At 51.2% G+C, this 69,825-nt stretch overlaps 3 protein-coding genes across 3 annotated transcripts; 1 reads left to right on the forward strand and 2 right to left on the reverse strand.

Annotated features, from left to right (window-relative positions):
• Positions 1 to 18,030: 18,030 nt before the first annotated feature.
• MATN4 (matrilin 4) lies at positions 18,031 to 31,575 on the reverse strand. Its single transcript, XM_071211735.1, has 10 exons — positions 30,062 to 31,575; positions 27,733 to 27,842; positions 26,459 to 27,028; positions 25,128 to 25,250; positions 22,916 to 23,038; positions 22,477 to 22,599; positions 20,989 to 21,402; positions 20,737 to 20,889; positions 18,494 to 18,601; positions 18,031 to 18,410 (listed from the first exon to the last, which is right to left on the reverse strand). Exons 2-10 carry the CDS (start codon positions 27,809 to 27,811, stop codon positions 18,352 to 18,354), a joined length of 1,752 nt encoding a protein of 583 aa, XP_071067836.1. The 5' UTR covers positions 27,812 to 27,842; positions 30,062 to 31,575; the 3' UTR covers positions 18,031 to 18,351.
• On the forward strand, positions 28,824 to 40,690 carry RBPJL (recombination signal binding protein for immunoglobulin kappa J region like). The gene is made up of 12 exons (XM_071211825.1): positions 28,824 to 28,892; positions 29,945 to 30,138; positions 31,380 to 31,505; positions 32,552 to 32,622; positions 33,050 to 33,165; positions 33,447 to 33,621; positions 35,804 to 35,941; positions 36,342 to 36,451; positions 36,734 to 36,886; positions 37,507 to 37,662; positions 37,768 to 37,871; positions 37,976 to 40,690. Exons 1-12 carry the CDS (start codon positions 28,824 to 28,826, stop codon positions 38,247 to 38,249), a joined length of 1,686 nt encoding a protein of 561 aa, XP_071067926.1. The 3' UTR covers positions 38,250 to 40,690.
• A 4,930-nt stretch (positions 40,691 to 45,620) lies between these two features.
• SDC4 (syndecan 4) lies at positions 45,621 to 64,824 on the reverse strand. The gene is made up of 5 exons (XM_004469840.4): positions 64,696 to 64,824; positions 53,024 to 53,162; positions 51,860 to 51,897; positions 50,829 to 51,036; positions 45,621 to 47,619 (listed from the first exon to the last, which is right to left on the reverse strand). Exons 1-5 carry the CDS (start codon positions 64,765 to 64,767, stop codon positions 47,468 to 47,470), a joined length of 609 nt encoding a protein of 202 aa, XP_004469897.1. The 5' UTR covers positions 64,768 to 64,824; the 3' UTR covers positions 45,621 to 47,467.
• Positions 64,825 to 69,825: the final 5,001 nt, after the last annotated feature.

The raw sequence follows: 69,825 nt of genomic DNA on the forward strand, positions 1-69,825 counted from the left end.
CTCCCTGGCCCCAGATTCAAGATTGCCCCCATGGGGTAAGCCCCATGCCCGTGGGTCTGGCTCAGCCAGGTTCAGGGAGGTTTCTTAGGGGCGAGTGGAAGGAGGAATTCTTCCACAGGGCCATTCTAGCTCACCTCTGATTCCACTTGGCCCTAAGATTCTATCCTTCCGCCAGGTTTCTTTATCTGGAGTTCATGGATCCCTGAGTGGGTCCATAAACACCAGAAATTATATGCAAATATCATGCAGATTTCAGGGGAGTAAGCGCATACCCCTACATCTTTCATTGGAGTCTCTGAGTGGTTTGGACTTCAAAATGGTTAAGACCGCTGTGGGAGTCTAGCTTCTGCTTCTGCCTGATTGGCCTTTCTTAGCCTCTGATCCCTTTGCTGCTGCCTAAACTCCTCCTCTTGAATGCTTTAGGCTATAGTTACCTGTTAGCCGGTATCTCTCAGCACTGGACGGAGGAACCCTTGAGAATAGGGACTGGCTCAGTCTTGTTTGGCTTTGTATCCCCAGCAACCAAACCCAACACCCAGCACACAGTAAGCATTCAGTAACTATGGATGTCAGTTCCTGAGTGTGGGGACCTTTTTTTTTAAAGATTGATTTATTTACTTATTTCTCTCCCCTCCCCCCCGACCCTGGTTGTCTGTTCTCTATTTGCTGCATCTTGTTTCTTTGTCTGCTTCTGTTGTTGTCAGTGGCAGGGGAATCTGTGTTTCTTTTTGTTGCGTCATCATCTGTGTTTCTTTTTGTTGCGTCATCTTGTGTCAGCTCTCCGTGTGGGCGGCGCCATTCCTCGGCAGGCTGCTCCCTCCTTTGCGCTGGGCGGCTCTCCTTATGGGTGCACTCCTTGTGCATGGGGCTTCCCTACGCGGGGGACACCCCTGCGTGGCACGGCACTCCTTGCACGCATCAGCACTGCGCATGGGCCAGCTCCACACGGGTCAAGGAGGTCCGGGGTTTGAACCGCGGACCTCCCATGTGGTAGACGGACGCCCTAACCATTGGGCCAAGTCCATTTCCCTGTGGGAACCTTTTGATGTTTGGTTCATGCTTCATCTTAGGTGCAAGGCATTGAACCTAGCATATACTAGCTACTCAATAAATATTAGCTGCAGAAAACAATTTGTGGAATAAATGATTGAGCAAATGAGTCCTCAGGAAGGGGTCAATCTGCCCTCTATCTGTACCCATCCCTGGGGGTCACTACACCATTGTCTAGGGCTTTATGGCTTTTTTGTTCTTAATTAGCAAAAGTGCTTTGAAAACGCTAACTTATGCTAGGCTGGGCTAGAGGAAGTGGAGGAGCCCCCACGCTGAGGATAGTGGCCAGATACCCACATGGTGGCAGTCACAGAAAAGCAACCTCTGCTGAGCTGGACGAGAAAGACTGGGATGGGAGTGAAAACTAGGATCAGATCATTCAAATCGTCCCCAATGATCAGTGGATGACAGATGTGACTGCAAGATCTCCTCCTACTCAGGAAATGACTGGGTGGCCCAGCCACACCCCACCTGGGCTTTCCCAGGCTTTGCCATCCTGACTAGCACTCTCGATCTTTTTAACAAGGGTTAGGTTTCCCAGGGTACCACTCCATGCCTGAGGAATGCCTCTCCTGGTAAGGAAATCTCAACAGAGGAGCTAGGGGTCTCAGAGAAGCTGAGATCTGCAGTCCCGGGGACATGACTGGTGAAGGTGTCAGGGAGATACCAGGGTGTTGAAGGCAATCCTCAAGGGTTTAGAGGGAGGCATCCCATGTATAAAATCACTAATGGAGGAATGCAACCTGTCATTAGGAAACGATCTGGGGCCCTGACAAGACCACTACAAAAGACCACTGGAGATTAAGTATCTGTCAATCAGAGCTGAACACTGTCCACAAGAGGAGCTTGGGGCCAGAGGGTGATTCTCTCAGTTATTAAACAGAACAGGAATCATTTCAAATCTTTTTTAGGAATAATATACATTCAATAAAATATAGAAATTTCTAATGTCCTGTTTGATTGGTTTTGATAAATGTATACACACATGTACCACTTCCCCAACAAGATTCAGAATATTTCCAACACCCCAAAAATTTCCCTCGTGTTCCTATATAAGCAATTTCCCCACCCCAACATCCCCTGCCTTATGGAGCCAGTGATCTGCTTTCTTTCACTATTCATTAGTTGTGCCTGTTCTAGAATTTCATATAAATGGACTCTTATAGTATGATACTTTTATGTCTGACTTATTTGGGCCAACATGATATTTTTAGGATTCATCCATGTTGTTACCTGTATCAGTAGTTCATTCCTTTTTTCCTTCCTAAATAGTATCCTTTTTTTTTTTTTTTAAGATTTATTTATTTATTTCTCTCCCCTTCTCCCCACCACCCCAGCTGTCTGTTCTCTGTGTCTATTTGCGTCTTCTTCTTTGTCCACTTCTGTTGTTGTCAGGGGCACGGGAATCTGTGTTTCTTTTTGCTGCATCATCTTGTTGTGTCAGCTCTGCGTGTGTGCAGCTCCATTCCTGGGCAGGCTGCACTTTCTTTCGCGGTGGGCGGTTCTCCTTATGGGACACACTCCTTGCGCATGGGGCTCCCTTAACGCGGGGACACCCCTGCGTGGCACCGCATTCCTTGCATGCATCAGCACTGCACATGGGCCAGGTCCACACGGGTCAAGGAGGCCCGGAATTTGAACCGCGGACCTCCCATGTGGTAGACAGATGCCCTAACCACTGGGCCAAGTCTGCTGCCCCCTAAATAGTATCCTATTATGTGGATATACCTCCATTTGTTTATCCATTCTCCTATTGATAGGCATTTGGGTTGTTTCCACTTTGGAGCTATTGTGAAAAGAGTTGCTGTGAATACTCTTATTCAAGTCTTTTTGAGAAGATATGTTTTCATTTCTCTTGAATAAATGACCAGGAATCACTGGTCATATGATAGGTGTGCTTTATGTGAAACTATGAGTTTTCCAGAGTGGTTGTGCCATTTTTCATTCCCACCAGCAATATATAAGAAGTCCAGTTGCTCTGCATCTTCACCATTCACTGATAGTCATTTTTATCTCAGCTATTTAATGAGTGTGAAGAGTTATCTCGCTGTGGTTTTAATTTACATTTCTCTGTGATTAATGATGTTGAGCATCTTTTCATGTGCTTATTTGCCATTCCTATATCTTCTTTTGTTAAATGTCTGTTCAAGTCTTTTGTTCATTTTATTTTTTGTCTTTGTGTTACTGTGTTATAGATGCAGTTTATATATTCTGATTATATATCCTTTGTTAGATAGATGTATTATGAATATTTTTTCCCAGTGTCAGGCACCAATTTTTCATTTTTGTAACAGTTTCTTCTGAAGAACAAAAGTTTTAATTTTGAAATTATTTTCAAGGCTCCACCACAACCTGAAAAATAATAGCTCCTGAGAACCTCTAAGTGGTTTTCTTTGCCCCAGTTACAAAAAGAGGACAGGCTCTGGAGTCAGATCAAGCTGGACCCAACTCCACAGGCTGCTTCTCAGTTAATCCTCACAACAAGCTTATGAAGTAGGTGCTTTCATGGCCCCATTATACAGATGAGGAAGCTGAAGCTCAGTGATGTGTCCTGATGCTGCAAGGGAGCAGTGTAGACCGTGGCTACAACTACGTCAAAGAAGAGTTCCACTGAGGCAGGGATTGGGAGGTGGGGACGTGGATATCACTGTAGTCTTCCTGAAGCAGAAAATGAAGAGCTACACTTGACAGCTGCCCTGGGGGGGAGGGATAAGAACCAGATTTGTTTTAAGAAAAGTATCAAATGAAACATTTCTTACATCCAGATATTCTAGAACAAATTCATATTTGTTACTTTTAAGCACATGCCAATATTTTATGAACTCGTCATAAACATCACTTTTATGTCCACAAGAATATTCCATCTAGGGAAAATATACACCGTGGATTCTTTAGCTGGTCTCCTATAGTTTAGTGTTCATGTTGTTTCCAGTTTCCCCCACTGATATGGAGAATAACCCTGACATGAGTATCATCTGCAAAAATTTTTTCTCTATTTAATATATTTCCATCAGTCCACACTTCCTGGGACAGAGGTACAGAAATGAAATTATTGGGTCAATGAATCCCAACATTTGTAAAATTTTTGGTGCTTATTACAAAATTATTTTCCAGGAAAATTGTAATAATTTGCATTCCCATCTGCATGCATGACAGGGACTGAGCAACATTCTCAGTGACTAACTGGGTTTCCATGTACCTTAATAGAAGGAAGGGCAGTGGTCAGGCTCCACACATCATACCTAAGGACTGAAGACACTCCCATCTGTACTAAACTATTACACCATCTTTCACACTTGTAAATCTCCCCCGTAGTGGTGAGAACCCTGGGCTTGACTTTGGACTGATCTTGATTCCAAGACCCTACTCTGCTAGTTATGGGATCTCTTTCAGCCTCCTTTACTTATCTACAAAGTGGAGACAATAATGCCTACTTTGAGGGGAGGACTGTGAAGTTTAGATGACATAATGTATGTTCTCCGTGTGTTATAAAATATATGCTCTGGGGTAGACTAGACTTTGTCTTCTCTGTATGTGGTTGATGGACTCAGTTCCCAGAAAATAAACATTTCTGAGGAAGCTGATAAAATCACTTTTGGGAACCAAAAAGGTTGATACCACAAAGGCCCGACAAAACCACAAAAGCCTGAACTCTACTTTTCCACCCTCTTTTCTTGGTTCAGAAAGCTCTGACTGCTACTCACCCATTACCCCAACCAGGATCCGCTCATAGGGTTTATATTTCAGTGTTAATAATTTCTCATAGGGTTAATATTTCCTCCATTTCAAACGTGCCTCCTCAAACCTGCTAGAAATGAGAAAAGGCCCACTGCTGAGCCTTATGCTTTTCCCATAGCCCTAATCTAATCATGAGAAATCATCAGTCAACCCCCAGTCGAGGCACATTCTACAGAACACCTGACCAACACTGCTCAAATTGTCAAGGTCATCAAAAACAAGGAAAGTCCAAGGAACGATCTAGAGGAGCCTAAGGAGGCATGATCACCACATAAGGTATTCTGGATGGGATCATGGAACAGAAAAAGGACATTAGGTAAAAGGAAATATGAAATAAAGCATGGAATTTTGTTGTAATAAAGCATCAATGTTGGTTCATTAGTCAATGCCCCATACTGATATAAGACATTAACAATAGGGGAAAGTGGATGTGGGGTATAAGGGAACTCCCTGTACTGTCTTCACAACTTCTCTATAAATAAAAAAACTATTTTAAAAGCAAAAGATTTTTAAAATCACCTCTTTATAGACTCAGTTAAATTTCTTAGAAAAGAAAATAAAACTTATTTGTAAAAAAAGAAAAAAACAAACCTCAAAAGATATGCTCATGCCTGCTGTCTGATTCCTTTCCTCCCATTCTCTGCTAGGCCACTCCAATTGGCCTGCTCCACCCACCTCCACCACATCACTCCACTGAGAGCGTATTCTTGTTGAGGTCACCGGTGACCTCCAGGTTGCTAAATCCAATGGTCAGTTCTCAGCTCTCAGTTTAGTTGACCCATTGGTAGCATTTGACATATTTGCTCACTCCCTCTTCTTTGATGTACTTCCATCAGTTGGCTTCCAGGACACCATGACCTCTTGGTTTTGTTTCTTCCTCGCTGGTCATTACTAAATTTCCTTTGTGGGTTTCTCCTCTTCTCCCCAACCTGAAAATTGGAGGTCCTCAGAGCTCAGTTCTTGGTCGTCATCTTTCTCTTTATCCACACATCTGTTTCCTTTGTGATCTCATCTAGTATATCTCACCCTTAGAACTCTAAGCTCTAGCTAAATGCTGGAGACTCCCTTCTATCTCCAGCTGAGACTTCTCTCCTAAACTCCAGACTCATATATTCAATTGCCTACCTCATATCTCAACTTAGATGCCTCATATACTTCTCACACTTAATAAGTCTAAAAGTGAATTCCTGCTCTTCCCTGCCAAAAGAGCTTCACCCACAGTCTTCCCCATTACGGCTGATGACTACTTTATCTTTCCAGTCATTTAGACCAAAAACCCTAGAGTCATCTTTTACACCCCATTTCCAACCATTAAGAAATTTGTTTTACATTCAAAATATGATTATGAAATTAAGTATGAGAAGTACCTGTCACTTCCTAAATTGAAATATTATTGACCCATAGAGTGAGTGCAGAGATCAAACTTTTGCTCTATCTCTTAATATGAGGATCCAACACAAACTGACTCTGGATCCATCCCAGCTAAGATGTGGCCCCTTCCAGGCACCTGGTCACAGAGTATTTGCCCCCAGCCCTCTAATGCTCTACCTCTACCCTCCTAATTTCGCATTTCTATCCTCACACTTATGTGCTGTCCACCCCTGCTGTGGACCAGCAACCCTTCCTCCCCTCCTGCCATCCTATCCCTGCTCCTTCATTCTGGTCTCCCCTGGCTCCCCCCATCTTCACAATGTGCCCCTCTTCTGAAACACTTCACCAGTGCTGTAGGAAATTTCCCCACCTGGCCTCTGGTCCCAGATTATGTATCAATCTGAACCAGTCTCTTGGCATCCTTCCCACTTTTCAGGTCCCAGAAAAATCCCTCTTTCAGCTCCTACAAGCCATAGAGGGAGTCCCTGGCCTCTTTTCTATCTCACTACCACTGATGGAGGCAGCACAATGAAGTGGGTTCAGGTCCTAGCTTCATCCCTTCCTGGCTGTCTGATGAGGCTAAAAAACACTTAATGAGCCAATTTTGAGGAGTAAGTAAAATAATGAATGTCAAGGGTATGGCACATAGCAATTATACAATAAGAATTGGCTCTGATTACCCCTGCAATTACTACCACCCTATGAACAGGGCTCCACATGCATGCTCTCATTTAATCCCTGATTTTCGGGGTTGGCATGTACAAAGAGGGATATTCCATTATTTTCTCTATTTTATAGTTAAAGGATTTGAGGCTCAGAGAGTTTACAAGTCAATTTTAGGGAAGCGGACTTGGCCCAGTGGCTAGGGCGTCTGTCTACCACATGTGAGGTCCGCGACTCAAACCCCGGGCCTCCTTGACCCATGAGGAGCTGGCCCACGCGCGGTGCTGATGTGCGCAAGGAGTGCCGTGCCCTGCAGGGGAGCCCCACGCGCAAGGAGTGCACCCTATAAGGAGAGCCACCCAGTGCAAAAGAGAGTTCAGCCTGCCCAGGAGTGGCACCTCACACGCGGAGAGTTGACGCAGCAAGATGACGAAACAAAATCGAGACACAGATTCCTGGTGCCGCTAACACAAGTGGACACAGAAGAACACACAGCAAATGGACAAAGAGAGCAGACAACTTGGGTGGGAAGGGGAGAGAAATAAGCAAAAAATAAATCTTTAAAAAAAAAAACCAAGTCAATTTTACACCATACAGCTAGAAAGTAGCAGAGCCAGGATTCAGACTCAGGCCTGCCTGCCCCTAAAACCTATGATCTGTGTATGGGATACATCGTATCCTTGAAATGACTTTCTCTAGTGGAAGTGCAAATCAGTAAAACACACACACATATTCCTTCTAGAAAGCAATATGGCAATATGTTTGAAATGTCTTACAAATGTTTATAGCTTTTATAAAATGTCTAGTAAAATGACTGGAGCTATATATAACAAAATCTTATAAGTTATCTTTGGGTTGTGGAAATGCAGCTGATTTTTTATGTCAATTATTGATTTCATTTTGCTGTCTCAAGATCATCCCTTTTCTCAGTGTTGCACAAGATAAGAAATCTCAATGGATAAATAAGACATTAAGAAACAAAGAGGGGAAGCGGACATAGCTCGACTGATAGAGCATCCGTCTACTATATGGAGGGTCCAGGGTTCCATCCCCAGGGGCTCCTGACCCATGTGGTGAGCTGGCCCACGCACAGTGCTGCCACATGCAAGGAGTGCCGTGCCACACAGGGGTGTTCCACATACAAGGAGTGCGCCACATGAAAAAAGCACAGCCCAGGAGTTGCACCACACACATGCAGAGCTGACACAGCAAGATGACGCAACAACAAAGAGACACAGTTTCCCAGTGCCGCAGGATAACGTAAGCGGACACAGAACAACACACAGCGAATGGACACAGCAGACAAAGGGGGGAAGGGGAGAGAAATAAATAAAATCAATCTTTAAAAAAAAAAAAAAGGAATGAAGAGACCCACAACTCCTCTGCTCTCTTCCAAGAGGCAATGTGGCTCTTTGGAATGTATGTGGCACCTTCCACCTTCTTGGCAAGAGGGGATATGAATGGTTCCTGCTGGTGAATAAAACGTGATCTTGGTTCAGTTTCTGCTGCACTGTGCTGTCATCCAGATTCTGTCCAATAATACGTTGGCCCCTTTGGGCTCACTGTCCCCTCTCACATGCACGCACACATACATATAAGGCCATTTGCTTGCTTGCTGTCTGATTTTCCTTTCCATGTGGTTTCTATGTTTGAGACAAACATTTAAGTCAACCGTGGTAGAGGAAGGAAGGCTAACACCAGGGGTCCAGTGGCATGGGGCCCCCATGCCCAGAGCTCAGGGGCAGTCACTTCAACAGCAACAAAAGCACGTTTTGTTAATGATTTTTAATAGAAAAGCAAGATGAGAATTCTGATTAAAGATGGCAAAATTAAGGTGACATAGCCCCCACTTTCCTCTCTGGAGTCCACAAAAAGCAAAAAAGAACAAAAAGAAAACATAAAATTGCACCTTGGATGAAATTAGAAATAGTGTCAAACCTGAGCCACAACTGATTTTAAAAATGGGGAGGGGAGGGTCATGGGGAAAACAAAACACACCTCAAAGGGTGGGAATGCAGCTTAGGTGAAAATAGTAGAAGTGAATACTCTCAACACAGATCTGGCACATAGTAGGTGCTCAGTGGACATCATTTGTGAGGTACACTTATTTTCTCCCAACAAATGGGCTGCTAAGCTGAGCTAGGCTGAGAGCAGGGGAGGGGGAGGGTGTGGAGAAGAGCAGCACAAGGAGGGCCCTGCCCGGAGAGGTGCTCACACTCATGCTCACACACACTCTCACACACTCATACATTCACACACACACATTTACACACACATATAGACACACCTTCCCCCCACATTTACACACACCCTCCCAAACACATTTATACACACCCTCACACACTCACATCCACACACACTCATCCATACTCATACACATATGCACTTACACTCGCACTCACACACACATACACGCTGGAGGGAAGAAATTCATTCCAGGTCAAAGCCATGGCAGGGATCAGCCACAGATCAGCCAGCGGTGAGGGGTCAGGGGTGAGGGGTCAGGCCCTGAGTCCTGCATCCAACCAGACCTGTGAGTCCTCTGCCATCCCCAGCCCTCCGTCTGGACCCTCTGTCTGACACTCTTCCTGAAGCCAGAGAGGGCTTGGGGCCGAGTTGCAGCCCCAACAGGCCCCACACTCTCTGGCCAGGGGGCCGGCCATCAGAGAGTGGATCTCAGCTGTGGCCACGTGAGGCAGCAAGAGGCTGGGCTGGGGGCCAGGGGGTCTGGTCCCCGCCCGGCACAATGGGCACCTCAACGTGGAACTTTGCAAGTCACTCCTCCTGGAAGTCAAGGGCAGCCTGCTGCTGCTTCTTATGACGCATAAATAAACCCAAGAGGTGTTGGCCTGGCAGCTGGGAGGGATGGTGAACGTGGGCTGACTCGTGTCTTGGGGACAAACCACAGCAGACAGTGGTCTGTCCGGGTGTTCCTGCCCTTTGCCCTGAGCATGGAGAATGTTCCCAGCCTGACCCACCCCTGCCACTACAGCTCTTCCTGGGGGGCGGGACACAGGCGTAGCACCTGACCTCTCCCTGCAGGAGCCGGGAGGAGTCCCACAGCCTTGGGGGACCAAGACCGACTTTGTCTTTTGTCTGTGCGAGGAAATGTTCTGCTCGTCGCCTGGGTGAGTGAGTCAGGCTTTTGCTGGCCACCCAGGTACTTGATGTTCCGGGCGGCAGGTGTCTCCGCTCCCCGCGGTGCAGCGCCGCCCCTGGAGGTGGAAACAGGGATCTCTTTTGACGGAGCGAGCAGGTGCAGACACTCTCCCCCTGCAGCCCCCGGGTTTCCCTCTGTGAAATGGGAACAGCCAACCCCCTTGCCCGCCTCCAGGGTGGTCCTGTGGCTCTGCTGAGCGACCAGCCACGCGAAACTGTTTTGTCAGGCACCCACAACGTTAGTCACAGTGCTCATGTCGCTGTCATCGTTCTTGTTCCTCAAATCACACCCCTTGTGTCTTCAACTCCCTCTCCCCATAACCTCTGGAATGCAGCTGAACTGATGCCGAGGGGCTCCCAGTGGCCACCCCCCTCCACCCCCAGCCCCCCTCTGGCTAGCCACACCCTCAGCCTTTGGCAGTCAAGGGAAGGCGCCGTACCTTCACCCCAAACATTTTCCCCATTACTGATGGCCTGTGGGAGTGGAGAGAGCCCTGGACAGAGCTGTGCTCCCTGCGTGACTTCACGCCCGTCCCTTTCCCTCTCTGACCTCAGTTTACCACCTATAAACTGGGCACGATGATGCCAACCACAAGGAATTGTAGATAGCGTGGGGTACAGAGCCCATCGCAGGACCTGGGGCGCAGGACGGGCTCGGCTCCTGAAATCCCACCATGTACACGGCTCCCTTTGGGATAACCTTTGCTCTCTTCCTTCGAGGATTCTTTTAAAGTGCAAGTATCAGAGACACAAGGTAGCAGAGACCTTGCTGATGTTTCCTCCCGTCCTGCAGCGAGGGGGTGGAGAGCAGTACGTGGGAGCAGGCCTGGCAGGAGGGGCAGGGGGCTGAACACGAGGCCACCCTCACCGCCCTGCCCCCCGGGTCACCTGCCGCTTCCTCCTGGCTGACGGAGCTCTCCGTGATTCTAAAACCTTTGTCCTGTGTTGGTCAAGGAGGCAGAGACTCACACCTGGCCAGGTGTGGCTGTGGACTTGGCTGCTCTCCACCCAACTGGGTGGTCTGTGGGGAGGGGTGGGGTCTGAGAAGCATGTCCTTGTGTCTGCCTGTGGAGTGTAGAGTGGCTGGAAACTATTCAGATCTCAGATAGCCACCAGTAACGGGTGATTAAGTGAAACTACGTGGATAATGAGCTTGTGGAATCACATGCAGCCCTTACATAGAGGGAAGCAGTGTGTAGTCAGAACTCTTAGATGAAACCAACCGACACAGCAAGCCTGGCTAAGTGAGCAGAAAAGGCTCTACTGGGATATCAGGGACCATTTCACAACTCCAGGGGCACCATTCACACTATGTTCCATGTAAATGACTGTTCCCCCCACTCCTGTGCCTCCTAAAATTGTGCAACATGAAAACCTTGCAGGGATTATCATAGAAATAATGGTCAGAAACCTAGAGAGCCAGACAAGGTCACTGGCAAGAGTCATCTGGTTAGGATCTCATCGCTGGACTCTCAACACCACCACGGTCACAGGAGCTTCCCTATGTCCCTTTGCCTTAGTACCTCAGAGAATTTCTTAAACCCCAGCCACACGTTTCATTTACAAACACATTTCGTACATGCCATGTGCCAGATGCTGTTCTAAGAATGCTATTTGGATTATTTTACTTAATCCTCACAATAATCCAGTGGCCTAGGGGATAGTCTCATCTCCATTTTACAGATGAGAAAATGGGATCCTCTTTGACAGAGGCACAAGGAAGTTTGGACACTTGCCTAAGGTCACACAGCTTTTGGCAGAGGTGGAATTTGAATAGGCAGTCTAGGGAAGCGGATGTGGCTCAAGCAATTGGGCTCCCATCTACCATATGGGAGGTGCAGGGTCTGATGCTCAGGGCTTCCTGGTGAAGGCAAGCTGGTCCATGTGGTGAGCTGGCCCACGCAGAGTGATGGTCTGCACAGAGTACTGCCCCACGCAGGAGTGCTGGCCCACGCAGAGAGCTGGCACAGCAAGATGTCACAACAAAAAGAGACACAGAGGAGAGAGAATAAGAGATGCAGCAGTCAAGGAGCTTAGGTGGCACAAGAGAACGATTGCCTCACTCTCACTCCGGAAGGTCCCAGGATCAGTTCCTAGAGCTGCCTAATGGGAATACAAGCAGACACAGAAGAATACACAGCGAATGGACATAGAGAGCAGACAATGGGGGGAGGGGTGGAAATAAATAAATAATTTTAAAAAGGAAAAAAAAGAACAGGCAGCCTAGCTCCTAGTATATGCTCTAAACAGCCCACTGTACTGTCATGCCCAAATTCTAACTTCCAAGGAGTGAGAGAAAGGAGAACTGGCTCATGAGGAATTTCTCTATTAGGAAGGATGGACAGACACAGGGTAGACAGAAAACAGGAATCCTCTTCTGCATGTAGATTTACAGGTCCTGCTGTGGGAAAAATGCCTCCCAGATCCAGCAGAAAGTGAAAAGAGCAAGTTGCAGGTAAATGTAGAGGACAGTCCCACTTTCAAAAAAGAAAACTATAGAAACACATACTGTCATAGCTAGCACAACCTGTCTTAGGCTGGCCCCTGCTGTTTGCAGATGAGGAAACGCAGGCAACCTGCCCCAGGCCATCCAGCTAACAAGGGGCCAACCTGGCACTCGGAACCAAGAAACCGAAGAGCTCAACACCAGCTGCCTCTGTGAGCACAGGGAATGTCCACTCTTCTGGGGTTGTCCCTGGGGAGGGGATTGTGAGTGGCAAAGCTTCTATTTTCCACTCGTCTCCCTCTGTGCTGTTCAAGTTTTATTTTAACGATGAGTCTGCATTGCTTTTAAAATAAAACAAATTTATTTACCAGATTGAAGAAAAAAGTCCGAGCCAGGACTGAGGAGGAGGAGGGCTAGATGAACACTGACATCTCCCTGGCTCTGCCGTCAAGGAGCTCGGTGTGGGCGGGGGAGGGCAAGCGAGGCGGGGGGGGGGGGAGGGCCCCTGTGAATGACGACGAGGGGGAAGTGATTGTCATCACTCTTTCCCAGTTGTTCTCACTCGGGAGCGCAAACCAGAATCCCTGGAGGGCTGATGACGACTCAGACTGCGGGCCCCACGCCCAGAGCTCTGAAGCATCCGATCTAGGGTGGAGCCTGGGAATGCGCATTTCAACCGGTTCCCAGGTGACGCTGATGCTACTGGTCCCTGACCTCACTCAGATCCCCTGCTCTCCCCTTCTCTTATGGATAGCATTTTATGACTTAGCAAGCATTGGCACATCACCTCCTCTCATCTGCTCCTCCCCACAGCCCTGAGGGAGAAGGAAGCAGAGAAGGGAGGGGCGGCCATGCCCAGTTATTGCTTAGGAAACTGTGAGGCCCGAGAGGTGCAAACCTGGCAGGGCAGTGACGGACACATCTGCATCCTCACCGGAGCCTGCCAGGCCTGCCTCACCTGGTCACTGCTGCACCTCCACCGTCGGCTCCCACCAAGCTTGGCCCCACCACTAAATTCCAGCTACACAGGCCTTCTTTCCGCCCTTGGAACACTGTGCTTCTTCCACCTGAAAGCACTCTCTCGCCCTAGAACACTGGAAGGCTGCCTTCTTCCTTCTCGTCACTTGGACCTCACTTCAAATATCACCTCCTTAGAGCCCCCACACCCCCATACCCCACCTAAGACAATCACCTTCCCCTCTCCAGGTGCTCTCTATACCCATGCTATCCAATATGTAGCCTCTAACCATATGTGGCTATTGATTACATTAATTAAATTAAAAATTCAGTTCTTCAGTCACATTTCAAGCACTCAATATCCACGTGGCTGCCATATTGGACAGGGCAGATACAGAACATTCCATCATCAAAGAAATTCTATCGGACAGCGCCGTTCTTTGTCCTTACACTATTTTATTCATCTTTACAGTACTTATCACTATTTGAAAAAATCTCATTAATTTACTTATTTGCTGTCTTCCCCTCCTAGTGATATAGGCTTTTCACCATTGTATTTCCAGCTCCTAGCACAGTACCTGACATGTCCCAGAAACAGGCATTCAAGAAATTCCCACTGGAAAGGTATTTTTTGAGCATCTGCCAAGATCAGGAATAGACACTCTCCCACAGGGGACAAAAAACATCCTGAAATTTCCTGTTCATATGGGAGAAAATGGGCCTTGAGGATTATCTGCACAATGTAGTTATGGCATTGCTGTTTTTCTCTACCTACTTCCTCCATTAATCCCACCCCCAGCTCACCTGCTAGGAAGAATTTAGCCTGCCCTGTGCTCCCTGGCCAGTGAGAGACAAAGATGATCAGCAGAAGTTATAGTCACCACTTCAGGAAAAAGAATAGCCTTGGACTTGGCCAGGAAGAGGAAGATGAAGGGATGGGCAGGCTGGAGGTGGGACTGCCCAGGGTAGGGTGAAGAGCAGAAAGAAAATGACTTGTGGGCCAGGGAGTTTTAAATGAGCTGGAGTTACCCTGAAATGAAGAATCAGCACTCTGCCACTTTGTCTGTTTCCACATCTTATGTTTTGTTCTTGTCTGTCCCTTAAGTGTCCTCTAGTAATAATCAGTCAAGAAAGTCCAAATGTGTCCCTGATGAACTGAAGGGTAGGACTTTAAAATGGACAGACTCAGCGATCAGGGATCCGGCATTCAGATCCTAGTTTACTGGTTATAAGCTCTGTGGCCTTGGGCAACTGACCGCTTTGAATCTTGCTTTTCCCTTCTATAAACTGAGGGGTTTCAACAAGACTGCCGGCAAAGCCCAGCGCGTCCTTGGTCCACTGTAGGTGGTTTGGAATTGATAGTTTTCTCCTCTCCCTTTCTTGCTATCCTCGGTCTGAAAAGCCAGGAGAGTAAATAACCCTTGGGGACAGCAGCTACACCGGAGAACAGAAGGATGGAAAGGGAAAAACGGAGAAACAGAACCAGAGAACATAGAAAAAGATGAAAATTCAGAAAGGGAGTCGGGGTGACTGGCTGAGTTGCAGGCCCTCCCTGCCCTTCCTTCCTTGTCTGAGTCCATGCCTAACGCAGGTTACAGAGTATCAGTTCCCTCCAGGGAACCTAGGCTCAAGATCTCTCAAAATGTAGGTCTTCGTGCACCCAGTCTTGGGTGTAGAGAGCCATGCAAACTCCCTGCTTGACTGGGCACCAGGAGGCTCGGGCCCAGCACCCGGGCTCCCACTGTGCCTTCTCTTGACAAGGTTTCCCGGTGATGTCACTCTCCTCCACTGCTTCCTGGGCTCTTTCTGTTCCTAGGTAGCTAGATGCTTTTTACTGAATTGATGAGTCCTTCTCCTGTCCTTTGAAGTAGGAGGGAATGTAAACAAAGATTCAAGGGCTAGCTACCCTCATGCAGGACAGAACTAGTGATCAGGAATTCTGATTTATCCAGAAGGGTAAAGGGGGTAAGAGGAAAGGGAAATGTGAGAGAGCGGAGCAGAAGACCGGTCAAGGAACCAGTACCCAGTCAACACCAGCACACAGCTGCTAAGTAGTAGAGCTGGTCTTCAAATCCAGGGGCAGCAGCAGCTTCTAGGCTGGGGTGGGGGTGGGGGATCTTAGGGAGGACAGGCCTGAAAGGGCGCTCTAGGACCCACCTCCAAATCAGAGCTCCAGACGCCATCCAGCGGCCACTAGGGACACTGCAAGGAGAAAAGAGCAGGGGAGAAAGAAGCCCAAGAAAGGCCGTGCAGTGAGGAGTGAAGCCGGGAGTCTCGCCTTGGCCCTCAGCGCCCCCATCAGGTGAGGACCCTACTACAGTCAGACGCCCCAGGCTGCTGCCTGGTCCACCAGGGATTCTCTGGCTGTGTGATCTTGGGCAGGCAATTCTGCTCTCGAAGCCTCAGTTTCCCTAACCGTAAGATAAACATGAAGATGAAGGTCCTAGACCACACATGGGGACTGTATGTAGTACTTTAATTCAACCATCTTACCCCCGTGCTCCAGGCACTCTTGACCATGCACATTCATGCATCACTCACCTGTAAAACCCTCAATTACCACCTGCAGAAATTCCAGCCATCTTTTAAGGCTTGGCTCAAGGGTCACCTCCTCCAGGATATCTCCCTCCTTACCTGCCCTCTGCTCCCCCCTCTCTCCTTATGTTCCCCCTTTTTGCTACCTGTAGTTAGGTGCACCCACCATCCCATCAGCCCTGTTCTCAGTCATATTTCTCCTGCCCCAACTGACTGAGCAGTCAGACTGCCTGGCTTGAACCCTCTGTGATGGGCAGAACAACAGACCCCCAAAGATGACCACATCCTAACCCACCCCCCACCCCCGCCCCCCGCTGAACCTGTTACCTTCTATCGCAAGAGGGACTTTGCCGTGTGATTGAGTTCAGATTCTTGAGATGGAAGATAACTCTTAAATAGCTGGGTCAACCCCCCCAAAAATTATAGGTGGGTCAGAGGGAGACATGACAATGGAAGCAGAGGCTGGAGCAATAGGGGGCCAGGAGCCAAGGAATTCTAACAGCCTCTAGAACAGGGGTTCTTAACAAGAGGTCCATAGGAAGCAGATGTAGCTCAAGCAGTTGGGAAACTGCTTACCACATGGGAGGTCTCAGGATTGGTTCCCGGTACCTCCTAAAGAAGATGAGCAAAGACGGTGAGCTGACATGATGGGCTAGCACAGCAAGCTGATGCAACAAGATCACACAACAAGGAAACACAATGAAAGTACACATCAAGCAGGTAGCAGAGGTGGCTCCAAAGATTGGGCCCCTTCCTCCCACATGGGAGATCCTGGGTTTCGGGTACCAGTCTCCTAAAAAAAAAAAAAGACACATACACAATGAACAGACAGAGAGCAGACAGTAAGCACAAATGAGGAGGGGGGGGGGGAAACAAATAAATTAATCTTTAAAAACAAGGGGTCCATGAGCTTGAACTGAAATTCAAAACGGCATTCTTGTGGGGATGTGTTGGTATGGGTGTGATATATTTATTAAATAATACACAGTATAGTGTGGACTTAGTTAAGGGTCCACGGTTTTCACCTGACTGGCAAAGGGGTCTGTGGAACAAAAAAGCTTAAGAACCCCTGCCCTAGAAGCTGGGGAAGGCAAGGAACCAGATTCTCCCCTAGAACCTCTAGAAGGAATGCCACCTGCTGGCCCATTTGAAAGTCCTGACCTCCAGAACTGTCAAGTAATAAGTGTGTGTGGTTTTAAGCCTCTCTGTTTGTTACATTTTTTACAACAGCCACAGGAAACTAATACACCATGGCTCAACCCCATACTATTGATGTGACTGGGAAACAACCTGACTCAGTTTCCTCCTCTGTAAAATGGGATGCTAAAGGCAATACTTCCTACCTCATAAAGTTGTGAGGATAAAATGAAAATACCTGTAAATTACTTAGAATAATCCCCAACCTTAACTATATGTTAGCTATTATAAGAGTAATTAATAGCTACCTTTCATTCAGGGCCTCATATGTACCAGGTACAGGTCCGATGTCTTAAAATAATTTCCTCGATTTTCAGTTACATTGGGAAGTAAAAGTATCATCATTTTACAAGTGAGGAAACTCTTAATTTGCCTAAAGTGATCATGGGGCCCAGAGGGGGAGGAGCACAGGTGGGCAGACGGAGGCCTGCTCTGGGACAGAGGTCCTAGCTGAAACCTCCTCCTTTCCTACCTAGTGCAGGAAGGAGATAAAATCCAGGCGAAATTCTCCCCGTCCCCTGCCGCGCCCCATCCAGGTATGAGTACACTAACTACCTTCCACCTCCTCACCAGCTTCCCCGCCAAGCCTTGGCAACCTGTGGATCTCGAGATAAGAGAAGCCAGAGAGCGGCTGCTAAATCAGCTGGAGGATGAGGGGACGCAGACTTGCCCAGACCCCCAGAGATCCCGCTGAGCCCCCTCCCTTCGCGCAGCCTGCATAAGGAGCCATCTGTTCTCGGCTGAATAAACAAGGAGGGGGAAGCAGCGCCCGGTCCCCTGCCCCCCAGCCCGACCCGCACAAAGCGCCTTTCTCCGCGGAGACGCCGCTCGGGCGCCGCAGCAGCGCGCTGTCTGGCCTCCCCTCCCCGTGGCGGCGCAATCAGACCCACAAACCGACCCCGTAGAAACCAGAATTTTTTTTTTTTTTTTATAAGAAAAGTAAAATAAAAAAGAAATCCGACCAAGAACTGAGGGCAGCACGCGGCAGGGGAGTGCGGACCTCGTGCGTCCCGCAACTCGTTGCCCACGACTCATCCCCCAGCCCGCAGTCCCGCTTCTTGCCCAGGCGAGGCCAGCTCGAGCGCGGCGCTGGGACCCCGCCAGCGCCTCCTTCCCGACGACCCCAAGCCCGAGCGGTTTGAGCTCTGCCCGGCCTGAGCGCGCCCCGACGACGGCGCAAGAGGGGACACAGTCCTTGGCCCCGCGCCAGCCCAGGTGCGGACTCGCGACCGCCCTCACTCCTGGCCGGCCAGCTGGCTCTCCAGGTCCTCCAGGCGCGCCGTCAGCTGGGCCAGTGCGCGGTTAAGGAAAGCCGTCGGGGTTGGCAGGCCCCTCGCCTTTCCCCCAGCCCCCTCGCCCCCCAGCCACAAAGGATATGGTTCTGAGTCAGGCTCTCAAGCGTCCCCAGAGTGCGGCCCTGGAACTCCACGAGGCTTTCACACTCACATGGGCTCCGAAGCTCTGTCCCCGCACCGATGCCCTCCTCTGCAAGCCAGACACAGAGGCAGATGACTGAGAGCTGGAAGGAGGCCCAGCCCTCTGAACCACCCCCACCAGCCTGTGGGTGCAGGCACACCTGGTCCGAGCCCAAGCTCCAGAGCTGGGAGACCCTGGGAAACTCAGCCCTCCTGCACCTCGGTTTCCTCATTTGTCAAAGGGACATCATGAGAGTACCTGTTCACAGGGTGGTTGTGAGAATTCCGTGATTTTATTGTGTTTACATCTTAGAATAGTGTTTCTGGAAGTTAGTGCTCACTGGAATCACTGGGAAATTCCCTAAAATGTAGATTCTGATTCAGAATGGGGAAAGAGCTGAGTCTGCATCCCTAATAAGTTCCTAAAGGATGCTTTGCCATGGTCTGGAGATCCAACTTTACGTAGCAAGAGTCCAGAGCAGCACTCGCCAAATGAACCTTTCAGCAGTGATGGAAATGTTCTGTATCTCTGATGTCCGAAGCAGTAGCCACTAGCCTCATGTGGCTATTTAACCCTAGAAATGCAGCTAGTACGACTGAAGAGGTCATTTAAAATTTTTAATTGTTAGATTTAAATAACCACATGTGCCTAATGGCAACCTTATTGGACAGCACAGCTCTAGAGCACTGCCTGGCCCAGATAAACATCATCTTGTCTATTTCAACTAGAACAGTGTTTCTCAAAGTGTGCTTCCTGGACTAGTATCACCTGGGAATTTATTAGAAATGCAAATTATCAGGCCCTACCCCAGACCTACTGATTCAGAAACTCTGGAATGGGGGACCAGCAATCTGTTTTAGCAAGTGTTTAAGAACCACTGATCCAAGTCTATTTTCTCCCACATTTTAAACATCTCTGATTCAGAATAAGTGCCTTATAATTAAATCTGGCAGCTCTCCCCCCCCTTAGTATATAAAATAATGGTGCATCTTACAGTGGATGGCATCTTGGATTCACTGCAAAGCTGGAGATGTGTGCCAGTTTTACTATTTAGGTAGTGAAGTCATAAACCAGATGCTGGCACTTAGCCTTCCATACAGAGTTGCTGCTATGATGTACAAGCTGTTTCTTAGTCTCGTAGATACCCTTGGCAAACTGCTCTATGTATGGCAGAGATAATGGTATTGATAATACTACTGCAAAGACCCCTAACTCTACAGATGGGGGAACCAAGGGCCAGAGAAGAGATGGGCCTGCCCAAGGTCATACAGCCAATTGGTAGAGCGCATCAGTCCAGATTACTCGTAGAATTCTAGAGCCAGCACCCTCCCCTGCTATAGAAAAGAAAAGGTAAGAATGGGGTAGGGGTTAAGCCATTTGTCCAAGGGCACACTTTTGGGGACATGAGAGTCAGGACAGGAAAGACCCTGAAAGAACAGCTAATCTGTCTCCACAATACCCTGGCTACTTATTATATATACAAACACCCACACACATATACATGCATATGCATGCTCACACATATCTATATATTTACCTATATAGGTCCCAGCCCCAGCCCTGTGGAACCTATCTCTGGAGGTGGGGTCTGGTATTCTGAAAGGAGTCACATCTTAAACCTCAGTTCAGCTAAAGACTATGGTAAAAATTACCCTCAAGAAACTCCTCCATCACCTATAAAATACAATAACATAATTCAACTGCCTGTTTCTCCTCCACAGATGGAGCTTGTCCCTCTTTCCTCAATTGAGCACTCAAGCAGATGGACTACGTTGTGCAGAAAAATCATGTCTTTGTGTACTTGAACCACACTCAGTCCTGCCACTGTGTCAAGTCTGTAAAGCCGAATTCCAGCAACCTCAAAGAGCAGATGATGCTGTGTTTGGTGTGCCTTTGAAAAGCTTCCCCAAATATTTCTGAGCACCCACTAATGTGGGAGGTGGCCAGTCTAGTGCCTCTTAACCTTAACATGCACACCAATCACCCAAGGGCCTTGTTAAAGTGCAAATTCTGTTTCTTTAGGCCTGGAAGTCCTCTGGAGATGGAGCAGTTCTTAGAAGCTATCAGGTGACCCAGTGTTGCTGTTCCATGGACCACACTCTGAGTAATTAGGCTCTAACTCCACAAAGAGGGTTGAGAGTGAATAGGTAGGGGAAATGTCATGCATGGAGAGACGGGCAGGGTCCTGAGACAGATGTGTTTACCTGGGCAGATGCTGCCTTTGAGGTTCTCCAGCAGGTGCGTCATGGTACTGAAGTCCGGGGAGTAGGACACATGCAGCTCAGCCGGCTCTGAGGCGATCTCCCGGAGCTCCTCCTCCACCGCCTTGCCCACGCCCACGGCGAACATGACGATGCCTGCCAGGCCAAGGGGTTCAAAATGCGCCCCGGACCTCGGGCAACCCGCCTCCCCGCGTCCGGCCCAACCCAACCCAGTCTGTCCCGCGCCAAGCCCACCTTCCTCCTTGGCCCGCGCCGCCCACACGGAGACGTCGTCCTGGGAGCGACCGTCGGTGAAGACCAGGCCCACGCGAGGCACGTTGAGCGCGCGGGGCCGCGCGCCCTGCGCCTCGGAGAAGCTGTGCTCCACCAGGTGGCGCAGCGCCAGCCCCGTCATGGTGCCGCGCTCCATGTACTCCACCGCCTGTACCGCCTGCTTCACCTCGGCAGCCGTCCCGTAGCGACCCAGCGGGAACTCGGTGCGCACGCGGCTCGAGAACTGCACCAGCCCCACGCGCGTGCCCTCGGGGGACACGTCCAGGAAGTCCACGATCTGGTTCACGAAGCGCTTCACCAGCTCGAAGTTCTGCGGGCGCACGCTCTTGGAGCCATCAACGAGCAGAACCAGGTCCACGTGGCCTTCCCTGCACCCTGAGCAAGGAAGAGAAGGACTTGGAGGCCAAGAGGCCATGGAGAAGGGACCAGAGTCTTGGCTGGCAGCAGCCATCCATCCATCCTGTCATTCACTGAGCAAGCATTCATTATATAAGAGGTACCACTTATTGAGCCCTTGCTGTGCCAGGCATTGTGTTAAATACTTATCATGATCATCACCATCATCCTCATCCTCATCATGATAGGCCTTGACATTTATTGAGGGCTTAGCACAAGCCAGGCACTCTGCTAAAAGCACCTTTTAAGTAATAATAATAACCACGGCAAAGAGGCCTGCAGGTAGCCATGGGAGCCCAAGGTAGGAATGAGTCAGTATTCCTGGGGAGGTTGGAAACTGCATGGAGATGGGGACATTGAATTTGGTCTTGAGTAGGAGTTCTGCAAGTCAAAGAGAGCCATTCTAGATAGAAGGAAGCCTCATGTGCAGAGGCATGGAAGCTGGAAAGCTACCAACCCAATCGGGAGTGGGAGTCCAGAATAGCCAAAATTGCAAAGTATGGTGGCAGGGGACAGGCTGGTGAGGCTGGCTTTAGCTAGACTGTGATGAGCTAAAGCAGTGCTTTTAAACTTTTCTGACCACAGCCCACAGTAAAAATAACAATAATAACCGTAATAATAACACATCATGACTTACTTCATACTCTCACATATAAATAAAAGTAAAGTTGTATGAAGCAATACTTAACCTTTCTATATCCAGTAAACTCTATTTTCTCTTCCACTTTTTTAATTCTAATTTTTAAATTTCTAATTTGATTTCATTATGCACTGGTGAGGTTGCAACCCACAATTTATTCTGTAGGCACTGGTGAGCCACAGAAGGCTTTTCAGCAAGGAAGGAATGTGATCAAATATGTATTTTTGAAATTAACCCTGGCCGTAGGGATGAGGATTGCCGGGAGGGCATGGCACATTCTCCAACCCCCTCCTGTAGCACACCACAGGCATTTACAACACACACTCAGGCCACAGCAAGGACAAAGCCAAGGATGCTCAGAACGTGGGCAGTGGAGCAGGAACAGACACAACGTCCTCCCACCCGTAACTCACCACTGCAGCTCTTGCCGTCTGCCTGGAGCTGCCGCCCCTCAGGACACAGGCAGCGGTAGGAGGGGCCCTCGCTCACGCACTGGAACTCGCAGCCATGGTCCACACGGTTGCAAAGGTCCCGGACTAAAAGGAGAGAGAGGTCAGGACAAGTCAGGATAGACCCAACCAGCTAAGGTCCCCCACACCTCTGCACAGATGCAGGAGACCCATCCTCACGCCGACAGCTCCTCCTATCTGGCAGCAAGTCGTGGCCCTCTCTGCAGTGGCAGCGTGGCCCACTGAGGGTGTTGACACATTCATGCTGGCAGCTGTGGTTCCCAAAGCTGCAGTAATCAATGGCTGGGGAAAAGGAAAAGACAGCGAGATGCCATCTCTGATTGGAGCCATCCAGAGGCCTCCGTGGTCCAGGGGTACGGGTGGGGAGGGTGTGCTCACTCACCTCTGCAGCTCCTCTGGTCCCGCTGGAGCACAAAGCCAGCTCGGCAGCGACAGGAATAGGAGCCCAGGTTGCTGATGCAGTAGTGCTCGCAGCCAAGACTCCCTTCAGCACACAGGTCAATTGCTGAGAAAGAGGTAAGGTCAGCAGTTGCCCTGGGGCTACACTTCTCAGCCCTGACAGCACGACCACCTGGCAACTTTTTAAATATACTTGTGCCTGGGTCCCAGCCCCAAATCCTGATTTAATTAATCTGGGGTGGTACCTAGGCATCTGTACTTTCAATAAACCTAGGCTCCCTCCCTACTGGGCCAGCTGACCCTCCAACTCAAGCCCTAGGTGCATCCCAGAGCCAGGAAGTCCATTACTGAGCCAGGGCTAAGAAGTAAAATTTGCAGTTGTGTAAGATGAGGCTGCTGACCTCTTGATGCCCGCCACCTTACAAGGAAGGACCAGGCTCTGCCACTCTACCCATCTGAGCTTCCCATTCCCCAGCTGTGAAATGGAAATATAACAGCAGAGAGAACTAGCTATTTGCATCTTCCTCTGCAGAGGGTGGAGACCTACTGCCCTCTTGAGCATCTTGATGGTTTAGATGTGCAGAACAGACCGAAGCTGAGAGTTTTGTGCTAGGATGAGTAGCTTTGTGGGTTGAGGCTGTCAGTGAAAAAATCCCTGCCGTGGGGTGGTTGAAGACTTTTAGGAATAAGGGTGTACTGGGTTGGATAATTACTGCCCCACCACCACCACCAATCCATGTCCACCCAGAACCTCAGAATGACCTCATTTGGAAATAGGGTCTTTGCAGATGTTATTAATTAAGATGAGGTCATATTCGATTAGGGCGTGCCCTATATCCAATCACTGCTGTCCTTATGAGAGGAGAGGACACAGAGAGAGACACACACACACACGCAGGGGAGAGCTGTCTGAAGACACAAGATGCTGCCAAGGAACATCTGGAAGAAGCAAGGAAGGATTCTTCCCTAGAGTTTCAGAAGGAGCGTGGCCCTGCTTCTAGCCTCGAGAACAGTGAGAGAATAAATTTGTATTGTTTTAAGCCACCAAGTTTGTGGTAGTTGGTTATGGCAGCCCTAAGAAATGAATTTAAAGGGGGTCTTTCTTTGTAGTATGTACGTTTGACTTTACTTACATGCAAGTCAAGCCTCTTTCACCCCCATCTTGAGTAAAATGGACATGTGTACTTATAAACACACTCAGACACACATGCCCTAGTGTGCACAAGTGGGTAAACCAAGGAAGGGGCTGATTTACATGCACGTAACAAGAACAGCATGTGCAAGATTGAGAGAGGATCCATAAACCCAATGAATTCAGCAGAAACTCAGAGCAAGAGGTGACCACCAGGGTACAAATCCTTGGGGAATTCCCAGAGATCTTGGGGGGAGAGGGGGACTTTTAATGCCTTTCTTTGGGTCATCAAATGGGAGTTCAGGCCAAACTTTTGTGCATTTCTAAAAACAGGTGACACCCCTGCTGACATCTGGATTATTGGGATAGCAAGACTTCTTTTCCAGGTGGTATGCAGGTTAAGAGACATGTATGTAATTCTCCTGGACAGCACCTGATACTAACTTGGAGCTCAGTAAATGGTAGCTGCAGTTATGGTCACAAAGTGGGACCACATATACCTGAAAAAGAAAGACCCAGTTGTATAAGCAAGGCATTGCATAGCCATAGCTTTTCAGAAGATGAAAATGAAAAACTAGGCCTTGAACACTTTGGAAAGACAAAGAGGAGTGGCAAGGGCAGCCCAGGTGAGAAGTACAGAAACAAGAGCTGAGGTGCAGAGGCAGGAATGAGCAGCTTGAGTATTGGGGTGGCAATGAGCAGGGAGCTGTATGCAGACCACCAAACTGAAGATCCCAACAACATCCTAGTAACAGAAATTGTAGGAATGTGCCTGTGAAGGACAGAAACAAGTTTGAAAGGTAGATTGGAGACAGGTGGGAGGCCACCACGCCCGACCCCCACTGAGCTGGGAGCAGGAAAGGGTAAAGATTTCTAGCCCTGGTCCAATCAAGGTCTTGTATGGCCCAAGGCTATACCTTCTCTTTCTTAGGCCTGCGAAGTGAGGGAGCTAGACTTTTACTTCTAAAGGCCCTTCCAGAGACTTGCTGGTCTGGGGCCCAGGCAATGGGGAGCCACAGAAGGCTCGGGAGCAGTGGGAATGCAAGGCAGGGGAAGCTCTCACCCAAACAGCTCTTGTTATCTGCTGCTAGCTGGTAGCCAGGGTTGCAGGCACAGTGGAATGTTCCTGGAGCGCTGACACATTGGTGCTGGCAGCTGTGACGCCCCTCAGCACAAAGATCCTTCCCTGCAAACACATGTACTAGGATCACCAGGGGATAGGTAGACTGGACCCTCCAACAACTGAGAGCTGGATGGAAAAGGGGTCAGAGGCAGGGCCTGTGATTTATCAGGGCATTAGGTGGGAAATGGCTCATCTGCCGGGTGCATATCCAGGTGGGAGAGCTTCAGGAGAGAATAGGGTCGAGGAACCCCAGTACATAGGCCAGAGCAGGGGTGTCCAGGGTTAGATGTGTCAGTGGGATAGGGCAGACTACACAGCAGGAGGGTAGAGGAGGTGGAATCACTCAGTGTAACTTATGGGCAATAGTAATATTTTGCACCAATGGCAAAGATGATATTAAATCAATTCTAAGGGACAAGAATAGGGAGGTAAAAGGGGGCATGGGATTTTTCCTTTTGGAGCAATGAAAACGTTCTAATATTGACTAAGGTGATGACAGCACAACTCTGTGATGAGAATGACAGCCACTGAGTGTACACTTTGAATGAATTATACAAAGCCTGAAACCATATAACCCAGGGAATCCTGTGGTGGAAGATGGACTGATTAACACAACAAATATGAGAACGTTTTCTCATGAACTATAACAAATACATAATACTAATACAGGGTGTTAATGATTGGGTGCATTGGGGGAAAAGACACCAAATGTAAGATATGGTCTATGGTAAGTAGTAATATTTTGCTGATCCTCTTTCGTAGTTGTAACAGATGTTTCACAACAATGCATGATATGCATGTTTCTTTTTTAAGTTCGGTTTTTACTATACATTTATTATGTATGTTCATGTATGACTGATATACTTCAATGAAAAAATGTGACTAGAACAGTATTGCAGCCAGTGTGGGAGGAGCTAAGAGACTGGAAGGAGCTAAGAGAGTGGGAGGGGCCATCCCCATGTGGGAGGGGCAATCCCCCATGTGGGAGGGGCATGACTCTTTAGAGCAGGGGCTTCGGGTTGAGACCTTAAGCCGTGGTAAGCGCGGCCTGATGGCTCATGCCCGGATGAGTGTGGCAAGCTAAATTTTGCACCTTGTGGGCGGAATCTATGAAGAAAAGGATGATGCTGGAATTTAATACAAGCCTGTGGAAGGTCGGGGCGTGAAACTCTACCTGGTGGGCGGGCTAAACCTGGAGTGGGTGGGCCACTCCCTGCTGGGATGGGATTTCCGTCGTGGGAGCTCGAGGTTCCAGTGCTCTCCTAACTCACCACACAGCCGGCCCTGGAACTGCAGACCAAATTCCTGGATAAGGTCGAAGGACTCGACGAGGAAGACGTGCTCATCCAGTGGGGGCGACGCCATGGTGCGCAGGGAGCCCACGTCGGCGCGCTGCACCCCCACGGCGTAGATCTCGATGCCGCGGGCGCGCGCCTGCGCCGCCACCTCGGCCACGCGGTCCTGGGGCCGCCCGTCGGTCACGATGACGGCGATGCGCGGCACGCGAGCCTCAAGTGGGCGCGCGCCTTCAGCCACGCTGAAGGCCACGTTCATGGTGTACTGGATGGCCAGCCCTGTCATGGTACCCTGTGCCAGCGGCACCAGGGCGCGGATGGCGCGCTCCATGTCCTCGCGGCGCGAGAAGGCGCCAAGCGGAAAGACGCTCTGAACTTGACTCGAATATTGGATCACGCCAACGCGCGTGGCATTGGGACCCACGTCCAGGCCACGGAGAAGGCCCACCAGGAACTGCCGCATGGTTTCGAACTCAAAGGGGCGCACACTGCGGGAGCTATCAATCACGAACACCAAATCCAGGGGCCCAGTTCGGCATCTGGGACCTGCGGGGAGGCCAGGTCAGACATCTTTCCTGTCTGCAAAGCCCCACCTCCAGGGAGATCCCAGGGAAACCGGGGAACACGGCTATGCCGGCGTTACAGCGCGCCCCCGCAGGCTTAACCCAGCAAATGCAAGGCAGATTCACTGATGAATCCAGCATTTTATCAATGTCTGAGGGCCTAGGCTAGGAGAGCTCACAGGATCTCTGTCCTACACGTTTGAGGACTTTTCTGAGGACGTATTATTGCCCGCTGGGGGAAAGGGACACAAACTCAAATGGCTTCAGGGACCAGGAGAGCACCATAAATGAGTTGAACTGGTTTGTTTGGTCGGTGGGCCCTGGAGAGCCCATATCCCTCCTAAAGAGGGCAGTTCCAGGCAAATATTTCCATGTAGGCACGAGCACCGCTATTAGAATTGTCGAGAGAAAAACCAAATAGGGCTTTTTATGTGGAATCTCACAATTTTCCTATGTTTTAAATTAAAAGTTAAAAACCAAATGGGCAGTTTTGCATGAGCCCAACTTTGTTACCTCTAAAAGCCACACCTTACAGACAAGGAAACTGATGACAGTAAAGGGACAGACTCAAACCAGCCCTGTCTATGGCGCCACAGCCCTGACTTCTCCCCAGCTGGTCTAGCTTGCTGCTGACCGAACACCTGCTTCTGCTCCGCCCCTCCCACTGGGAGGACAGACCCTGCTCACCTGCGACCTGGGGCTGGGTTTCCCAGGGCTGGAGAAGGAGCAGCAACATGGGCAGTGGTGAGCACAGAAGACCCCTCATGGTGCTGGGGCAGGGAGAATGGGGTGTCGGCCTAAAGGGAGGAGAATAGTAAAATAATGTATTTAAAGAACTCTTATTCTGGCTGATGGACACTTGGAGGGCAAGGCTGTCCTGGGTTTATTTTATTAGTCTCTCTGCTTCTGTTTTTGTCCCAAATTTTCAGAATAAAAAAATTCACAATGGGATTGTTGGGAAACACAAGGAATTCCATCTTGTGGAAGGGTGGGTGGAACAGTAAATAAACAAGCAAACTAATTTTAAAATGATTAAAACCTACAAACTCGGAAAAGAAGTCTCTTAAATGCCTTGCAGGTGTTAAATACTGTTCATGTATCGTAGCATTTAATCCTCTTGACATTTGTTGAGACTAGGACAGTTAATGTATGCATTGTACAGATGAGGAAACCGCAATGCAGGGACGTTTCGCGCTGCACCCAAAGGTATACCGCGAGGAATTGACTGCGCTGTGATATGATTCCATCCCTTTCGGGCTCTAAGGGTCAGAGCCTGCAACCCCTTGTCCCGGAAACAAACCTCTGCGACAGAAGCTATTCCCCACCGCAACACCCCCCCCCCCCCCCCCCCCCCCGCACACGAGCCTGTGTGTGGCTGTTCAGACCACCTACGTCACCCACACAGGCACACACCGCCCAGCCACAGCTCCCGGGGGAGGGCCGCGTTCTTCCGCGGGCTGGAGTGGGGGTGGCCGGTGCGTCGCCAAAACCCACCGTGGGCAGGAACGCGCGGCTCGGCGCCTCCACTTGCCACCGGCGCTCACGCGAGGCCGCCAGGGGGAGCCTGCCCAGGTCTGGCTGCCACGGCCAGGGTGGCTGTGGGAAGCCCACAGCTGCCCAGCAGGTGCCCTTGCCCAGAGCAAATAAGGGGCCGGGAGGGGCCTTGGAGATAAGGACGGGGCAGACTATATCTGGCGAGGAGACCCGGACGCAGGGGTGCGCAGGTGCGGAGAGCAGCGGCACTGGACGTGGCCGGAGGTCTGCGAGAGAGCGCGGCCATGGACCCTGTGCGGGCAGCAGGTGAGTGCCCCCGGCGACGGCCCTTGAACATCAAGAAGGACCCCCTTGTAAGGACAGGAAATTGAAAACCTAGAAGGGGGCTCGCCGAGCTGCTAGACAGGAATAGAACCTGGGGCCCCTGGCTCCCCTGCTTCTCCTCGGGCTGCCTGGCAGCCCAGCGCCGCGGAGTCACTAAACCTCTTTTCCTTCCATTCACTCCCTCCTTCCTCCACCCCCGCGCCCCGTGCTGAGGCTGCTTTAGCCATTTTCCTGTTGCCGTTTCTTGGCAGAGGGGGCCAGAGGCCCCTAACCCAACCGCAGCTCCTCCCCTTCTCCCCCCCCCTCCCAATTCCGTGAATGGGCCTATTCTGAATAAAGTCGGGTGCCTGCCGCTCACTCCAGGCGGCCTTCTCATCCGGATTCTGCTCCATTTCCTTCGCCTTCCAGGCCCAGTTTCCCCCGTCTAGGAACAAAAATACCTTTGGGCAGGCTGAGGGCCCACCGTGGGAGGGTGACTGAAGCCAGATGTGCCAGCCGCTGGGGGCAGTCATGGGGAAATGCTTCCCCTAGCTTGGGCCAGAACCGAGACCAGCACCCCTGGGGAGTATGGAGGTACAGGCACAAGGGGCCCCCATTCTTTCCCATCTGCAAAAGCCTCCAAGTGCCCAAATCCTAAATTTCCTTTATCCTGCTCTAGACCGGGAGAACATCTCTCCTGGCATCCCACCCCCACCCCGGGAATCCTAGAAAGTCAAAATAGCAACTGCCTCAAAATTCCTCACCTTTCCAACCCCCTCATTCTACAGAGGAAGGAACTAGGTGCAGAAAGGGTAGCTTCTCACCCAAGGTCACACAGCGAACTTGGTAACAGGGCTGAGACTAGAACCTACGACTCCTCTGAGGAATTAATCTTGGCCTTAAAGAAAGATTTGGAGATGCCCTTATGGTAGGAAAGTGAACATGTGAGCCAGGGGAGGCTGGTCAATAAGTTTCTCGAGAGGTGATTGAGGAATGAGCTCCTTGGGGATGTTACTGGGGTTAGGGGAGGGACGAGATTAGGGACTAGCCCCCACTTCGGTGGCCTTGCTGGTGATGGCTCATTTTGGAAAGGCCTCTGCAGAAGTGGAGGACACTGCAGGTCGAATGGGTGCAGCCCGCGATTAAGTGCAGTTGCCTGGTCTGGCTTGACGCCTGCTTCCCCGCAGAGCCCCCAGCGCCCCCGGGCCCTCTCACTCACCTGAGCCTGCCCGACAGCTGCGAGGCGCGGCTGCAGAGCGGAGCCGACGGAAGGGGCCTCCCGGGCAGTTGGACCAGGTAAGGGCGCGTGGGCGACGTGCTGGCGGTGGGGACTGCCGGACAGCTGGGGCGCGCGGAGGCGGCAGCCGCATTTAACCCAGGGTTGGCGGGTGGGGAGGGGGACCGTGGGCTGCGACCCCTCCCACCTGCAGGGAGCGACCACCCTTCCTCTGTGGGCCGGGGCGGGGCAAGCGCGACGCCCCCTGCTCCCGCCACCTTTCGAGCCTCGGACGCGCGCTGCGGGGCGGAATTCAGTTGCAGCGGGAGGCTGGGGCGGCGACTGTCTCCGCAGCCGGAATGCGTTGGAAGCCTTGGAGGCACTTCCCTGAGGAGAGCCCCAAGGGGCGGAGCGGGGCCTGGCGCGGGCGGCCGGCTGCCTGGCCCCACTTGCGAGGGCGCCGCCCGGCTCTGGCCCTCCGCTGCCCGCTCCAGTGAGCGACGGGCTCCGGAGCCCGGTCCTGCCGAGGCTTCAGAGAGACAGCCTCAGGGTCCACGGCTCTCCCCAAGTCCCACCTACTGGTCCTCCAAATCTTCTCCTTACATGCTCCCTGCAGTTGCTTAGGCCTTGGGCCCACCCACCCCCACCCATCAGAACCCCCGGCACTAGTCCTGAGGCCCTGACGTGGCTCTCTGCGGAACCGTCGGAGTCCCGGTGGCCAAGGGAAAGAGCCCAGAGCGCAACAGGTCCCTTCTCACCGGGAAAGGGGGGGAGAACTGATTTAACCCTAGAAAGCTCAAACAACGCTCCAGGGTCCTAGGACCACGGTTTGGGGGCTCCTCCCTGTTTGGAAGCACCTGCTTAGGAGGAGAGGGAGCGCGCGCTGGGCCGAGGAGCCCCCCTACCCGGTGTCCAGACCTCGCTGGGACGAGGCAGCTTAATCTCGAGCAACTCCTTCCCCTCAAGGTGCGAGGAAACAGGGCGCCCTCACACAGCCCGCCCCCATCCCAGGGCCCGCACAAGTGTGTCACAGCGGCGAGTCCCCAGCGCGCTAGGCTGGCGTTGGCCAGGAGCCAGAGCCGCGGAGGGAAAACTGGGTGGCCTTTGGGGGCCCTATAGGCCTCCTTGAGCATCACGCAGCCCAAATATTTAGACCACGACTTGCTACCCGAGTCCCCTCCCTCCCCTGACACTTCCTCTCCCTGACCCCGCGGGGCAGCACGTGGAGTAGCCCTCGTCCCCGGCCGCATCCATCCACGCTGCGCACGTCGGGCCCGTGACGCGCGCTGCTGCGGGCCGGCGGGCCTGCCCCCACTCCCAGGTCATCCCCAGAGCGCGCCACGGTCCTGAGGGAAGGAGTGCGCCGGTGCCTGCAGCAGCAGTGCGAGCAGACGGTGCGGATCCTGCACGCCAAGGTGGCCCAGAAATCGTACGGAAACGAGAAGCGGTAGGTGCCTCTTCCAAGTCCCGGCAGCCTTCCGCGCTCTGCGCCGCTGGGTCATTATTTAGCATCCCTTAGACGCCGGAGCGGCTCAGGGCGGAGATTCAGCTCTGGGCGGACCCGGGGCCTTTTCCCTCGGTCACCACTAGACGGCGCTTTTGTCTTAGCGAATCTCCAGTTCCCATTCATTCAGCACTACTCACTGAGTGCTTATCATGTACCAGGGGCCCACTGGAGATACAGGTTAACAAGACAGACGATACAGTCCCTGCTCCCACGACATTTTCATTCTAGTGTGGGAGAGACAGACAACAGACTCCCCACAAATCAGTAAGCAAGATACTTCCAGATTGCAGAGAGTGTTAGAAGGGCATTAGAACAGGATAATGTGATAGAAACTGGGGCAGGGCGGAAGGATACTATTAAGAGTGACATTTAAACGGCGACTTGAATGTTAACACGGAGCCAGACATGGGAAAATCTAAGAGAAGAGTGTTCTGACTAGAAGGATAGGAAAATAGAAACACAGTGAGGTGGTACTGGCTTGGCATGTTTGAGGTTTAAAAGAAGCCATTAGGGAAGAAGAGGGTGAGCTGTAAGAAATAAAGTTGGAGAGGTAAACTGAGGGCAGATCATGTGAGCAATTTTCATAATAAACCGTGGGAGGATTTTGAGAAGGGGAGTAACAAAATTTGATTTATGCCTTTGAAAGAGCACCCTGACTGCTATGGGAAAAATATATTGAAGGGGGGAGGAGTGGGAGCAGAGAGACCTGTTGGAAGGCTGACACGGTGGACCAAGAAGAAAAACGAGAAGGCAATTCGGACTTCAGTGGAGCTGGTAAGAAGCCAGAAGCTAATGGATTGAATGAGGGGTATATAAAAATAAATAGATTCGGATGTTAATGGGGTTCACAGTCATGAAGAAGTCTAGGGGGGTAGAGAAGGTGGAAGGGGAATCAAGGTTCTGTTGGGTTTATGCTACTTTGAGATGCCCACAATTCAGCTAAGTGGAGCTGGATAAACGGAACCAGCGCTCACATGCCTCCGCAGGTTCTTCTGCCCCCCACCCTGTGTCTACCTCGCAGGTCCCGGCTGGAGGGTGAAGCCAGTGCAGGGGAAAGGTGAGGGCGGACCGGAACTCGAGGGCTGCCGGTCGCCTCCCTCTATAGCAAGGGTTCTCAACCAGGGGTCCACGAACCTCCAAGGGACCCGCAGAAGGATTTCAGGGGATCCATAAAGTTGAATTGGAAAGAAAAAAAAAATCAACTTATTATCTTTCTTTTCTCTGACCTCCAACTGATATCTAGCATTTCCTTCACGTATGAATGTATTCAATAAATAAATTAGAGTAGCATTCATTTCACCTCATTGGCAACGGGGTCCGTGGAACAAAAAAGGTTCAGAACCCCTGCTGTGTAGAGAGGACGAGGCGGCAGGGCCTGGGAGGGGGGCGGCTGGCAGGCTCCGGCCCGCCGCGCCCTCTGGCGGCGAGAACCGAGCTTGCCTGGTACCCGAGTCCTTCCTGAGCCGGCTCGCGTCCCTTTCCAGGCCACCAGGCAGGGGAGACGGGGCCCACGGTCTGCGGTTATATGGGGCTGGACGGAGCGTCTGGCAGCGCCGCCGAGACGCAGAAGTTGAATTTCGAGGAGCAGTCGGACTCCAGGGTGAGAGCTCACGGGAGACAGTCCCACTCCTGCCCCAGAGGTACAGGAGCGCTTGGAGAGGAGTGCTCCTTTACGCCCCTCCGGGAAAGCCAAGACCTGGGAAGGAAGAGGTGGTGAGGCCGGGAGGCCGGGGTTCTTCTGCCTTGAGGATGCGCCGGGGAGCCTGAACGTGGAGCTTCTTGTCGCCTCCGATGGACGGACGTCAGATAACTGGGGGAAGGGGATTCACGCCGCGGCCGAGGGCGGGAATGAGACGGGCCTCGTCTCCCCGACCCCGGCAGGAATTCGGTTGCGCCAAGACCCTGTACATCTCGGATGCGGACAAGAGGAAGCACTTCCGGCTGGTGCTGCGGCTGGTGCTACGCGGTGGCCGGGAACTGGGCACTTTCCACAGCCGCCTCATCAAGGTCATCTCCAAGCCCTCGCAGAAGAAGCAGTCGCTGAAAAACACGGACCGTGAGCGGGGCCGGGGCCGGGCGCAGGGCGGGACAGGGAAGGGAAGGGCGCAGAGAGATGGACTCAGGCCAGAGGCATCTGGATTTGGGGTGGGAGGTAGGGGACCAGGAGTCCTCTGAGTCGAGAGGGGCGGGGCGGGTTGAGTGGGTGTGGCTGGGGCCTGGGGCTGGAACAGGCTAGAGAAGAAACATCGAGAAAGGGGATGGGTACCAGACTCGAGCGGGGAGGTGGGGACCCAGAGCAGACAAAAACGGAAGCAGGTGATGGCCCAGGGAAGATTTAGAAGTGATGATAACTGGGCAGAGGAAGTTCAATTTTAAATGTTTATTGAGGGAGCGGGTGTAGCTCAGTGGCTGAGCCCCTGCCTCCCAGTATGAGGTCCCAGGTTCAACTATTGAGTGCCTACTGTGTGCTTGGTTCTGCTAGGTGCTGGATCCTTGTAAAATAAGGGCAGGCATCTGTTCTGGGGTCTATCAGGGGAGATACTTTCCAAAGAGGCAGTCTGAGATAAGCACTGCCCTAGATGTCAAGTGGCAAATCCCAGGGCTGAGGGTATATATACACAAGGACCACACCTCGACTACCATCCCTAAGGGGGTGGGGGATTTGGAGGAGATGCTTTCCTGGTGGGTACTTCCATACATCACCTGATTCGATGCTCACCATGTCCCTATCAGGTAGGTACTACCACTGTCCTATTTTATAGAGGGAAACAAGGTTTGGGACCTTCATCCACTCATTTAAGTAACACTCATCTAGTTGTTTTTTTTTTTTTTTTTAAGATTTATTTATTTATTTCTCTCCCCTTCTTCCTTCCCCACCCCCCACCCCAGTTGTCTGTTCTCTGTGTCTATTTGCTGCGCCTTCTTCGTCTGTTTCTGTTGTTGTCAGCGGCACAGGAATCTGTGTTTCTTTTTGTTGCATCATCTTGTGTCAGCTCTCCGTGTGGGCGGCGCCATTCTTAGGCAGGCTGCACTTTCTTTCGCACTGGGCGGCTCTCCTTACGGGGCGCACTCCTTAAGCATGGGGCTCCCCTACGCGGGGACACCCTTTCGTGGCATGGCACTCCTTGTGCGCATCAGCACTGTGCATGGGCCAGCTCCACATGGGTCAAGGAGGCCTGGGGTTTGAACCACAGACCTCCCATGTGGTAGACGGACGCCCTAACCACTGGGCCAAGTTCGCTTCCCTCATCTAGTTTTTATCACATTCTAGCTGCCTTGCCTACAACTGTCTGCTCCTACCCCTAAACCACACTTGCTTTGGGTCTCAGATCCAGGCAGTGCTCTCACTGGCTCTTGGTATCAGGAAAGGGCCAGGGAGAGGATGAGTGGCCTAGTGTAATGGTTAAAAGTGCAGATTCTGGATCCTGGTGGCCTGGATTGGAATCCTGGCTCTGCTGCTTGCTGGCTGTGTGATTGTCCACAAGTTGCTCCCTGTTAAATGGAGATAATATTATCCACTTCAGAGGGTAGTTGAGGGAATCAAATGAGCTGCTACATAGAAAGCATTTAGAACAGTGCCAGTACACAATCAATGTTTGCTGTCATTATTATTGAATGGCTCAGACCTTGGGCTAAGGATAAATTGAGTACCTACAGCATACCTAGCCCTGTGAGAAGAGAGAATAGATGATCCAACGCTTTCTCTCCAGTGATCACAGTCGAATCTGAAAATGAAACTGTGGCTCTGAGTATGCCCGGTAGGCTGGAAGACATAAATGTCAAGCCCCAGTCATACAGCACTTCTGCTGTACACTGCATGGTCTTTGCTTATGCAGTCCCCTCTGCAACTCCTAACTACTTCATGACTCAGTTGGGAGTATGACCTTCTCCAGGAAGCCTCCTAGGTTACCAGTCCTTCCACATCATGTTGAAAGTTTATATTTATGTCTCTGCCTCCCCTCTAAGACCACGAACAAATCCAGAACAAAGCTGGGTCTCATTCAGTCTTTGGAACCTGCACAAATTGGATACTTAGTGGATCTTGATAAAATTCTGTTTGTTGAACTGAAGGATACTCAGGTATGGAAGCAGGACTAGAGCAGGTACTGAATAGAACTGTGGAATATGCCAAGTGGAAACACTAGCCAGGCTGGCACTGGGGGCAGAGGATTGGAGATTGCCCAGCAAAGTCAAGTGACTGTGCCAGGCCCGGGCATTGATTCTGCCTCCCCTCACAGTGTGCATATCCTCGGGCTCAAAGGTCTCCCTCTTCAACCGCTTGCGCTCCCAGACAGTCTCCACGCGCTACCTCTCGGTGGAGGACGGCGCCTTCGTGGCCAGCGCACGCCAGTGGGCAGCCTTCACGCTCCACCTGGGTAATCACTGTCCATGCGTTTGCTTGTTTACTCTTCACCACCACCCCTCAAGGAAGGGAAACTTTGCCCCTGTAACCGAGGCTTGGAAATGCCAAAAGACGGGCCAAAGGTCAGTCGGTGGTGGTCCAGGCTATTCTGACTCCAACACCCACGCCCTTCCCCTAATCTCTACTAGGCTGCCGGCCCCCAACTCCCACCCCAAGGGGCAGATGTTTGTGGGGATGGCCACAAGCGAGCCCTCCAGGACCAGCCCCTGCAGCCTTAGCTGCTTGCCTTGCGCCGACCCTACCCAGAAGGGCCGTGGGTGACGTGAGGTGGTGTCAGAGGCAGGAAGGGCAGCGTTTGGGGCAGAAGCCTGGGGCCCCTGGAATCCTCTTTCCTTACTTCCTTCCATCTCCAGCTGATGAGAGCTGTTCCCAAGGGGACTTCCCACCTCGAGAGGGCTACGTCCGCTACGGTTCCCTCGTGCAGCTTGTCTGCACTGTCACCGGCATCACACTACCTCCTCTGGTACGGGAAGGGAGGGAGGACATACCTGGGGGAACCCTCCCAGACCCATGCAGAGGGTACTACCCACACGAACGGGAGTGGAGGGTGGGGGTCCGGGGCAGAAAGGCACCTATTCTCCCTCCGGGGATACTCTGCTTTGTGGGACTGGGCAGAGGAAGAGGGCGCAGGGAGAACCCCCTGTGCTCGCGTGGCTCTGGGGAAGCAGGGAGCGGGCTGGGGTGGGGCAGCCTCTGAGTATCTGGGCGGCTTGGCACCCGTCTTCCTACCGCCCTTCTGTGGCAGATCATTCGCAAAGTAGCCAAGCAGTGTGCGCTCCTCGATGTGGATGAGCCCATCTCCCAGCTGCACAAGTGTGCCTTCCAGTTTCCAGGTGGTGCCCCAGAAGGGGGTGGCACCTACTTATGCCTCGCCACAGAGAAGGTGGTGCAATTCCAGGTGAGAAGCAGAGAATATCAGCACTGAGTATCCCAGAAAGTCTGAACACAGAGAACCAGAGAGTGTGAGGTGACGGTCATCACCTTAGCTGCTCCTACTGAACAACACTGACTCCCACGGAACATTAGAAGCATTCACTGTTGGGACACAATCAAAGAATGGAGAAAAAAATATAACAAATGAGTATCATTAAGTAATACTCCTTCCCAGAGAATATATTAGTATTATTGAGCAATATTACTCCCTGAGGAATCCTAAATCATAGAACGTTGAGATAGAATCATAATATGTAGAAAATAACTTATTGTTGCACAATACTCTCTCCCAAGGAATATTAAAGTTGGAGAATGTTAGGACATAGAATTGCACAATGTTAAAAACAAAATAGAATTCCAGAATCCTAAGAAAAGAAGATCTTTGCAAACCAATAGTCCAATGAGCTTATGTGTCACTAAGAAAAGTTAAACATCTTGTGTAAGCTCACGGGGCAGGTAAACCCCAAAGCCTGGGACTGGAACCCTGTTTCACCTGAAGTGGAGGCCCAGGTGCTGTGCTGGCTCCCCCCACCCTGGTGGCCACCATCTCAAGCTTCTGCCCCATCCTCTCGGGCCTCCTCCCAGGCCTCCCCCTGCCCCAAGGAAGCAAACAGGGCACTGCTCAACGACAGCTCTTGCTGGACCATCATCGGCACAGAATCGGTGGAATTCTCCTTCAGCACCAGCCTGGCATGCACGCGGGAGCCCGTCACCCCCGTGCCCCTCATCAGCACCCTTGAGGTGAATCCAGGCGTAGAGGGGTGCTGGGGGAAGGGGTGCTGGTGTGGGAGGCCTGCGGGCTTCTGGCCCCCCTACTCCTCATCACCTCGTCCCACCCCCCTCCAGCTGAGCGGCGGGGGCGACGTGGCCACGCTGGAGCTCCACGGTGAGAATTTCCACGCGGGGCTCAAGGTGTGGTTCGGAGACGTGGAGGCTGAAACCATGTACAGGTGTGGAGGTGGGGACAGCCTCCCTTGGGCCCCAGGGAGCAGGGGCGGCGGGGCAGCATGTCATCAGCGTCGCCGCCGCCCTAACCCCCGTGCGCCACCCACAGGAACCCGCGGTCCCTGGTGTGCGTCGTGCCCGACGTAGCCGCCTTCGGCAGCGACTGGCGCTGGCTGCGCGCGCCCATCACCGTGCCCGTGAGCCTCGTGCGCGCCGACGGGCTCTTCTATGCCAGCGCCTTCTCCTTTACCTACACCCCCGAGTACGGCCCGCGGCTGGGCCCCCCAGGCGTCCCCGAGCCCGTCGCCGACGCGGACGCGCTCCTGGAGAGCATCCACCACGAGTTCACGCGCACCAACTTCCACCTCTTCATCCAGACCTAGGCCGCAGAGGCCTGCGCCCCGGCCTGTCGCTGAGCCGTGTTCCTGGGTTCTAGGCCCTTCTCCCTGCCCCTTTGCTGCGCAGATGAAGCCCAAAGCCTGGGCCTCGGAAGGCCCTGCCGTGGAAACCCCACCCTGCGCGCCTCACTTGTCATACACATGAAGACGACCTGGGTGACCTGTTCTCTGCAGCCTGTGTGTGGTTCTCCCAGTCTTTGCCCTTCTTGCTCTAAATTATTCTCTCTCGTTTCCCCTCAGTAACTTAGTCTGTAGAGCTCTCTCTTCATTTCTGTGTCACTGTCCCTCCATCTTTGTCTCTCTCGAACTCTCCTCGTGTCTCACCTGCAATTTCACAGGCTTTGAGGAGCCAAGCCTGGGGCCTTTACTCTAGAGGTGTCTCTGTCTCCTCTTAAAGGGAAAATGACAATTTCCCATTCCCAGTCATGGGGCACAGGTTGGCGAGGCATGGTACAGCATGCCTTGGAGAGCCAGGTCCAGCCTCGAGCATTGGAGCCTGGAACCCTGGGTACCCCAGGAGCACTGGGTCCCTCCTGGAGCAGGGGGCTCCTCCCTGGTGTACCGCCTTCCACCCTGGAATGTGCGGATCTGCCCCTACCTGCGCTCTCTGTGACTGGAGGCAGGCACCGGGGCCCTGCCTGTTTGTTCTGGGGCCCACAGCTTTGGTGGCTGGGTCAGGTCTTGCTTCTAACTGTCCACCCAGGTGCTTCTCCCCCAGGCCCAGGAGGATGCCAGTGCTGGGGTTCAGATTCCTCTGCTGTGCTAGAATTATCCTGTATCCAAGGCAGAGTCTGCTCTGTAGACACTCCTCCTCAAGGAGAGAGGCTCCCAGCACCCCTACCCCTCACCCTCACACCCCCCACCCCCACCCTACCCCACCTCCACCCCTCCCCTTTCTAGTGAAGCAGAAAACTCATCTTTTCAACCCTGTCCCTACGCGCCTAACGGATCTAGGAATGAGTTCCCCTCCATCCTAATCAGGGCTGCAGTCCAGAGCAGAGGCCAATGCAGGAAACCTCACAGCAGAATTTTCCCAGGACAGTCTGGGAAAGAACTCCTGGGATCGACTGGGCAGTAACAGGGCAGAGAGGGGTTCCTCTGCTTTAGGCCCAAGGATCAAATCAAAATCCTGGCCTGATCAGCCTGCCCACCTCCTGCCTGGTGTGCAGGGTCTTGGCCTGGGCCACTGGAATCAAGGACGCTGGAACCCTGGGTGCCTGGACCAGCTGAATGAAATGTGTTCAGGGCTCTAACCACCTGGGCCTTTCCTTGACCTCTGAGGAAAGGCTCATTTCCGGTAAAGCTCCTCCCCCAGAACATGGAAAGCCCCACGAGAGAAAGAGGAAGCTGACACTGACATTTCCCAGAGGGGAGGAAATGGGGTTTGCTGTTTAGACTCTCCAGTCTTGGCTCCGTTCTATCTTCTGTCATCAGGAGGCTGAGACCCACTGTGAAGGATGAGGGAGAGGCTTGCTCAGAGTCCCTCCGGGCCCCTGAGGGTGAATCACGGCAGAGGAATGCCGAAAACGAGTTGAATGGGAAATGTCTGCGAAACCAGTGCCTGCCTCTGGAAGGCAGGAGCTCACTGTCCCTGGCCAGGTTCTGGCAGGCAGCCACATGGAGCGTTGGGGGCTCAAGGGTCCTTCCTGCACTGCCTTCAACAAGTTCCTCTGCCACTCCCCAGGGCAGGAATGATGCCACCTAGCAGGGCCCCAAAGCCTAGACCAGCCGTGCAGCTCTGTCTTCTGCACAACACTCAGGGCACCACTTGACCCTTGGTCCCACCTGGAAGTCTGTGACCCCCTAGGCTTCTAAGTTCCAGCTGCTGGACCTGTTCTTAGAGGTCCTCCCTGTACCTGGGCCTGAATCCATCTAACTTCAAACTCATTTCTTCCCCTCCACCCCGCTCCCTTCATAGCACCCAATGCCATTCCAGTCACCAAGTGCTCAGGACTCCACCTCCCCTTCCGCGCTAGCCTATGTGTCCCCCTTTCCTCCACCTCCACCACTGTTCTGCCTTCCAGACCCAGATCCATGTCACCCACCCCTCCAATATCCCCGACTATCCCCGGCAGGACTGGCTGCCTAATCCTGGGGCCCAGTACAAAATGCAGGGTCCCTTGTGCAAAAGTTATTAAGAACTTCAAAATGGTGACAGCAGATCTGTCAACCAAGTGCAGGGCCCTTCTAAGGCTGCAAGCCCCTGAGGCCAGCCAGGCCCCAGGTTTCCACCTTGTTTTCCCACAGAACCTCACTGGGAACATGTCACTGCCCACCTTGGATCAAATTGCTTCATGTACATGTCCATCACCTCCTCTAGGCCATAGCTCCTTGTGGGAAGGGGCTCTCATTTATTCATGTCCTAGAGAGCCCATCACAATGCATTGCCCACTGAGTTGGCACTCAATAAATAACTCGATGCATTACTTTGGCAGATATTTGGATATTGCAAATGCAGAGTGAAACCAGCAGGTGGCACCATTCCCCACCTAAGATTGATTATTTTCTTGTTTATTTAAAGAACTGTTTGTTAGGACACTTAAAGATAATCTTTTCATGGTTGTAGGATCCTTAGGAATTTACACACACAATTTTTCATATCTCCAGGGAGTTATCAAACACGCTAAAGCCCATTTATGGATTAAATGAATAGTCTTCACATTAGAATTATCTATAGAGGGGAATGGGTGTAGAATGGTGTTTGAGCACCTGCTTCGTCTGTACGAGGTCCTGGGTTCAATCCCCAATATACCTTGAAAAAAAAAAATCACATACAGAGCTGTAAAATTTGACCACTATCCAGGCCATTCCACAGATCGATTGGATTAGAATCTGAGTGTGGCACCCGGGCATCTGTTCACAGACTCTCCCAGGTGATTATAGTGAGCAGCCAGGATGGAGAATCTTTGCTGTAGTACATATTTCCTCCTCGTTTTACAGATGGGAAACTGAGGCTCAGAGAGAGAAGGGAGGCTAAGGTCATACAGAAAGTTGATGGTGCCAAGTCCAGGGTTCTGAGGGGTTTTTTAAATTCTCACTCTACCACACAGTTAGGAAAAGTGTATCTGTTTTCTTTCTCTCTCTCTCTCTCTCTCTTTTTTTGCGGGGGAAGAGGGGAGGCATAGTGAGGATAAGGCCAAAATTTCTGTTCCAAAATCTCTCAACTTACCAGCTCTCACGCTGCCTGGAGTTCCACCATTCACAAGCTCATCTTCTGGTTTCAGCATTGACCTTTGGGATTCTTTTTCTCTTTTGTTTCTCACATATGTGAGGGTGGCTGGGAGAGGAAGTGGGTTAAGGGGAGCAAGCTAGTGAGACCAGATCAAAGTTCACCGACCCCTGACCATACTTGCCAAAAAAAGTCCCCGCAGTCAGACTTGGCTCCGATCCCGACCCCAGAGAACAAAGGCAGGTGCAGGTGGGGTGCGGTGGCACCACGGTGCTTTCGTGGGGGAGATGGTGGCGCCTGGTGCAGCTGGCTGCTCACCACCACTGGGGTCGCGGACGGGCGGGGCAGGCAGCTCCATGGAAGGTGCTTGCCCTGGTTAAAGAGTCTTGAGGTGGGGCCCACCCTGCCAAGCTCATCCCCAAGTCCCTGTCTGCTTCAAAGCATCCTCCTCCCCACCCTTGGTGGGAGTTTGAATCCCCAACATTAGCACTTTACCCTGGGTGCTGGGTGCAGGGTATGTGGGCTCCACTTTGCTCCTGGTTTTGTCTACTTACTGCCTCTTTGACCTCAGGCAAGTCACTTTATTTCTAGAAGCCTCAAATCCCCGGTGTCTAAAACCTGCATTAGCATAACACTATTACTCATAGATTCCTTCTCCTCACACTCCCTATCCATATGTATATTCAGAGGGGTCACTTTAAAAGGAAGGAGGGCAGATCTGATGGTGGCTTTTCACTTAACAGCCATCTTGGAATCAAAGCTGTATGTACTAGCAGAGTGACCTTGGCAAGTCACCATATTTCTCTGTGCCTCAGTTTCCTCTTCTGTAAATGGGCATAATAGTGTTCGTTTACAGTGTGTTCTGAAGATTGAAATATATAAAGCACTTTCAAAAGGGCCTGGCCCACAGTAACCACTTAATAAGGGCCAGTTGCTGTCATCATTACTCCACAAGTGCTGTTAAAGATGATCCAGTTACTGCACTCTCCTTCCATTTAACAGATGGGAAAAGTAATGGCTCAGAGAGGGGGAAGTGACAACCCTGTATTTGTTTGCTAGGCTGTGTAACAAATGACAACAAATGAAGCAGCTTAAAACGACACATTTTTCATAGTTTCCACTGGGCAAGGATCCAGGTGCCGGGTCCTCTGTTCAGGATCTCACAAAGCTTCAATCAAGATGTTGTCCAAGGCTGCAGTCATCTGAGGCATGGGGTCCTCTTCCCAGCTCACATGGTTGTTGGCAAAATTCATTTCCTTGCAGCTGTGGGGTTCATGGCAGCTTGCTTTTCAAGGTCAACAGACCATCACTTTTATCAGGAGGCTTCCAGTCCCTCTTTTAATCAGCTTTTAATTGATTAAATCAGACCCACCCAGGATAATCTCCCTTTTTTGTTAATTCAGTATCAACTGACTTGTGACCATAATTAAGAACTACAAAATCCCTTCCCCTTTGCTGTCCACTGTAATCTAACTGTGGGAGTGACATCCCATGATAGTTCTAGGTGGGCCCTGCTCATATTCAAGGGGATTGTATAGGGCATGCATGCCAGGGGATAGAAATCTTGGGGACCGTCTTAGAATTCTGTCTATCCTGCACCCCAAAGTCACGTCACAAATTGGCAGGAGGACATGCTTAGCCTCTAGGCTTTCTCATGCCCATGCAGGAATCACCCCATGAAGAGATTACTGCTTCTGAGGCCTCAGAAGGTGGCAAGATCATGAATAAAACTGGGCCCAATTTTGCCTTGAACCCACTTAGCAATCTCTGCCCTTTCTCTGAAATAATCCCACTGTACTATGTTCTGCTCAGTTAGCTCACCAAATAAATGGACCCATTCCAGGGTTGACCAATAATGGGGCTAGAGTAATCAGCCTCTAGGAAGGCTTACAGTGTGTCCTGCCTCTTGGAATTCCTGCCCTGTAGAGTCCTGCTCTCAATGAAGATAGCTGACCTGAGTGATGAGTATGGTATTTTGGAAATGACATGAATGAGGAAAGGTCATAAAAGGCTTTGCAGCTTCCACCTTGCTCTCTTGGATCACTTACTCTGGGACAAGCCGTTGCCATGTCATGAAGACACTCAACAGCCCCGTGGGGATCCACATGGCCTGGAGCTGAGGCTTCCTGTCAGTAGACAGCACCAACTTGACATGTTCAGGGAAACTTCTTGGAAGTGGATCCTTCTGTCCTAGTCAAGCTCCCAGATGACTGCAGCTCCAATCCACATCTTGACTGAACCTCATGATACCACCCAGCTAAGCTGCTTCTAAATTCCTGACCCAGAGAAGCTTCATAAGATATTTATATTGTCATAAGTCCCTAGGTAATGGAGTAATTTTACATAGCAATAGGTAACTCCCTGCCCCTTACCTTCTGGGCCTTCTAACCAAAAGATGGTGCTGATGATAAGAATCAAGTACCACTTTTTTAGCATTTACTGTGTGCAGGGAACCGATCTACTTCCCCATAAGCTGTTGGAGCTGGTGAAAGGTGAAATCAGAACCCAGGTCTCCTGACCCACTCTCCTACACCATCCCACACAATACTGTCCAATAGGAAGTTCTGCAACAATGGAAATGTCCTAGACCACTAGGTACATGTAGTTATTGAATACTTGAAATGTGATTAGTACAACTGAGGACCTGGATTTTTATTTGATTCTAATTGATTTAAATTTTTTAAAAAAGGTTTATTTATTTATTTCTCTCCCCCTACTCTGTGTCCATGCCCTGTGTTCTTCTGGGTCTGCTTGTATTCTCATCAGGCAACGGTGGGGATCTGTGTCTCTTTTTGTTGTGTCATCTTGCTGCATCAGCTGTGTGTGTGTGTGTGGCACCACTCCTGGGTGGGCTGTGGTTTTGTGCGGGGCGGCCCTCCTTACACAGGGGCCACACTCTTTGTGCAGGGGGCACCCTTATGCAGGGAGCATCCCTGCATGGGCCCGCAGTCCTCGCGGTGCAGCAGCACTAGGCATGGGCCAGCTCACCACATGAGTCAGGAGGCCCTGGGTATCCAACCCTTGGATCTCCTGTATGGTAGGTGGACGCTCTATCTGTTGAGCCACATCCACTTACTTCCCTGATTTAAATTTAAATTGCCCTTCTGCAAGACATAAGTTACAAAAACAGAGACCCACTCAAGATTCATGGGGCACAAGCAAACAAAGTGCAGCAGGGGTGTTGGGAGGGAATTGAACTAACAGGGAGACCAGACTGTGAGAGGGCTGTGAGAGCTAAGTAACCCCCAGGGAAGGAGCCCTAGGCGAGATAACCCTTTGACAGGCATTGTGGTTACAGGCAGAAGCTGGAGTCTAATTGCTGGGGTTCAAATCCGACCTCCAACACTAGTGAGCTATGTCACTTTGGGCCAGCTGTTTAACCTCTTAGTTGCAATTTCCCCATATGTAAAATGGGGATACTAGTAGCACCTGCTTTGTAGAACTGTGATATTCAAATGGGTTCATGTGTAAAGCACTGAGAGTGGGTTCCTGGCACATGACACATGTGCCATGAGGATTTGCTGTGACTATGACCAGTTCCTTTTTGTATCCTTCTTGCTACCCTGGTGAAGCACTGGGTAACATGGAGCCAAGAGAAGTCCACCAGAGCCCAGAGATTTGGAATTAAAGTTCAACTCTGCACAGAGAAGCTGAGAGCTGGTTGCTAGAAGGATCTCATGCAGCTCACAGGTTTGTTATGAGGATCAAGCAAGAGAAGCCTGTCAACTACAATGCCTGCAGAGGCCTAGCAGGTGATGGAGATGGTGGCAAGGCAGTGAGCCACGTCTGGATGGGCCTCTGCCTCCAAGCAACTCCCAGTTGTGGCCATACATGTCAAGAATTACCAGATCTTGGATTTTTTTTTTCTCTCCAAGAGAAGGAGAGAATCTGGATTTTTATGGGAAATGTCCAGAGTTTTATAATTGGCAATTAATTCAAAGATTTTTGTGTGTTTGTCTTTTAAACACAGGCAGGCAGGCTAAACAACACACCAAAGCACATGCCATATGGGCACATTCTGGCTCCTTCCCTCCTCCCTAGGCCCTTTTCTAGCTTCTTACATCTCTGCCGCCAGCTGGCACCCTGAAGGGGTTGGGTTGGGGGAGCTCTCACCTCCGCTGAGATCAAGGGGTACAGAACCTGAAAGGATGATATTTTACAGACTTTAAAATGACAGAGGCAGGTGATCTAGAAAGTACCAGGTTTTTATTATCTTTTTATCAAAAAATCGGTAACAGCCGAGTGTGAGAGGTAGCTACAGAAGAGGTGCTCACTCCCAACATAGCCTGAGGAAAAGGCCATTGGGGGCAGAAGAGGACCCAGCCAGCTGGGACCAGAAGTTGAGGGTGGTGAAGGGAGCTGAGGAAGGGTGATCCCCCACCCCAGCCAGTGGGGCCAGGGGGAGACATGCCCTGCCAGGAATAAGCCAACAGACCTCTCCTCTGTGGAGAGGGACCCAGACAGTGGGCCCTGGGTGGAGCCTAAATCAGCCTCCCCCACCCTTGCCTGGGGAGACAAGTGTCCTCCCAAGCAATGCTGGAGCTATGACTTGTTAGGCCAGTTTATCCTCTAGAGCAGTGCTGTGCAGAGACTGAATTGTTCTAGAGCTGCACGCTCAAGCCACATGTGGCAACCAAATGCTTGAAATGCCACTAGTGCAATCCAGAAATAGGATTTTTAACTATGTAATTTGATTGATTTAAATTTGAATAGCCACATGCGGCTAGTGGTTACCATACAGGCAGTGCAGCTCTATAGCTTGGAGAAAGCAAACCAAGGAACACCAGCTGGGCCCAATCAGAAGACAGTACCAGGAATGGGGCAAGAGGAAGGGACAAAAACCCATCGGCCACACAGAATTCACTCACTCGACCACCCAGCCAACTTCAAACTGGAAATATCACACTACTTCCTGAAAAAATATACTTTATCTATTTTTCTAAAACCAAGGAAGAATAATAATATATTACAAGAAAAGAGATACAAATACCCCACCATCCCCTACATTATATTTTGGGACCTGCTAGAAAACTATGTTTCAGGAAAAGCTACTTCTTAGAGGAAGCAGCTTCAGAAAGGGCCAAGGTCATGAGCAGAGGCGTGAGAAGTATTAAAAAGAAAAAAAAAAATGGGGAGGGAGTTCAAAGAGAAGAGGGAAGGAGAGGCCCTGGCTGAAGCTATAAATAATAAAAAATATTAATAAAATCATATCTCCGGCTCTTCTCTCATTTTCAAGAAACAAACAAAAACAAAAAACCATTAAATACAGAGTTAGAAGGTGCCATGGAAACATTGAGAGTGAGGAGCATGTCAGGAGCTCCATTCTTGCCCAGGCTGAGAGGCTCTGCACTAAGGAATGAATCTTTTTGCTGTCGTATTTTAAAAATAGCCCCAATAAAAATAGGTTTACAAATATTGAACAAATTCATCTCAATATGTACTTTCAGTTCTTCCTCCTCTCAGCTTACCCTCCCCTGCCCCCCACCCCCCAAAATAAAAAAGGTTGGTTTCCAAAAGTCACTTGAAAGAGCCCAGAATGGCCCAAGGTCTACCACAGAGACTCCTGTAGTGTGATCACATTTCCCCATTGAGACGTGGGGTGTAGATGGCTCTGGGTCCTACTCCCAGTGGCTGGAAGAGACTGGCTGTGAAAAGGTGGTGAGCAGGATTCGCACCACGCCCCTTGGCTCTGGGCTTCAGAGGGGCTCTGGATGGGGCGTGATTCAGGCTAGTGTCAAAGCTGGAAGATGGGCAAGTGAGCCAATCGCAGTCTTGCCTTTAGAAAGGCCACGTTTCTGCCCATTCTTCGGCCAGGGCAATCGAGGCCCAGAGAGTCGAGAAGAGCCAGGCAGGGACAACAGAAGATGAGGTTCTCACCTCCTGACACTAGAACAGAATCAGAGCTGGAGATACTGCTGAGTCAGTATTAGGTTGCCCTCCCCCTCCCCTAATGCCCACCCTTCCAACCCTTCCAACCCTTGGCTCCCCTCCCCCCTGAGTCCAAGCCAGCAGCGCCTGGGGGCGGCTTCACGAGTTACGCGTAGAACTCGTTGGTGGGGGCCTTCTTGTAGATGGGCTTCTTGCCCAGGTCGTAGCTGCCCTCGTCCTTCTTCTTCATGCGGTACACCAGCAGCAGGACCAGGAACACGGCGAAGAGAAGGCCCACGGTGCCACCCGCAATCAGAGCTGGAGGGAGACAGGGCAGAGGCAGGTCAGAGCGGCTCCGCCCGCCCCTGGGACGCTTCCCGACTTGCGCCCAGTTCCAAATGGTCGTCCTCTCCACCACCTGCCGGTCTCAGGTATCCCGATGCCATATTTAATTGGATCCTGGTTTAGGAGTAGGCACTCCCTAGGCCCAGAGAGTTTAAGTCGCTTAAGACGGTGCAGCTACAGTGGTAAAGCCACTATTCCAACCCACGTCTGCCTGGGCCCTAGGTGGGGGGAGGTGAGGGGGCGGCGGCTCCTTGGCTCCAAGGGCCTGGGGGAGGGGATCTCCACTCCTCACACCCCATGGTACATCCGCCTTGTGCAGGGCAGCAGGCGCTGGGAGGGCCACCCTGGAGACCCTGTGTTGAAAGCAAGGGGGGGGTCCAAACGCCAGGTGGACTCCCAGCAACACGTTAGCCTGGACCCAGGAGCAAGGAAGACTGCAGCTGTACAAATCCCTAGACATGCTTCGCCTGCCCAGCAGAGCTCTGCGTCTACATTTCCCCTAAGTACAGGGGTTCCGGTCCCACGGCTGGCTCACTGGCTAAAGCCTAGGTTCCATTCTCCTCTCCCACTTCATGCCTGCGTGATCCTGGGCAAGTTCCTTCATCTTTCTCATTACAAAATGGAAATCGCACCTATCTCAGGTTTGTTGTAAGGATTAAATAAGGTAATCCACTTCAGATGCTCAGGATGGGCCTGGTATACAGCATAGGCTCAAGGCCATTGACTGTACGCCTTTGTGGTTTTTATCTGTGTCCCTAGAATGCTGAATAGGGCCTGGCACAGCAGTAACTGTTAATAAATTACATTAACAATTCAGCTCAGAGGGGCACTGCCCAAGGGCATCCGGCTACTGTCGAGCAGGTGTGGGCTTCTGGCCCCCAAGTTTTTCTGCAGAGTGCCTGTTCTCTCTGCTGAGAAAGGCCGCCTGAGTGGTTCATTCCTGTTTGTTGAGGAAGACAGGGATGTCTCACCAGATCCTTTTCTGTGGCAGATTGAGTCCCCTAATTCAGTCTTAATCAGGCTAAGAAGATTAATTTTCCATCCCTGCACACACTCCAAATCTACATACAGAATGGGGATAGACTGGCATGGAGGAGCCAAGTAAGGTTCCTTCTGGGCTAAGTTTCTATGAAAAGGCAGCAAAGCGCTCCTGAAGTATCCCCTGGAGTTGCCAGAAAAAGCACATGGACTACTGGGTATCAACCCCATTCTGGTTTCTACCATCTTACTCTCCTATGACCCCTATGACTCCCCAAAGGGTAACGGCTAAAGAGTACAGGCTTAGAAGTGACTACGGTCCTGGGTTCAGGGGCCAGGTCTGCCACCTCCTGGCTCTGTGACCTTGACAAGTTATTTAGTTTCTCTGAGACTCAGTTTCCTTATCAGGGAGGGCACAACCAACCATCCCTGCCTGATTGGGTTGACGGGGGTGCTCAGCGAGAAGCACAAGAATCATAGGGCACAGAGCAGGTGCTGTTCAAAACCTAGTGGAATGCAGGACCCCACGTCAGCTGATTCAACAACGCAGCGTTTCACATAAGGATCTTTATTTGGCTTATTCTCAACCGGAAGCTTGAAGAGCTGACCTGGCTTCAGTTCTGTCTATTGCGATGTCTCTTGCCACGTGACCCACAGCAAGTGCTTTGTTTCGCTGAACCTTGGACTCCCCATGTCTAAGAAACAGTTGCTTGGACTAAATCAATGGTTTTCAAGTTTTTCTTTAGAAGCAGCAGAGCTCTTTCTTGTTGAAACAAAACCTTATGCAAATCCCACACATGCCAGCTAAAAGTGAAACTCTGCGGTTGAATTAAGATGCGGAGGCATCACGCCATAAATACTTCCATGACGGTGTGAAAACCTGTAACACTAAATGGGCTCTGAGGGCCCCTGGCAGCATCCCCGGCCCACTCCACACAGCACACACAGTGCTGAAGGAAAGCTAAAAAGAACTCTGGCTCCCGCAGCGTGAGCGCAGGGTCCAGGGCTGAGCAGGCCCGAGTCGCCTGCGACCATCCTCCTGGGGAGCCTGGGCTGCAGGGGGCAGACTGTGATCCGCCCCTGATGGAAGCAGCACTCATGGTGAGACAGGGCTCTTTCCCTACACCTTGAGCCACTGGGAGCCTTCTGACAGCTGCTGGCCTAGCTGGTGCCCAGAGGGGACAGAACAGGGTGCTCACTCCCCAGGCCAGCTCATCCAGACTGGCCCTCAGCTGTGGCCGCCTGGCCAAAAGGACGTTCCCTCTGACAAGCCCCCACTTTGGAGACTACACCCATTCCCAGGGCTGCAGGGGAGAAGGGAGGCAGCCATTGGCCACCCGGCTAAGGGTCCCACAGCCAGCTGGGTGGAGCCACTCCTGAAGCTTCACTTGGGGACAGAGATTTCCCTATAACAGCATTACAGCCAAGAGTGCTGTGGCCCTCGGGTCCCTTGAGGTCTCAATTTTTAAATCCATCACATGAACATACTTTGTGCCCCCAGCTACCTCCAACTGTCAGTGAGGATTAAGTAGCAGACAACACTACAAATCAGAACAGCCCTTTACAGTTTGCAAAGTTGTCTTATATGCTACTTTTCATGGAATCATTACAACCAACCCAGTGAGATATCACTGTACCCATTTTACAGATGAGAAAACAGAGGCCCAATAAGTTCAAGACTACCTCAGTAAAAGATACAAGGCCACTAAATGATTGCACAGGGGGAGGGGAAGCCAGCCCTTTCCTAAGGACAGTCTAAGCATTCAAGGAAAGCTTACTTTTTTTTTTTCTTTTTCCAGGAGGTACCGAAGATTGAACCCAGGACCTCGTACATGGGAAGCAGGTGCTCAACCACTAAGCTACACCTGCTCCCATGGAAAGTTTACTTTTAATGATTAACTTCCCAAGTGGCAAGCCCAGGCTGTGGAAGTGCTTTGAAAAATAAGCGAGAAGGGCTTAAGCCAAGTGGATGGCCTGCTTCCTATTCTTTAGAATTCTTTGATGTGCAATTCTCTACCCCTTACTCCCCAACCCGACTGCAAATAGCCTGAGCAACCAGTTTAGTGGGGTGTCCTCCTTCAATGCCCCCTCCCAGAGTACATGGGGAGGGGCAACGAGGTGCCGTGTGGGCTGGAGGCACCCTTGCTCACAGGCATATCCCCAGAGCCCTCTTCCCTCTTTGTGTGAGGAGCACGGGGGCTCACCTGCCAGGACCTCTGTTCTCTCAAAGATGCTGCTGCCCTGGGACGTGCTGGACATGGACACCTCGTTGGACACATTCTCGTCCCCTTCAAAGGGCGAGATCTTCCTGGGGATGACCTCGTTTTCCTCCGGTTCCTCCAGGTCCTTGGGTTCAGTGGAGGTGCGGCTCCCAGGCCCAGCCTTCTCAGGGATGTGGTTATCCAGAGGCTTCTGGATGGAAAGGGGGTGGGAGGGGGACAGGGAAACAGCACAGTTGGAGAGGGACCCAGGGCAGGGGACAGGGACATGTGGCCCGGCAGAGCATCTAGTGCTGCCATCTCTAGGGCTGAGCTGTGTATCCCGGAGACGAAACTGACAACCACCTCCCAAAATTATGTGCCACATCCTTAACCAGACTTTTCCCAGTATATCTGCCCCAAATGGGGAAGAACGAATCATGAGAGCAAGGGAACAGGAAGCAGGTGTCCCCACTCACAGCTGGTCAGCGGTATCCTGGTGTTACCACTCTGGAGGACAGTTTGGCAAACCTTAAACTTAAACTTAAGGAGCTGATCAGAGATAGATGTATGGGCAAAAGGTGTTTGCTGTAGCGTTTTAATTTTAGAATAACAAAAAATTATAAACTACACAACTTCTTCATAAATATGGGGAATCAGGTGAATTATTATGTGTAGCCAATAAAAATGAATAGGAAGAACATTTAATAATGTGGGGAAATACTCAAGGCCATACTCAGTGAATAAAGCAGTTCACAGAACTGTTTACTTAAGCTGATACTGAGGCTGGGATGCTTGGAAAAGGGGCTACATGGAAAACATCCGCCTATCAAAGGTGGTTATTCCTGCAGGGAGGATGGACTAGCTGTGACTCGTAATTGTGCTTGCCCCCAAATGAGCCCAAGGTCACAGAGTAACGCCTTCTGCAGAGGGGCATCAGACCCCCCACTTACTCTGCCCATGGGGGCTGTATTTTCTGCCCCTCCCACCAGGTGTGTGATAGAGGAGCAAGAGCGGAGGAGCAGGTAGCTACTTACCAAGGTTTGGATCACTTCAGGGAAGGTATCGGAGTCATCTGTAGGATCAGAAAGTCTGTGTGAATGTCAGGTTGGATTCCCCGGGTAAGTGGCCCCTTCAGTCAGAGCTGGGGGCTGGCAGGGGCGGGGGGCCATGTTCTGACTTACAAAACAGTCCCCAATTGATTAACGTGCAAGTGACCAGCCCAGCCCAAACCAGCCTCAGTTGCCTCGTCTGTAAAATGGGGCTCCTACAACCTGCCTCCCCAGCTCCTTCACACGGATGTGTGAGCTGGTAGCTAGACAGATGTTTTGTCACCTCCAAACCCTTGCTCTCAAGTGTGGATCCAGGGACCAACAACCAGAAATGCAGAATTTCAGGGTCTGCAGAATCAGAATCTACATTTTCACAGGAACCTTATGGGGATTCAAGTTGGAGGAGCCAGGCTCTCCATTACAATCATCATATGAAAACACTCATCCCGCTCGGTTTATGCCAAGAGCTTTAACTCAGTTCAATCCCCACAGTGCTGAGGTGTTATCATCACTACTCCCATTTTACAGATTAGGAAACTGAGATACAGAGGTCACACATAGCAAAGGTTGGAACCCAGTACTGTTTAACTCCAAAGCTCAAACTCTGACCCTTTCACCAACCTCCTCTGGGGAAGCTTCTCAGTAGCTTCTCTGGCCCCACAGGCAGGGCCAGGCAGTCACAGGAAGATACAGAAGGTACCTGCCTTGGTCTGGCCCTGAGGCGTCAAGCCCTTCATCTGCCCCCACCCTCCACTGAAGCAGGCTCTTGTTCTTGGTTCCCCACCCTTACTCCCACACACGGAAACCCCTTCCGAGCTGGCCATTTTCCTTTCCAAAGGAAGAAAAGCACTCATTAGTTCTAGCTCCCCACACGGGGCCTACCCTGGCCTCCATCCCCACCACACTCCTGGCCGAAGGGAGGAACCCAGGACAGGCTCAGGCTGGTGCTCAGAAAACCCAAAGCAACCCGCCCTGGGGAGCTCATAGAAGAGGTTAACCCAATTCCTTCTGTTTCCCCCCCTTTTTTTGGAGGAAGTGCTGGTGCTACAGGAAAATCCCCACCACTGATTCTCAAGGCCTGGATCCCCTCCTAGAAAGCGAGACCACCATTCCATCCAGCCCCGGGCCTGCCCCCCACACCCTCCGCACCCAGATCTCCAGAGCCGGACAGCTCAAAGTCATCGGGCTCCTGCCCGGGTGCCCCCACATCCTCGTCGTCTGGCAGGGCTCCCGAGAAGTAGCCACCTTCTAGGAGGTCCTGGGGGTCGATGACTTCAGTCTCTCGGATCTGGGGGTTAAAAAAGGAAACGTATCAGCCGACAGCCCCCCCCAGGGTTCTACCATAGCCCTTGGGCCCCAAAAGGCTAGGCATTTGGGAAGACAGGCTGGGATGGTGCAAAGGGAGTCTGGAGACTAGGTCCTGGGCCCTGCTCTGCCCCTGACTTTCTGGGTGACCTTAAGCAAGTCTCTTTCTTGTTCTGGTATAATAAAAAATAGTAGTGGTGGTAGCAAGCGAGATGTTGATATGGCTAGGTACCATTTACTGAGCACTTGCTATGTTCCAGGCCCTGTTCTTAAAAACTGAGTACATGCCATTGTTAACCCCATTTTATGACCAAGGAAAAACTGCGCATTAAGTATATTACATCATTTTTTGGGGTGACACAACCAGGAAACGGAGTGAAGATTAGACGTAGAGGTGCCTGATCCCAGAGTCTGCGGTCCCGACGCACACAGGCCAGCTCAAGGGACAACACTCTAGGGTTCCAGGATGGTGGCAGCTGATTCACACTGGCAGGAAGAGGGGTGCCGGCTCTGGTCTAGCGCAGTCAGGGGACAGCTTTCTCAGCTGAGTCAGACTGGGCTGGGACAAGCAGGGCTAGCTCACCCGGGCCCCAGGACAAACCCAGGCCAGGGTGGGGTTCAGGCCTGGTGACTCAGGCCATGCCTAACCTCATCTCAGTACTCACGCTTTCAAACATCTATTCAAACAGATGGATTCCATGCCAGCACTGCGCAGGGCACAAAGAAACCCAGCGCGTGCCCTGACGGACCATCCCCTCCAGCACCCATAAGTGGTCACTCAGCCCCCTATGCCATGGAGACCCGACAGGTCACAGCAGGATCTTAAGTCCACCCCCACCAATAGGCTTTTAAGAGGAAAGTGTCAAAGGTTCGGGGAGGCAAGGGTGCTACAGCACATTAGCTACTTTGCTCTCAGACCCCAGCTCAGATGTGTGGAAAACAAAAAACTCCTTCAAGTCTCAGAGGGCAGGAGACATTCAGCGTGCCCACCACCTTTCCTCTAGCTTTCGGGCTCAGGCTTCCGCCTGCCTGCAGAACTGCAGCCCCTGGCAAAGTTCATGAGTTCAAATATTATAGCACCTACTATTAATATTTGCCAGGAGAGTTGGAGTTTTTGATCGCGTTCAAAGCACGCTTACCCAAGACATTCTCATCTTCTTCCCCAGACCCCATAATTGCAGGGGGACCCTGCTTAGGGTCAAAGAATACAGCAAGGAAAGACCCAAGGAGGATAGCTGGTCCTGTTCTGATTCACAGAATTTGAGAGAAGGGCAGGGACTTGCCCAGGGTCTCCAGTGAATTCGCAGCAGAACTAGGAAGGAGGCTGGGTCTCTCTGACTGCAGTCCTCCACCCAGCTGTCTGCCAGTGAAACCAGGGAGCCGGAGAGGTGTCTGAGAAGGAACATCCGTTCCCAAGATGAGGGTATCATCACAGCAGGAGAGGCCCGGACTCTCCCCAACTCTCCCCTGCTGCCTTCCGGGGAGAGGCAGGGAGAGGCGGGGAGAGGCGGAACCTGTCGCTGGAACCCATCCCGCCCTCTTTTCCACCCCCACAAGGGCAATCCTGGATTCCTGGAAGGGAGCAGGGTCAGGCCCCGGGGTAGGTAGTGGGAAGGCAACCCCTTCCCCCAAGGCAGGAGAATCTCTGCTCTCGGGCTCGGAGTGCCTGGGGGAGGGGAGCCAGGAGGGGTTAAGCCTGGTCAGGAATGACTTCACAACTAGGGAATCAGGAGCCATGGAGCTGCTGGCATTGGAGGCCCGCCCCCGCACTCCGCCGTGCCTGTGGCTTTGGTTTGGCAGTGCAGAAGGAAGGCTCCCTGCCTTGCACAATCCACCCCGTACATAGGGCGGGGCCCTGTCCTCCCAGCCCCGTATCCTGCTGCAAATTCCCTCGCTGTCTCATCTGGACCCCACTCAGCAGGCCCTGGCTAGACACTTAGCACAAAGTAGGTCCTCTTAATGGACTCGTTTTGCAGAGGTGGAAAAGGGGGCTCAGAGAGCTAAAAGCCACTTGTCCAAGGTCACACAGGCAGAAAGGGACCACGTTGGACTTGAACCCAAGTGTGGGCCACCTGTGCTTTGAACCACATACATGTAAATACACACATGAATGCAACATGTACCTCGAGCGGCCAGCCCACCCCAAGCCAGGAGGGAGCCCCGTGAAGTGGGGGTTGGTTCCAGTCCTGGTTGGCAAAGACAGGACTTTGGTCATTTGTTGTCCCACCCAGCCTGGATATCAGGCTGTGGGCGGTCAGGGATCAAAGTCCTCAAGGCAAGGGCTGGGGTTCCAGCCTGGGGCTCTTGTCAGGGGAGACCCTTCCCCAGCCCTCAGGGTCCCCAGGAGCCAAGGAATGTTGTTTATCCCTTCTGCCTTTCTTTTAGTGTGTCAAAGTGCTAAGAAGGGTTACAAAACAACCCATGGGATTAGCACTGATTGGCTGCTTGCAATTACCCATCTTACATCAGAAACGGGTGTGCAGCAAAACTGGGGCTGCAACCCCGGTTTTCTCTCAGTTGAGTGCCCTCTGTGGTGGCCCGGTCATTCCTGACCCTGCGTTTTTATGTGGGGTTCGCCAGAGGGGATGAACCATGTGATTAAGGTCACAACAGGGGTCAGCGGCCTGGCCAGGATTAGACCCCCTCAGGCACCTACTCCAGGGCTCTGAAAGGACAGGACCTTCAAAGGTGGCATTCGGTGAACCCGAGGTGTCCCTCCTACTGCAAGTCAGGCGGCTCGGAAGCAGCTTTGTGAGGCAGTGCTGATGGGAGCGTACAGCATGACATCTTCCCGGTGGCCCAGGGGCACCTTCTCTGCCCACCACCCCTGACAAGAGGGCATGCTCTCAAGTGGGTAGGAGCCCTTTAAGACTTGGCCAGCAGGACAAACCAAGCCCCCGTGGGATTGTGGGCAATCTCCCGCTTCTGGTAGGTGCTGGGGAAGGCGACACAGCCCTCCCTTCCCCCGCCCTCTTTTCAGACAAGGCCCATTCAGTATGGGGTGGCTTTGAAGAACCAGGCCACCCAGCAGCCAGGCCCGGTTCTGACCAGAGAGGACCCCGCCCTGCTCTTGGCTGAGGATGTGGTCCGCTCTCCTCAGCTCACCCCATTCCTGCCCAGGCACATGTGCTCACACGTGTGTGCCTGTGGGTGCACGCCCAGGTGCCCCCTCTGGGCCCTCAGGCCTCCCTGCATCTTCGCACCTTTCACAGGCACACAACAGAAGTCGCCAAGCTGAACAAGGCAGCCGGCTGGGTGCCTCACACCCTGCTGGCCCCATCCCTGGTGGGTGTCTGGGGGCTTACGAGACCCTGGATGCTTCTTCAGACTGGCTAGGGAAAAGCAAGGGTAGGTGCTGTTTGGTTCCACAGGGACTAACACCTGCCAACATAAGGTATATCTCTACATCGCCTTTTATAGGCCAGCAAACAAACTGAAGCCGAGGGATTTTGTCAAGGACGCACAAGCAGCTGGCAGCAGAGCTGAACTTGGAGCCTAGTTCTTCCAGCTCCCACTTATCTGGAGCGGAGGCTTTGCCAGTGGGAAGAGTTTTAGCAAATCCACAGGCCCCAGCCCTCACTCAAGATATACCCCACTCCCCAGCCCCCAGGGAATGGGCATAGGGCTGGGAAGAGGTCATTCTATATCTTCGGTTACCCCAGGCAAAACATGGGAGCTGGGGTGACTAACCCAAGCACCCACTAGATGTCGGATGCCCTGCTGGGCTATTTCTCTATTTGGGCTCAGCCCTCTCGTAAGTGCTCTCCCTATTTTGCAGGTTGGAAATTGAGGCCGAGTTGCGTCACTCATCCAAGTCGCAGAGCTAGAAAGCAACAGAGCTGGAATTCAATCAAACCTAGATCTTTCTCAAGTCTATGCCCTAACCACAACCAACCTTCTCACTGCCGCCCACTCTTCACCTCTCCACCCTAACCCACAATACCCACTATCCTGGCCAGGGCTCCAGGGCACCCCTTCCCCTGGCCCAGGAGTAAACAAAGGTGAAAGCGAGTATTGCTTAAGCAAAGGAACAGAAACTTGGCGGAGGCATGGGGGAGGAGTTCAGGGTCAGGGCTTGCTTAACTGTGAACTGGAGGGAGGACAGAAGGCAGAGGGCAGGAGAGCCCCCCCCCCCCCCCCCCCCGCTCCTCCCAGCTCTTTGCCAGGGAAGCTAAGGATCAGGGACACAGACACTGGCTTGTTTTGGGAGGTGTGACCTGAAGGGTAAACCAGCAAGCCAAATTTGGATGGCGAGGGAGAGGGTGAGCACATTGGGCTCCAACTGCTGAACCCACCAGTGTGATTCTAGGAGAAGATCCGAGCCAAGGCGTTGGCACAGTTGCCACACTACCCATCCCTCCTCTAAAGGATGGTGAGGATTAAGTGAAATGCAGTGTGTGTGTATTAAGTGTGTGCAAGGGACTCAGCACATGGCCTGGCACACAGCAGGTGCCCAATGAGTAGTGGCTAATATTACCCTCCACCTGATGTCCCTCTGCTTCCTAGCTAAAGGGGTCAATGCTCAAAGGGCCAGAGCTCCACAGCTCTGGAAAAGGTGTAGAAGCCATACCATTGCTGGAAAGAAGCTAGTCGGTAGTCAGGGAGATGCTTTGCCAACTCCAAAGGGACAGACCCTATAGTGGGATATTATTTGCAGCCTGTACAAGAGAAACAGATCCAGAGATGGGCAGAGAGCTGCCCAAGGTCACACAGCTTTGAGCACCTGTCCTAACCAGATAGAGGCAGAGGAAAGGTCCTTTTATTTTTAGAGAAGGAGCAAACAGCTGTGACTACAGACACCTGAAAGTGTGCTTGGGGACCTGTATCCATAGCCTATTTCCTGGTCTGCCTTGGGGACAAAAGAAACTCAAGAAAGCAAAAAGAAACCACATATCGTCCCATGGCTTGGCACTCTGGAACCTCAAGAGTTAAGCTAGGTCTGGGGGTTCGAATGACCGGCTCTGCCCACTCCAAGGTCAGGTTACTTTCAACACAATCACTCTGGAGGGAGCTGGGTCTGGCACTGCCAGAAGCCAGCTTTTCACCAAACCCTCAGGGCAGCCCATCCCCACATCAAGGGTTCCAGGATCTTGGGGTGCCAGCTCGTAATGTGGGTTTCTGGAGTCTCTGGAAATCCCCGACAGGAGCGATATAGCACCCTGGTCACTAGCTCCCCATGTGACCTTGGAAGATTCCCTCTCTGGGCCTTGATTTCCCCAGTTCTCAAAAAGACAAGCCTCCCTCTGTCTTGAGGCCCTGTGGCCAAGCTGGGCACCGGGCACTGCTCCGATTACCGGTGGAGACAGCTGGGAGGGGGCCGGCTCCCTCAGGGCCTCCGAGACAGAGGTGCATTGAAGCTGGAGCTTGTAATCTAGGCAGCGGATCCGAAATCCCTGCTGGATCCACGGCCGGGAGGCTCTCAAGTCGCAAACAAGCCTCTTGTGTTCTCGAAAGCAGAGTCGATAGACTTCGCCGGGCCATGTCTTGGCCGATTAGATCAGCCCTGGGTGCTGGCTTCCTGCCCCTTCCCAGCCTCCCTGGCCACCTGGGGAAGCCTCTGCTCCAGACCGGTCAGTCTGTCTCACAGACACTCTCCTGGCTGGACTTCCCCAGGGCCAGGAGTGACCGCCCCAGCCACTTGTCACCCTGCCCCCACACCGGAGTCTGAGTGGGACAGCCAGTCCTCGAAGGCCCTGCCACCGAGTCACCATTTCCACACGTACCAGCTGCTCCCGGCCTCTCCTTTCCATTACCCCAGGTGTCACCTGACTAGCAGCCTCTTCCACTCCAGTGCCAGAGAAAACTGGGGCAGCCGGCAACCTGGGGCTGAAGGATGGGGGAGGGGAGATGCTGAATAGGAGGGCCTGGCCTGAGAGGGGGAGAGGGACAGGGGACACCCAGTAGCAGGGTAGATGGGCTGACAACTGTAGAAGGTCAAAGCTGGAAAGACTGTTGAGATCAGAGAGCAACCTTTTGCGGAGTCCTGAAGCCCTCTGAAGTGGATGAAAAGGACTGAGCCTCAAGAACTATGACACAATTGATTTACATTTTCAAGGAGTGTAGACATCACCTCCCCAAAGTCAGCCTACGGCCAGGTGAAGATCCCTTGCCTAGCCGCTAATAACAAACTAAACTTAAGCCAGCACTTCACAGTTTGCTAAACACCAATTAGATCCTTGAGTGCACAGGAGTTACAATCAATGTTTTATAGAGACACTGAGGCCCGGACCAGAGAAATGACTTATTAACTACCTGCGAGTCCTCCTGAGTGGCAGCGCAGGGACTGGAACTCAGGTTTTTCTGGCCGTGAGACTTGCCCCATTTCCCCATTACTCGGTTTCTAGTAGACGAGGAGAGGAAGGCGCCTCAAAGTGCAGGAATGCATCCAAAGGTGACCAGAGGGTTAATAACAAACCAGCCCAAAGGAGAAGCCAGGCTTCTTGTTCACTGAGGGTTAAATCAGGCCCCAACTGTCACATTCTCTTCCTCCTCCCTGGCTAGGGCGTCATGCAATGAAAATGTGTGAAAAATGACAACTGGCTTCTCAGAACACTCTACCTTTGCTGTCCACTTTTCTGCCCCCTTCCTCAAAGTTCAGAGTGGTATTTCCAAGTCCTTCTGCCTCCTTAACACCACAAACTGCCCCGACTTCTATTGAAAACTGCCCCCGTCCCCCTAGATGGTGACCCCTGAGTCCTGGGCTATGTCCTGGGCAGTCCTGTCTCCTCTGCAGCCCTCTGGCCCCCTCCTCTAGGCTGCAAAGGGTTCAGCGTGGGTTTCCTGGCAATCCAGGTAAGGGGTGGGGCTTTGGGGGAACTGGTTCTGGTTTAAATATAAACTCATCTGATAATTAGCAAACAGCCCGCTTCTAAAATCAACAACTAGGCGATTTGGGCTCCACAGGTCCCACCCTATACTCCTCCCTTCCCAACTGGCAGCTGTGGGCCCAAGGGCGGGAGAGAAAGTTTTCCGGGTACCCTGGGGGTGGAGTCCTCAAAGGTGTGGACCACTGGGCATCAAGGGGGTCTGGATAAGAAAGGGAACTGTCACTAAGTCACACCTCACGCCTCTTCCCTGCCAGGCATGGTACCTGGCGCCCTTATTTGCAGCCTTGTTATTCCCTTTAAGCCCCACTACAATGGCTTTGTGACCTTACAGACAAGGAAGCTGAGGCTCCAAGAGCTTGAGTAGCATGCCCAAAGTCATGTGGCTAGTAAGAGCTCTCAGCAAGTCTGCCTGACTCGGGCCAGTACAGCTCAGTGCCCTGCCCTCCAGCCAGCCCCAGCAGGCAGGGAGGGCGCAGCAGAAAATCAAAGAATCCTGGGGTTGAATCTGGTCTTTCCCTGCTTGGCCCTGTGAACTCAGACCAGCTGCAGCCTCAGGTTTTTTGTTTTTTTGTTTTTTATTTTTTCCATTTTGAAAACAATTTATTGAAGTATATCACTCATACATGAACATACATAAACAATAAATGTATAGTAGAAGATATGAACGTACAAAACAAACATGCATAACATCATACAGGGCTCCCATACAGCACCCCGCCACAAATACCTTGCATTGTTGTGAAACATTTCTAACAAATTATGAAAGAGCATAAATTTAAGAGTGTTTTGCTTTTTTAAAAAGCAAGATGGTGCTACCTGCTCTGTGGAAGTCTGAAGACCAATTCTGAGGACTGGCTGAACTCTGTACACTGTCAAAGTCCATACACAGGCAAGGGGCCGTGATGGTTTGGGGCCCAGTATAAATGTTCCCTCTATGCCCCCCTCAAGGCCTGTAAACTGAGATGCTGACACTGGCTCAGAAGATAAGCCCATTCCAGCACCCCTCCCCACAAAGTCATCCTACTGACCTAAGGGAGACTGAAAGGAAATGGGTGACTCAGGCACCCACTTCTCCTCCAGTGACTCAGAGAGCTCTGTCCAGCCTCTTTCCCCAATTTCATGCATCCTTTCGGAAATCACACCCCTCCCCTCCCCTCCCCTGTCCAGTCCAATTCTTCCCGAAAGGGAGCTGGGGCTGGGAGCCCAGCCTGGCTTCCCAAGTCCTCATTCAGGCGGGCTCAGCACTCCACGTCCTTGGAAAAGCCCTCTGTTTCTAGGAGCTAGGGATGGCAGGAGCTGAATGCCCCTGCCCCCTTCTCTTCTGAGACTGGGACTTGTTTAGACTCTTTACTGAGGAGGCCAAGAAAGCTCTCCTCCCATCAATGAGCCCTCAGAGGAGGAAGGACCCTTAGAGGGCACTGGGCCAACCTCCTCATTTTAGAGCTGGGGACACTAAGACCCACAGACAGGGCATGATTGCTCAAGGTCACCCAGCAATTCAGAAGTAGTATCCAAGGCATCTAACTTTGAAACCAACAAATTCCCTCACTGGAATGTTCCCTGAGGATGCTCAAACCAGACACCTTGCACTCTCAGGAAGACCTGGTTCTGACCTGGGACAAGCCACTACGGTCCTCTGAGCATCAGTTTCCTATCAATGGAGACAGTTACACCTACCTTACAGCATCACTGGGAGATTCACACTAGTAATAAATAACCCCAGTGCACCTTGAGAATGAAGTTATGTGCATGAATTTATTCATTCATACAAACATTTCCTGAGTACTACTGATGGGACAGGCATTTCGCTAAAAGCAAATAGAGCAGAGTTCCTGCCTCAGGTGGCTGGGAGGGGGGCTCTGAATGTGGTGGGGCATGTTAATTTCCTCATGAACCATGAATTTCTTCAAGGGAGGGAATGCCTTAGATTTCTTCACTATTTCCACAGACCCATGTGCATAGCAGACTCTCAATTAATTATTAATAGACGACCAGCACTGGAAAGGCCTCTTGAGGCCCTCCATTTTACAGATGAGAGATGTCAGTCCAGAGAAGGAAAGAGACCTTCTCCCAACCTCACAGAGCCCTGCAAAGTGTAATCCAAGTATTTCCCTGGGTGTTTGTTAACTCTCTGGGCTCTAAGAGGTCCCAAGAGTTCTCATGGGCCACTCAAGGTTTCTAGATCTCCCCTGGGCTTCCGCCCCCACTCCAATTTTGTGCAGTCAAGGAGAGAACTCTCAAGCAGACCAGAAACATCGTTAAGCTCAAGTACACCCGGTGGGTGGGAGACACTTCGCTGGGACTGCCTGGGCCTGGTGCCAAGTTGGTAGGCTGAGCCCCTGGGTAGCAGCATCTCTGGTGGGGAGGGGGTGTGTCCAGCTTCCAAAACAAGGCTGCCTTTAATTGGCCAGCAAGGGAGTGGCAGGAAGGCAGATCAGGGGAATGCTCCCAGCTGGACAGGAAGAACTGGTTTAGGGTGGCAATCCCGCCAGGCAAGGGAGGGCAGCTGGGTGCTCAGCCTGGGCTCTCTTCCCAAAACCTTTGGCACTAAGGGGGAGATGAAGAGACACCACCCAAGGAGAGGGGCAGGACTTTGGATTAAATCTAAAATTTTGGGAGGGGCCCCAATAGTCCTTTTGGGGAGGGGGACTACTGGGCAGCAACAGGATGGCCAAGATGCTCTCTGCTATCCCAAAATGGTACTGTTTTACCTCTCAGTTTCCTCAGCTGTAAAGTGAGCATAATATACTCCCCATACATGAGGTTTTGGGGAAGGATATAATGCACCAGATCTGGCATAGGAAAAGCACTCAACAAATCATTACTGCTATTAGCAAAACCCTTCTCCCAGGACCTGCAAAATGAAAAGGGCAGCCGGATCGTTTCTATGGTCTAAGCCAGCTGTAACTAGGTCTGATTTTTCCGGCCACAACCCAGAGAGGAAGGGGGAAAAGGCAGCATAAAAGGAAGCTCTGTGACCTAATCAGAAGTAGAAGGTCTGTGACCTGAGCTGGGAGGGGGAGAGCCTAAGTTAGGAAGAGGCAGAGACCTCTTTCTTGGGCAGCAGCTGCCCATGGCTGACTTCTCCCTCAGCTGATCAATCACCAAAGGTAGAAGTGACAAAGCCCCCTCCCCCCAACCACATCCTTCCAACTGGCCCCCAGGGAATGGCTATCTGCTCCCCTCACTGCGTTGCATGTGACTGCCCAGGCAGTGAGCTCAGCCATCTCCTGAGTCCTTTCCTCTTTTCCCACATTGCCCAGGCCGACTGCTGGAACCCCAGAGCGCCTTGGCGCTTCGCTCAGGGCGCCACCGCAGGGAGGTAGAGGACTGGGGTTCTAGTGCTAGCTCAGCCTTGGGTTTGGAGGAAGTCATTGCCCCACTCTGAGCCTGTTTCCTTCCAGCCCCAAATCTTAACAGATTCCAAACGAGTCTTGAGGTACCCAAAGATGGGACCCAACAGCAGCCACTCAGAGGATTATAAAAACCAAGTCTCCCCTTGTCACCCTGTTTGCCTAAGTCTGAATAGGACACTGCTCCTCTTAGCCGTGTGACCTTGTCTCAGCACCACTTACTGTTTAAGATCAGTACTCAGTAGAATTGTGCTGGGACGGCTGTGGTTCAGTGTGTCATTCATTCCTCAACGGGAGTCTCCCAAGCAGAACTGAATTTTCCCTAAGTAAACTCAGGGGAGTCGGAGCCCCAGAGCTTTTACGGGAATAAACAGTAATGATTAAACTACAGGGACTCACCCCCCAAAAAAAGCTGGGGCTACAGGGTCTGAAGGGGGCACAAAGCCATGTCTCCCAGCAGTTCCTGTACCAACTTCCCAAATGAGATGGCCTCCCTCCTCCCCAGCTGGCTTTTGGGGGCTTTGTAAACTATGACCGATTCCAGGGGGCAGCAAGAAGAAAAGCTTCTCTCCCCTCAGCCACCTTCACCCCACTCAGAGTTGACCTTTCAATTTCCCCATGAAACACTCCTCTTGCAAAACGCAGAGGCTGTTGAGCTGGGGAAGTGCTGAGCCTAAAATCATCTCTTCCATCCCACCTGGCAGGATGAGAGTTCCAACTTTGAAGGGACATACCCTAGGGAGGTTATTGGTCACACACACACACACACACCCGCCGCCCTCCCCAATATCCTTTGTACAAATGGGGAAACTGAGATTCGGAAGGGGCAGAGCCTTGCCTCAAGTCACCAGGCAATGGTTGGGCTGGAGTCAGAACTGAGGTCTGAACTCCGTCCTCCTCTCCCGCGTGTGTGAAGCAGGGCCCCGCAGAGCCCTAACCCCCTCCGCCTTCCGAGTACACGCGACACCCCTTCATTCTCAGACCATGGCAGATCCTGGAGTGCCCGCTCTGGGTGCCCACAGAAGGCGAGGAAGGAGAATCGGGGCTCCGAGCCTGCCCCAGGATCGCCACCAGGGAAGCAGCGAGGGCGTGGGGGAGAAAAGTTGACACCGGCTTAGTCACGTCTGAGCCTGAAGCCGGCGGCGGGGCCGAGGCCAGCGGAGGGCTGGGGGCGCACGGCCCTGAGCCACCCCTAAGCCCCGGGTCCTCTCTGCGACCCCAGAGCAAAGTTTTCAACAAAGTTTCCCGGCCTCGGCGAGGGCAGCCCCCCTATCCCAGGCTCCCAGAAACAAAGGAGGGGTCGGCGCGCGGGTGCGAGCGATCTCCAAGCACCTACCGACTCCGCGGCGGCGACAGAGACGCCCACGAGGAGCAGCAGAAGCAGCGCGAGCTGGCGGGCGGGGGCCATGGCGCAGCGGTCCAGGGGGAGCGCGGACGCGGCGAGTGGCCCCGGCGGGCGCGCGGCGCGTCTTATAGGCGGCGACCGGCCCCGCCCCGGCCCGCCCCGCCGCCGGCCCCCTCGCCCGGAATTCCCCAGCGAAAGCTGGGCCTCGGGGCGCTGCGCCCGCCCGCGGGGCTGGAAAGCCCGAGAGGCCCGCCGGGCGCGCGGGGGCTGGCTCCCCCTCGGCCGGGAGCCCCAACACTCTTTATTTCACTCGCCGCCAGGCGGGCCTCCAGAGATCTGTGTGTCTAAATTCCATTTTATAGTTGGGAAAACTGAGGACAGAGATGGGAAGGACTTGCTCAGGGTCTTCAGTTTAGAACAGCGTTCTTCAAAATGGGCGCGCCCCCCCTCTGCAGGTATGGAAGACAGGCCACGTGCGCCATGAGCACGGGCTGTTTTAAGGCAGGGCTATGGTCACTTTTTCTGTAAAGGGCTGGAGAATTTTGCGGGCCAGGCTGGGTCGAAACTGCCCAAACTGTCCCATTGTGGGTCGAAAGCAGATGGACAACACTTAAAGCAATGAGCGCGGCGCAGTAGTTATGGACTTCTGGAATTTGAATTTCATATAATTTTCACGTGTCGCAAAAGATTTTTCTTTTGATTTGTTTTCAACTGTTTAAAAATGTAAAAGAAAAAAATTCTTTCCTACGGGTGGTACAAAAACAGGTGATAGGAGGAATTTGGCTTCCTGGTGCTGACCCGTTTTAAGGGATTCAATTTCTAGATTTTGAGCTTACTAAAAAGTTTCATCTTTCTGAGAACTGGCCTGCTATTTGACTTCTGCACTATCTCCAAAAGCAAGATGTGCATCCCCCTTACCCAGTCTGCTTCTTCCTACAGTGCATTGTGGATGGGGGTGGGGTAAAATCCTTTGGGACTCCAAATATAGGTACATTGGAATTAGGGGAAAACGTCTCTGATAAACAAAGCACCAAAGCTGCCCAGTTTTGTCTCTCCCTGACTTACATATATTTATGTTGAGTGAAGCTGGTTGTAGAACCAGGTCTTCTGGCCACAATTGGCCTTAATTCCTTTACTTTGTAGAGTGTGGAGGTGGGAAAGGCAGTCCCTCTTGTACAAAGGAAAGTCTCCTGAGGCAGAGAGCCTTGTCAGTAAAGCAAGATTCAAATGCTGATCATATTTTCCCTGCAGATTTCAAGGTATGCAGTGATTTTCAGCTATTCTCAATACATTCCCCTAGGATTCTGAAAGAAAAATAACAAAAATGGAGAAAATGATTGAATTTCATGTCAGGATAACAAATCCTTCTGCAAGCTGGGTGGTTTGCCATTTTTGCATTCCACAGAATTGAGGAAGAACCCAATCTAGTTGTCAGTAGACAGATGATTAGAAATCATTTTTGATGTTAGGTCACCATATGAAGGTTTCTCAGCACTTAGAGCCAGCAGTGGGCTGGTAAATGTTTAACAATAGTCTGGAGGGGTGGGAAGTGCTAGTCTGCAGGAATCGCCAATTTCCTTGGTGTAAATACGTCTCTCATGACTGATTTCAAGCTACCAAGTTATGTCACTAAACATGGAATTGGGATGAAATGAGCAGTATTTCTATCACACAGATATGGTAGGCATAAATACCTCAAGGGTACAGAAACTGTAAAATGAGGCAAAATAATGTGAGGCATTTTGAATATTTATTTTCTTTGCTTTTTATATAATTTTTGTAAGTTTATATAGTTTAATTTTTAGTAGTAATGTTTAACAGCTGCCTCAAAAATTCCTAAAATCTGGTTCTTGTGAACCTCAATAAGTTGTTTAAAGTTTCTAAGACTTTTTAAAAAAACTGTAATATATTAACATTGTTCTGATCAATTGGATGGATTCTAATGATATTTATAATGATAGAAAATTTTAATAATTTTTATGGCCATAGAAAGCAAAATAATCATTCCATTTATATACATATATATATATATTGCAGAGAAATATGAGAGGCTCATCAATAAGACTTTTAAGCATAAAGATGCAATACATATGATAAAATTCTGTGGCAAAATATGGCATGCAAATGTGAGTAGAAAAAGGAAGGCTGTAAAATCCTGGATGTTAAAGAAGAGCCTATTCATGTATTTTTAAAATGGATTGTTGTGGATATCAAATTGCTAGGGTATTTAATTCAACTGGATCCATTTGAAAGAATGATGTAACTTTTATTTTTAAGTGCATGCGCTTCCAATATACAGGAAATTACAACCTTTGCAACTATTTAAACTTTTGATGAAAAATGTTAGATGTCACCTAAAAATGTTCAAAGGAGTACATAGTTTTTCAATGATCTTTTGGCAAGTACACTAGCAAAAAGATTGAAGAATGCTAGTTTAGACAATTAGTGGAAATGTTCAAAGGAGTACATAGTTTTTCAATGATCTTTTGGCGAGTACACTAGTAATAAAGATTAAAGAATGCTAGGTTTAAACAATTAGTGGAAGCCCTTCTCTAAACCCATCCCAACACCCTGGAATTAAGGAATTAATTTCTTCCTTTTCAAGTTCTTAGGATCTTTCTGAAAGCATGTAACAGTTAGAATATAGTTATTTGTGGGTCTGTGGGTTCTGAACGTGGCCTCCTTGGTTTGGGCACTGGGGAGTAGGAGGTGGCCAGGGTGAATGCAGGCAGGGTATATAAACCACATGAAATTTTATGCAAAATGGAGGGTTCTTCTGTAAGCTTTGTGACTCTATGCAAGTTTTTTCTCGGGCAGAAAACTTCAGATTCTCACTTTAGGTCCTCAAAGTAGTTCTGATTCCAAAAAGATTTGAAGCAATTGGACCAGATCCCAAGGCTCTTTGAGGAGTTCTAAAGGGTTCATCTCTGGCTCCCAGAAAACAAATTACAGTATCAAAGGTTTACAGAACTGAACTCAAGTCCCCAGTTCCCTGCTGAAATTGAGAGAGGGAAAAGGGGATAGGGGAGGGAGAAGGGAGAAGGGAGAGAACAAGAGGAGGAGGAGGAGGAGGAAGAAAAAGGAAACAAAAACAAAGACAGGTTGGTTTTAGGGCCAGACATCCTTGGTTCAAGTTCTGGCTCAAGTGCTTGAGAGTGTAGGAAATTTTGCAAATCATTGTCCTCCTTTGTGAATGGGGGTAAAATGCCCACCTCCTGGGGGTAATTGGGAGGGTGAAATAAAGTGAAGTGTTAGACATGCCGTGCATACTCGCCTCTGTTGATGTGCCCATCTCTTCCGTATTTTCTACCTCTGAGATGGAGTGAGTCTGAGGCATGTCATAGGCCAAACACTTTTTTAAAATTATTTATTTATATATTTTTTCCAAACACTTTATATCCTCTCTCTACTTCCTTTCAAACAAAGGTGTAACCAGATTTTGTCTAGGTTCCTGACTATGCTGCAGAAATGAATTTCAAAGAGCACATAGGGTGAGTTAGGCCAGTAATTTATTCAGGTATGGAGGGAAGAAATATGGGAGAAAATAACAGCTCAAGGGGCCCAGATAGAGAGGAAGGGGCTGAAAAGTGATAAAGCGATTTACAGACTACAATTTCCCATTTTAGATTATAAATGCCGAGGTTTTACTTGCGTGTTCATCATGGAATGGCAAGAACAGGAGTCCAAAGGCGAGAGTTAAGCCTTTGTGCTTGCTTTTTAAACCATTAGTTATTCTGCCCCTTTGCTAATGGCAGGGGAGGAGTCCCAACTGTTTGCTGTTTTGATTGATCACCCCACCCATCAATCCCCCAAGAGGGCCTAATTATAAAGTCCTTGGGGAATATCTGCAGCTTCTCCTGGCTTCTGGAGGGAATCTTGTTTTGAGTGGCAGAACCTTGTTGGGGGGTCTTCCAGCAGCCATCTTGGGGTTTTTGATGTCCACATGAACTTCTTGCCAGGTTACAGATTCATCTATTGATTCCCTATCTTACTAGCTGGCTTTAAAGGGAAGTGACTCAGAGAGTCAACAGGCAGCTCCATCCCAAAGCTGAACAAGAACCTGAGTCCCAGCCTACAGTGAAGGGTGAAGTTGCCCCTCTCCCCATTCTCAGACCTACTAGGCTGGAGCTGCCCGAGGCCAGGTACATACCTGGAGCATCCAGAGACACCAAGTCTAAGGTGCTACAATGAGTCCTGTCCAGCTCAAATGCCCACCCTCCACCTCCAGAAGCCTCTCTGAATCCTTCACCTTCTCCTTCTCTCATCTCTGACTCCCACGGGGCTTCTAGGACTCCATCTGTCTCTCTTCGGTAGGCATCCCCTTCTCCTTTATGTTAGATTTAGAGACTAAGATCACAAGCTCCAAGGGCAGAGAGATCTGGGCTGTGGTCCTGACTGTGTCCTCAGCTTCCTCATTTGTTACTTGGGGGTCTTGATGGTCCTTATATCGTAAGAGCACTTGAAGGTACAGTGTATGCCTGGGACATGAATGTTATCCATTATTATAATCCCAGAGGTGTCCCCTATAAGAGTCTTGAGTTATTCCCCTCCCAGCAGGTCCTCAGACAGAGTACATGCCAGGATACAATGTCACTATTTTCAGAACAGTTGAGGGATCGGGCTGTGGGGCTTTCTCTGCCAGGACGGCCCCAACTCGCCCTTGTCTTCCCTGCTCTATGCAAATCCCTCTCCAGTTCCAGGAAGGGACAGCCCAGAGTTTCCAGAGGCCATGGAACACCTAGCCACTGCCTTGCATAACCGCAGGGACTGGGCTGGGAAAGGCCCTCTCCACACCCCCACTGTAAGATAAGCAAATGGAATCCCATGCCCTGAGTCAGTCTCCACTCGAGGTATTTGAAAGAATTCTAAAAATAGCACCCACCCCCTCCAATCACTCTTTTCTCTTGCTTTACTTTAATTTTTTTGTCCTAACAATTTCCTTACCTGACATCGTGTATTTATTTCTTTACTTGTTTATCATCTATTTCCCCCACCAGATGTAAGCTCCACAAGGGATGGGACATTGCTGTTGTTCATGAACGTATCCTTGGCATCCAGCCCAAGGTCTGGCACAAGTATGAATTTAGTAAATGTTTGCTGTATAGAAAAATGAATGAGGGA

Source organism: Dasypus novemcinctus, chromosome 24 (genome assembly GCF_030445035.2).
Source record: "Dasypus novemcinctus isolate mDasNov1 chromosome 24, mDasNov1.1.hap2, whole genome shotgun sequence".
Classification (NCBI taxonomy): Eukaryota; Metazoa; Chordata; class Mammalia; order Cingulata; family Dasypodidae; genus Dasypus; species Dasypus novemcinctus.

Bases quoted from the DNA above. Each gene is read 5' to 3' on its own strand.
- MATN4 (XM_071211735.1), bottom strand. From the start codon at position 27,811: ATGAGGGGTCTTCTGTGCTCACCACTGCCCATGTTGCTGCTCCTTCTC. The intron at 23,039-25,127 runs GTGAGAGCTTCC...CCTCTTTCTCAG, and splicing joins AGATAACAAGAGCTGTTTGG to CAATTGACCTGTGTGCTGAA. The intron at 22,600-22,915 runs GTGAGTGAGCAC...CTCTCCTTTTAG, and splicing joins GGACCAGAGGAGCTGCAGAG to TCCGGGACCTTTGCAACCGT.
- RBPJL (XM_071211825.1), top strand. From the start codon at position 28,824: ATGGACCCTGTGCGGGCAGCAGGTGAGTGCCCCCGGCGACGGCCCTTG. The intron at 35,942-36,341 runs GTAATCACTGTC...TTCCATCTCCAG, and splicing joins AGCCTTCACGCTCCACCTGG to CTGATGAGAGCTGTTCCCAA. The intron at 37,663-37,767 runs GTGAATCCAGGC...ACCCCCCTCCAG, and splicing joins CCCTCATCAGCACCCTTGAG to CTGAGCGGCGGGGGCGACGT.
- SDC4 (XM_004469840.4), bottom strand. From the start codon at position 64,767: ATGGCCCCCGCCCGCCAGCTCGCGCTGCTTCTGCTGCTCCTCGTGGGC. The intron at 53,163-64,695 runs GTAGGTGCTTGG...TTTAACCCCCAG, and splicing joins CTGTCGCCGCCGCGGAGTCG to ATCCGAGAGACTGAAGTCAT. The intron at 51,898-53,023 runs GTGCGGAGGGTG...CTGATCCTACAG, and splicing joins GTCCGGCTCTGGAGATCTGG to ATGACTCCGATACCTTCCCT.